At 41.2% G+C, this 72,089-nt stretch overlaps 1 protein-coding gene across 1 annotated transcript; it reads left to right on the forward strand.

Moving 5' to 3' along the window:
* The first annotated feature begins 5,739 nt into the window (after window positions 1–5,739).
* LOC122805651 (gamma-crystallin M2-like) lies at window positions 5,740–48,976 on the forward strand. The gene is made up of 3 exons (XM_044075949.1): window positions 5,740–5,842; window positions 5,932–6,174; window positions 48,668–48,976. The coding sequence occupies exons 1-3, from the start codon at window positions 5,834–5,836 to the stop codon at window positions 48,941–48,943; spliced, it is 528 nt and encodes a 175-aa protein (XP_043931884.1). The 5' UTR covers window positions 5,740–5,833; the 3' UTR covers window positions 48,944–48,976.
* Window positions 48,977–72,089: the final 23,113 nt, after the last annotated feature.

Raw genomic sequence — 72,089 nt, forward strand, 5'->3', positions numbered from 1 at the left:
TGTTCCTGTTGCAGAATGTGTCTTATCTTCTACTTCCATTCTTGATGATGTTCCTGATGTCCTTAAAGTTAAACATTCAGCAGAGACAGTTCCAATTGCTAGACCTAATTCTAATTTCTATGTCACACGATTTGGTTGTATCTCCAGACCTAGTGTGAAATACACAGCAACCTGGACATAATTGTCTATATGTATTTAGTTCTATAATTGCATTACAAAGAATTATTTTTATTGATTGCATGTCAATTAATGTCATCAATATTGGATGACTTATTTCTCAAAGAGGGAGAATGTAGAATAGTGTGTGTGTGTTATATCTTCAAGAAGCATTTCAAGGACAGCATCTGCATATAAATAGCAAGCACGTGCTAGCTTCAGTGACATTTTGAGAGTGCAGTCAGACAGTGAGCATGTATGAGTGTAATAGCTAGTTTGTTTATAAGTTTATCTAAGTTAAAGTTACTAAGCCTCAATCCTGATGTGTTTGTACATAATAAAGCTGCTTGAACAGAACCCACAAGGACTCATCTACTTTATCCTGACTGGACAAGTGACAACCAAGAAGTCATCAATGAATCTTCTATAAAAGGCTACTTTCCCAAACAAAATGTTGCTCCCACCAAGTCATGACCAGGTTCAAATATACTGGGGCCACTCTTCAACCCATGGTTACTCCAGAGATTTGTTTAAAGTATTTGCCCTGGAACACAAAGAAGTTGTTTTCCAGTACAACCTCTAATAATGTGCAGATGATGTAGATCATATCATTTCCAAAATCTGAATACTTGGTGAAGTAACATCTCACAAATTTGACACCCATCTCCTGCTGGATGCAAGTGTACAAGGATACTATGTCAAAGGATAGAAGGATGTAGTCATCATTAATATCTTGAATTTTACTTAACAGTTCGAGTAAGTGCCAAGAATCTTTTAAACAGAATTCTGACCTTTGAACAACTGGATTGAGGAGATGGTCCAAAAAAATGGAGGTGGCGTCCATTTTATAATGATCAGCAGCCACCACTGGCCTGAATGGAGGATGTACCTTAACATTATGCATCTTCAGGATTCCAAAAAATCTTGCCATCTTTGGCTGATCCATTAAGATCAGGGACAACAGGGGATCTGTAAGGACAATTGCTATCCAAATGGACAGCATGTCACTGGTTTGGTACAGCAACAAACAGGGAGGAACCAAGTCTTACTTCCTTTGTCAATTAGCAATAAGAGTGTGGCAGTCAGTGATCTCCTTCAACCACTTTCTTCAGGTAATGCACATACCGGGGAAATCCATCATGCTAGCCAACAATCTCAGCAGGAAGATTCTGCTGCCTCACGAGTGGTCTCTCAATCCAATTGTGGCTGAAAGAATCCTCCGTCCATGGAGTCAACCTTGCTGCGATCTCTTTGCCTCACCCCTCAACAACAAGTACAGCAGGTTCTTTGCCCTAATCCTCCCTCAGGGGAGTCGCAGAGAGATGCTACAGTCCATGTTTGGCCCTCCAGTTTCCCTTTTATGCCCCCCCCCATTGCCCTGAATCCCCATCTCTTCTTCAGAATTCCTGTTGGTTGAAGAGAAAGGTTATCCTCACTTCTCCTCTTCTGGCCTTGTTAAGTGTGGTTCCCCTTCCTTTGGTCTCATCTCCTATATCCTCCTTGGACACTGGATCCCTTTCCAGATCTGATCATTCACCCAGCGGTCATGGCTCACCTGGACCATATGGTTTCTCCAATTCCAGTTATGGCAAGACAGTCCAGACTTTCTCCCACAATTTGCCCCATTCTGTTATCACCCCAAAAACTTTCCACTAGAAAAATACATAAAAGTAAATGGAAGAGATTTTTTATTGGGCTTATCGGAGAAAATTGGATCCTTTTACTGGACCTATACATGCTGTTTTAGATTGTCTTGCTTCAATTTTTCAAGAAGGAGCTATTCTAATTTTTATACAATCAAAATTCTTCTAGCAGCCATTTCCAATTATCACAGTGGAGATTATGCTTTTCCCCTAGCCTCTTCCAAGTTATGCAAAGCCTTCCTTAAAGGAACTGTTTTTGCTTCGACCTCCAGTTAAAGATCCTACTCCACTGTGGGACTCTACACTTTTATTGCAGAGTTTGACTCAGCTTCCCTTTGAGCCTTCAGCCAAGTCTGATCTCAAGTTTATGTCTTGGAAGACAATCTTCTAGTGGCCATCACTTCAGATAGGTGAGTTTCTGAACTCCAAGCACTCTTTGCAAAATCACCTTACTTGATATACGACAAGGATAGAATCACTTTACATACTAAACCATCCTTTCTGTTCGAAATAGTCTCTGAGATGAACATCAATCAAGTGATCATCTTACTAGTATTCTTTCCAAATTTTTCTAATAAAGGCGAATACATGCTTCACATTTTAGATGTGCAAAGACAACTTCATTTTTATCTTCATAGAATGAAGAGTTTTAGAATAAAATGACCATTTGTTCATGTCCTTTGCCCCAAATAGATTGGGAAAATCAGTCTCTATGGGTACTTTAGCCAAAGGGTTAACAAATTGCATTTCATATGTTTATTCCCAATGAGGTTTGCCTTTAGCGAGACCTCCAAAAGCGCATTCCAATAGATCCATAGCTACTTCATCTGCTTTCTGGACCAAATCATTTATTGATGATGTTTGCAATGCAGCCACTTGGTCCAGTGCTCATACTTTTACTGTTCATTACAAGTTGGATCTCATTTCCGGAAGCAGAGCTGCCTTTGGTTCTGTGATACTCTGGAACATCCTTCCATGATGGCCACCCAAGGTTATTGTATTTTGGGACTCTGTTCCATTCATTCAGGAATTAATGAAAATGACAACATCTGACTTAAAAGTTATGTACTCACCATAACTATGCATCTGTGTTGTTCTTTTTCATTCTTTCTCAACTTCCCCTCCCTCTCCTTTTGTTTGGAAGTGGCCTGATAGAAATATTGGAACCACTGTTCCTGTTTGAGCCCCTTATCTGTCTTTATTCTTTATGTGGGTTATAACCTGTTTTTTCTGATAGACCTGCAAACTCAATCTGAGGTAATACAAGTGTGTGGGGCATTATGGGTAAAGGGAGAAGCTTGAGAGTCGGACCCAGGAGTCTGGAAGAAATGTGTCTGAGGAAGAATGAAAATGAAAAACACAAATGAATAGTTATGGTGAGTACATAACTTTTAATTAACAAAATAAAAAGGATTTAGGGTCTGGTTTACATATATTGCCAGTGAATGGGTTTTACAACCTCCAGCAGCCACAATAGAGCTAAAAGATGGATTACTCACATTGTTGTGGACCTTAGGAATGCTAAAACTGGAGAGGATAAAAGACTTGGTTACATGCAAAAAAAATTATAATTTATTTAACATTTGTTGACCGGGAATGTCCAACTAGGTTCCACAGAGCCTGTTTTCAGCGGAGGCCCAGGGAGAAATGCTCCAGATGCATGTCTTTGGAATGTGGGAGGAAACTGGAGTACCCGGAGGAAACCCACGCGAACACAGGGAGAACATGCAAACTCCACACAGAAGGCACCCCAGTCGAGAATCGAACCGGAGAACCTCTTGCTGTGAGGCGACAACGTTAACCGCTGTACCACTGTGCCGTCCATACAAGTATTAAGGTCTAGGCTGCCCTGTAATAGACAGTCCTTTAAAAATAAAACAATATTATAATATGCTATATTAATCTCATTATGAGACACTGAAATATATCGATTTCCATCAAGCAATAGATTCATCATCTCATCAATATAATTAATTGTGTTCATAAAAAACACTCCCCACCTTTATCTAGTTTCATGACCCTTATGTTTTATCCTTTCGAATGGACCATAACAGTTCTCTTTCATCATTATTCAAATTTCTCCAGTGATGTTTATTACCAGTGTTGTATACTTTACATATATACTTTTTCACAAACTTTTTGAAAGACTAAAATCACCAGAATTAATGAGGGATTATATGCACTTTTTGACTTCAAAGCACCAAATGTGTTTAAAGAAACAGTTGCATATTTTTCCATTTGACATTTCAAATTCAATTTACATAAATTAAGCTTAAAGTCTGTAATAGTCTGTGCAATGTCGCCTTTCTTTGTAGGAACAAACATCATACCCTTTTCAACTAAATCAAAATGAACATATAATAGTAAGTAGCCAAGAGGTGTGCTATCATGGTAGTGGGAGGCAGTATGATACTAGAGGACAGGAGAAGAAGTGTCAGTAAATAACATGGAAGTGATGCTATACAGAAAACTGATAGGATTACCTTTGTGGATTACTGGTCCAGTTCTGATACTTGAATCTATATCTGAACCTAGGCATGATGGGGGGGGGGTATCCTATCAAAGGGAAAACAAATATTGAGTGTGAAATGCAGGACAGATTGTATAAGGAATTAGGAGACCTGAGTTTGCAAACGTGAGAGAAAGGGAAGGAGACATAAAACTGATAGGCCTCTACAAGTACCTGAGAGAGACAAATGACAGGGAAGATACAGTAATATATATTAAATGGATACAAAATCCAGGATAGGTATTACCGCAGTCTTCCAAGATCTAAAAGGCATAAACAAAGCACACGGAGTTAGTATCAGACAAAAAAAGGAGGTGCTTAAGACACCCTTGTTAGTGAAGAGGGATAAATCCCTGACTATGGCCTTGGTAACCCAAGTTTAGTTTAGTGGATTTGCCATCCGGTGGAGATAGCATGAGGCGGTTCGGTGTGCCTATCCTAGAAGGGAGGGAAGGGTCAGACCAGGCAATCCAATGCCACAATCTCTCAGAGTAGGTAGATGATGCAAGGGTGATCCTGTGGCAGGCATTAAGTCAGCAAGGTTAGTGGGCAGTTGCTCTCATTGCAGGTGCATTAGAACATGCATCTATTTGGGGAGGGTATGGTGCTTCCTGTTGTGATGCGGTGATGGGGGAGTCCCTACACAGCAGAGGGGTTATGGCCTATATCACATGTCCTCATTGCAGGATACTTGTAAGGGCACAAAGCATTCTGATAACTGCCTGAACAACTGCTCCTATGAATGTCTCACACCCCTGTGTTGGGGATAACCAGTATGTGGGAACGAATATGCTCATTTCCAATTGGTGGAGGTTTGACTGTGTTCAGGCACGGAAGCAAACAAAACATAGAAAAAAAGGTTCTTTAGAAATTATTGTCAGTTATATGCTTAAGGCTATAGGGTAATATATATAATTAATTATTTCTTTAAAGGCTGTTGACCAAAAAGGCAGTTCAGAAATTAGTAGATTTTGGGAAACTTAATCAACAGTGCAGGACAAAATAAAGCAGAAAATCATATGTCGTAGATAAAAACATGGTCAGAAGCTTTCTGTCCAGCAGTCCAGGTACATCAGTTTTAAACTGTAATTTTAATTTTCATCTACTTAGAAAAAGCAAAACATTTTCAGAACTATTTACATTATAGCACTCTAGAATTTTCTGAGTTATTCTAGCCAAAAAAGCATGTTTTTGCTTACAAAGATTTGTATAGCTGGTGTATGGCATTTTGCCAGAAGTGCCATTTCATTCATTTAGGGATTCTCATCTTTTTGTAGGTACTGAAAGAGTTTAACATCAGCTATACAATAAAAGTCAGCAAGTCAATACATATTCTGTGGATGTAGTGCTGACAGGCCTTCCATTTGTTTTGTGCTGACTTTGTGCTAAATTTACATAATAGCACACTTTGTAGAGCTAAACTGTGTCAGCTGTATATATACGCATAGAGAGAGATGACACAAGCACACCTCACTGTTGTCTCTCAAACATCTGTGCTAACTGCAGCAGCAGACTGACATCCAAAATGGGAAAGGTAATCATTTTAATATACATTAAGCATAAATAAACCCATTTATGTAAAGAAATCTAACTTTGCGTACCTGTTTCATTTTGTTATTGCAGATCATCTTCTATGAAGACAGGAACTTCCAAGGGCGGCACTTTGAGTGCTCCAGTGACTGTGCAGATCTACATTCTTACTTCAGCCGCTGTAACTCTGTTCGGGTGGAAGCTGGTTGCTGGATGGTCTATGAGCGTCCCAATTACACGGGGTACCAGTACTTTCTGAAGAGGGGAGAGTACTCTGACTTCCAGCACTGGATGGGTTTCAATGACTGCATCAGATCCTGCCATTTCATACAGCCAGTAAGCTTTATTTATGACTACTGTAAACAGTTCTGTATTCCTTTTCACAACAGGCCTTTTGCTTGAAGCAGATAAGAAAGAACTCAAAATGTACTTCACATCCCCACTACATTCAGTGCTCTCAATACTGGCATAAGCTTGAATAGAATATTATTCAGTTTATAACTGCTTCAGCAACTATGAGCTGAGTGTGAGATATAGCTGCAAAGCTCATAAAAAGGAAGCATCCTGTCATTTTATTCTCATATGTGAAAATAGTAGCCTTACAAAACTGATAACTGAAAAAGCTTCTGTCAATGTCAGACACTAGATGTTGGTTAAAAATGTTTTAAATTTTAACTTTGGTTTGCACAGGTACAGATTGCACATTTTGATTATAGAAAAGAAAGTGGTTTGGAAAAGACATACTATTACAAGAGTAATTCTAATCTATAGGTAGCATTTTTTCAGAATAAATCAGACTTGTCCTAGGGAATGTGATCAAGTGATGTGTAAAAGTAAGATGATTTGATGAAATGCTGCTAGATGTTTGCATAGAGGATTAACAGATATATATATATATATATATATATATATATATATATATATATATATATATATATATATATATATATATATATATATATATATATATATATATATATATATAGTTATAGGTATAGATAAATTGGCTGATGACCACTAGGGCCTTTATAAGCCTAGCTGTTTAACCTATATGTGTCCCACAAGTTATATGTTTTAAACATTTATATAGTGGTGATTGTTGGTCATGACATGATTTACTGATTGGGCATGTCCATCACAGATATAGGCACCAGACTTGGGATGAATTTTCAATGTCCCTTCCAATGCACCAAGTTATGCTTAAATAGAGTTAGGGGGTGACTATTTCACATGGATGTGGAGCCTATTACAGAGAATGGGAATTCTGAGATACATATCTATCTCAACAACATGTCCTATTTATGTTGTGATCAAAATTTAGGTGTTTAGATCTAGTAGTTCTAATGCTATTTGTTTTGCAGATGTGCAAAAGGTTCATAAGAGTGGTGTCCTGGGATGCTTTGCATGCCAGACACAGTTCACCTCTTAGTAGTCTGCAGGAGACCGAGTATAGAGATAAGACTGTCAGGCCGTCTGCACATGGGACATTGTGTTTATGCCCAATATTCTTTTGGTAAGGAATCCATGTGAATGTTCCAGTTACTGCATGTGTCTGGTCAGGTACACTTCACAGGGGGCATTATACTCAGTGATGGGTCTGATGAGGGCCAAGGATAGTAGTGCAGTGACTTCCCTGGACCTAGATGCCATGTCCTTACTTATTAGTTGAGCAACACAGAAGGATTTTCTTACTACCTTGGATACATGTTGGTTGAAGGCCAGGTTACTGTATATGTGTGTTACCAGGTCCATGACTAATGGGTCTACTCTTAGGGGTATTCTATTCATGATACAGTTTCCAGAGGTGGACGACTTCCCAAAGGTACTATAATACTCTTCTTGCCATTGAGTTTCAAGCCATGGCTTTATCACCAGTCATTTGTCTGTGTTAGACCGTCTTGTAACATGTTTGCATCTTGAGGAGATTACGTGACTACTCCCAGTTTGCAATCATCTGTGAACTTGGTCAGCCAGAGGCCTTTACCATTGGCCTTGACTTCCAAGAAATAGATGCCAGTGAGGTGCAGGGCCAGCAAGAAACTCTGAGGGATTCATTGGTGACCTGCCTCTTTGTGAAAGTGGTCTCACTAATCCTAACTTCCTGGGCCCTATCTGTCAGCTAGTTGGATATCTAATGCATTATATAGGGGTTTATGCCTAATTCCTTAAGTTTGTTAACAATGCCCAAGTTGGCTATTGAGTGTAGCCAGGTTAAGGTAGGCAGTATGCACTGTTTTACCCTCATCCATTGTCTTGGTGACCTTTTCAAAGAAGTCCACCAAGTTCAGTAGACATGACTTTCCGTTGACAAAGCCAGACTAGGAAGGATCCAGTATCTGAAGGTCTTATCTGTCTTTGTTGACATTTCCATGATAATCCTTTCCATGGCTTTACATATAAGACTAGTCAGACTAATGGACATGTAGTTTCTGCATTCTGTTGATGGTCTACCCTTATTAAGAGGGGATGACAATGCAGTCATCCATTCTCATGTTATGAAACCTGTTTTGAGACTGTAGTTAAGTAGTACTTCTGGTGACCCTGACAGGTTATACCTTAGACTGTTCAGGAGGCATCATGGGATATTATCGGGGCCCACTCAGACTGTGTTCTTGGCCTCAGCGAGAGGAGTCAGGACATGCTATTTATAGTTGCGGGTATGTTTGAAGGTATTTCTTGGGGGGAGGGGGGTGGTTGGGAGTGAGTGGTGAGTAAAGCTGGAACTGAATTTGTCAGCCAGCAGATTCGCTATATCACCCAGCTCAGTGAATGTGACACCATTAACCACCAGTTCATCACACTGCTGTGTGCTGTCTTTGAGGTTTCTGACGTAGTTGAAGAAGGCCTAATGGTTGTCTTTTGTTTTGGAGGCTATCTTAACCTCAAAATTGGACTTTTTGGACTTAATTAGCCATCTTAGTTGCCTGTTTAATTTGATGATAGAGTTCTTATCTTTATGGGAGTTATGTTTCCTGATTTTAGCCATGGTGTTTTTCCTTTTGTTATATAATCTGTTTAATTTGGGATGTCACCAGGATGGTTTGTTTCTAAAGTTAGTTTTGGGCTTACTTCTGACCGGTACAGCAGCCTGTATGCAGCCATTGATATGGTTGTGCAGAGCTTCTATTGACAATTCTGCATAGGCTGCTGTGTTCTGTGGGTTTAGGGGGGCATTGAATTTTGACATACTATCATTTAATGAAAGGTAGTTGGCCTTGGAATAGTTCCTGTTACTGGGTTTACTGGGTTACTGAGTTTATTTTGATTTTGAAGTAGACAGCTTTATGGTTAGACCTTAACAGGGAGGATGTGACATTTGGGAGGGTGCAGCATTCTTCAATACTTGAGTATGAGGTCCAGTATTTTGGAATATGTAGTGGGCATATGCGCTAGCTGACCAAGGGTGTTTGAATTTACGAAGTCCAAGAATCTCTGTGCCTGCAGATTTGAGGTCATATAGAATTCCCAGTATATAGATGGGTAATTAAAGTCCCCCATGAGTAAGGTATTAGGTTGGAGGTTGAGTGCCTCCATAGGTTTAAGTATGTACTATGAGTTTCGTGGGACATAGATGATGACCTGTAGCTTGCTAGGATATGTACAGGAATTTATCTATAGTGACCTTTATCTGGAGAAACTCCAGTGTGTCTTCCTGTTAAACCAACCTAGACATATGTTTTTTATTGATCCATATTGAGACACCTCCTCCTTTGTCATTAACTGTGCATCTACTGGGATAAAAGTGTGGAAGGTACTGAAACTTTGCACTGCTGGGGTATTTGCAGCTTTAAACCATGTCTTGGTAACTGCACAGATGTCTATATTTTCCAGGGTGAGAAGGGCTTGGAGGGAGTATAGTTTCTTGATCTGATGTTGTCAGTCTTCATTTTATTCTTGACAGATGGGTTTGGTTCCGATATCAGAACCAACTCAGCCATTACTACAGCTTCCACCAGCCAAAAACTCTTCAGCTTCACCTCTACCCACAATCCTTCTCTCTCAATTACTTCAGATCTCATTTGCCATTTTTCGAACTGGTCACGTTTAGCTACTGCTCTCAAGCTTTAGTGGGTTTAGGTAAATTCTTTTGTTTTTCTCTAATAGTTTTCTTCTATTCTCTTTACATTTTTCCTTACACTTAGTGTAATCCTTTAAGTATCATTGTTGATATGTTTTTCTCTTACACTTTCATTCTTTTTGTGTATATTGTCTGGGAATCCTCCATTTACAAGAAGACTGCAGCGTTTGTAATGCCTTTAGCCACTGAGCTCTCATGGAAAGGAGAAACAAACAAATTTTAAAAGGTCTGCTTTGTTTAGCCTTTAGCGAAGCCTTATCTTCTGGAGACAAAGCAAAAACAGACATTTAATCTCCTTCATCCTCATCTTCTTTGGACAAAGTCAAGAAAAGAAGTCTCTCAGTTCTAACCTCTCCGTCCGTTCCAAAAGCAAAAAAGTTGAAACCCTTGGTTCCAAAAGGATCAATGGAACCATTGGCCTCTGCTGTTAACACACACTGGTGCTGACATCTACTCGTGCACCAGTTGATGTTTTAAGACCTTCAACATCAAAAGCCTTGGGACAGGAAATTGCTACTGTTTCACCTGCCATGACCAAGGATATATTACCTAGAATGACTTACTCACCTTCTGTTGACCCCTTTGCTGGGAGCTCCCAAAGGTTTTCCTGCAGAGGCCTAAGTTTCCTTCCATTTCATCGGTCTGCTCCACCAAAAGTCTTTGAAAACTTGACATGGAGTTTAGCGAATAAAATTTTATGGGCTAGAAGACTTTCAGGCCCACTTTTGGTTCTGACCCCCTCATTTTGGCACCAAAACTTCCTTTACCCCACTAACAACTCCTCTTCTAACCCCCTCTGAGGTCTTAAGAGTCATCTGTTCCAGATCTCCCAGTGCTGACTGTACCATCTCCGGAGTTATTTGTTTCTTCACAACTGGTAGTTACCCTGAGCTCTTTGGTGACTTCCGAACTGGAGACCTCCCATAGCTGTAGCTACCCTGTTGGTTCTGGGGGGTAGATCTCATATCCATTTTTTTCAGAACCATCCCTGCTTTTTGGAGCTTAGGCTTGAGTTGGTTCAGCTCCTGCTTCTGTCTCGAGGGTCAGTTTTTCAGAGCAGGGAGTGACCCCAGTCCCGAGGCAGTCTATCTCGGTTCTCAGCTCCCTTCCCTCTATGGGGGGGCTGGCCTTTGAGCCTATGGAAGGACCCTCTCACTTACACTGACTCAGCCACCACTTTCCCCCTTGAAACAGGTACTCATCCTAGCTCAATTATTCCTCCTGCCTCTCCATTGAGGCAGTGGATGCCGAAGTCTCAGATTTCACAGACCCATGTCCTGTCATCTTCTGAAAGCTTTCCAGATTACCCCCCGAGGAGGTCCCTCAGAAAAAGAAGTGCAAGAGGAAGCACATGGATTCCCCCAGGAATCAGTTACCAAAGACACAGATTTTGATGAGGGGAAGGATCCCCATGGTCACCTCCTGAAGATGTCTCATTTGGAGACATGTTAGAAATTTTAAAACAGTGGGGTGGTTTTATGTCCCAAAACCCTTCCTCTGAGGAATCTGTTTATCTGCAAGTGTTTGCCACCTGCCCATCTACCTCTTGGGTGACTCCACCTGCTGATGAACTCATTCAGTTGATTTCACAGAGGGTGTGGAAGGTTCCAGACACCATCGAGCCTGTCCCTAAAAGACCTGATAAGATACTATCTGCCCCTGGGGATAAGCAGTTCTGCATCAAGGAATTAGATGTTGATGCCATGGTCATAGTGGCCACCACTAAAAAGGAACTTGTTGAGGAGAGTTCCTCCATCCATCCATCCAACAGGGAGTCTCAGGCTATGGACAGATTTGGGAAGCGGGTCCATGCTTCATCAACATTCACTATAAAGTCCTTGAACTTCTTGGTACATCTCACCAGACTCCAATGAGATCTGATTAAGGAATTGTCAGACACACTGGCAGGAGTTGTAGCTGAGGGAGTCCAAGAGAAAGTGGCTTTCCAGCTAGCCACCCTAGAGTCTGTGTCTAACACATCCATGAGGCTAATTGCACATATAGCTGAAGGGACTTCCAAAGCAGTGGGTACAGGTGTAGTCATAAGGAGATACACCTGGATGCACTTATGTGACTTTGTGGAACTATTCAAGTCTTCTTTCATCAATCCTTCTTTTGACAGAACATCCTTGTTTGGCCCTACAGTAAAAGAGACCATCTGATGTTGTAAATCTTTATTCATTCCTTACTGATAGGACTTTGGTTCCGTCCTCGGAACCGACACGGCCATTACCAAGTTTACGCCAGCCAAAAACTCTCAGCTAAGACCTACCCATAATGCCCCTCTCATAGTCTCCCCAGATCTCGTCTGCCATGTTCCTCATCAGAAGTGCCAAGCCTTCTCTCTCTCAAAGCTAAGTGTAGAGTTTTTGTGTAAATTTCTATCAATACCTTACCTTTCAGTCAGTTTTTCAATCATTTTCATCTTTCATCTATAGACTCCTCTACTTGTTCTATTCCCTACCCTCTACCTTTGGTATTTCCTTTTATACCATCGTTGGTACTGTCCCTCTTTCCTACCACTTGTGGTATTTCTAAGTACCATTGTTGGTACTCTTCTCTTTCTTTGTGTGTGTCATATTGGGGTTTAAGCAGTGTGATAAGTGCGGGTGTAAGATGCCCACCTCAGACGGTCACACTCAGTGCATTTATTGTTTGGGCATTGACCACATAAATGCTTCATGCGATATCTGTTCCAGCTTCAACAGTCGCACTTTGGCTGAGCATAAAAACAAGCTGATATTGAAGGGTTTGATGAAAACTCCTTTTTCGGAGGCTCTCTCTGGGACAGAGGTCTCACCTCCTCCTAAGACTAAAATACACAAAGAGAAACGGAGTCACTCAGTTCCTACATTTCCATATGTTTCCGAACTGAGTTGACACCGAGCTTCTCTGGCGCTTTCAGTGCAGACAACCTCGACACCAGGCTTTGTCTTCCCCTCGGTGCCACCTCTAATTTTGACTTCTATTACGGTACCAGCTTCAGCACCATTCTCCTTGGTGCCGACCTTGGTCTTGGCACTGGCTTTGACTACCGTACCTGCATCGGCACCATCCCTGGCCACGGTGCTGATAACTTATACGGCTCCACAAACAATGACCCAGTCAGTTCCAAAGGTTGAACACCTTCCCAGAACCAGATATTCTCCAACTTATGACCCTTTTTTGGGGCACCAATTTAGCCTCTTTCTTGAAAGACCTGATTCTCTTTCAACAGCCTCCTACAGATCCACCAGCAGCCTTTCAGAACAAGATGTAGTGAGCGTTCTGGACCAGCTTCTGGCAGCTAGAGGATTGTCCACCCCTGCTAGGTCTTCTGTCCCCTTTGGAATGGAAGCTTTCACGGCATACTCACCAGTACATCCTCCTCCAGTCTCTTCCCAGGCCCCGGAGACTTTGGTACCGATGACCACCCTGGTGCATACTGTCGGCTCCAACTGCAGAGGTTTCCCTGTCGGCACCGATTAATCTTGCTGCAATGGCTCCACTGGAACCGGTGCACTCTCAAAAGCAGTGATTGGGCTGTTGGCATTGTGGTTCCTAGTTCAACGCCTATTTTTTCACTGGCACCGTCAATGGCCATGGCTCCACTGACAGCTACCAGTCCTCTTGGAGCTCCTCACCTGGAGGTGAGCTCCTCAGGATGGGGTGTGACCCTGGTTGCTAGGTTGTCCTTCTTGGTTCTGGGCTCCCATCCCTCCTCAGGAGGGCCTGCTTTCCAGGTGATGGAGAGGGTCCTTGCCTCAACAGGTTCGCAATCAGCACCAATGGCATCGACACCAGAACCCCCCTCTAGCATGCAGCTGTCCCAACCCCCTACTCTGGGATCCTGAGCATGGGAGCCGCAAGACCTTCCCTTGAAGGGAACCCTTTCTCCGGAGTCCTCCTCAGATGATCCCACTGGGGAGCCAACCCAGAAGAAACAGTGCAAGAGGAAGCACCTTGATTCCCCTGAGGAATCTATCACTGAGGACACTGATTACAATGAGGGAGAAGGGTCCCCATGGTCTACCCTGGAAGACGTTTCATTTGGAGACATTCTCGAGATCCTCAAGCAGAGGGGAGACGGGAAGTCCTCTAACCCTTCTTCGGAGGAATCAGTGTTCTTGCAGGCCTTCCATGCTCGGCCATCTACTTCCTGGGTGACCCCTGCCTGTGGATGAGCTTGTAAAACTGATCATGCAGCATGCCTGGAAGGCCCCAGACAATGTAGAACCTATCCCCTGGAGGCCAGACAGAATTGTATCCACCCCCGAAGACCATCCCAGTTAGTCCAAGCGGTTGTTAGTTGATTCTATGGTCATGGCGCCGGACCCCAAGAGGGAACTGGCAGAAGATATTTCCACTGTTCATCCCCCGAACAGTGAATCTCGGGCTATGGACAGACTGGGGAAGCAGATCTATGCTTCAGTGACCTTTGGCATTCGATCACTCAACTATCTGGCACACTTCACTCACCTCCAAAGACACCTCATTTCAGAAATGTCTACCTCTTTAGTGGGGGTACTGCCTGATGATGTGCGTAACACTGGTGGCAACGCACGATGCATCGGAGACCATCCAGGTGCAATTAACCATAGGCAAGACTGCTCTGCAAATTGTAGCATGTTACAGGCCACCCTCACAAACTCAGGAACCTCACATGGCCTTCCTGAAAACACTAGAGGGGATAAATGTATCACCAAACACCATCATACTAGGTGACTTCAATTACCCTAATATAGACTGGGAACACTACTCAAGCCCAAACACCCTAGCCCAAAAGTTCCTGGAATTCATAAACTCAAATGCCATGGAACAACTAGTCACCATCCCCACAAGAGGAGATAACATACTTGATCTCATCATCACGAACATGGGAGCACAATGTTCAACACCGAGGTGTACCTCACTGGTGAGATCAGACCACAAACTAATCTCGCTGGAGGTCCTCATCCCACCCCACCTGAAATAAAAAGACCACAGTAAAGAACTTCTCAAAGCCGACTTCACACTTCTAAAGACTAGTGTGGTCTCCTTTAAGGAAACAGTACTCAAGCCGCTGAATCACTTACAAATGCCTTCTACCAGCACCTGCAGGACTGCATGGATAAGGCAATCCCAAGCAAAACAAAGACTCTTTGTACCAAAGGCCAGTCTGGTGGACCCCAGCCATAAACAAACTCTACAACAAAAGGAGGAAGCTACTACAAGATAGAGCAAAATCCTTAAAAGGTAAGACACCCTTGATCACTATAAGTAAAAACTAAGAGCTCTCATAAAATCATCCAAAGCAAATTTCGAGAGAAAAATAGCTAAAGACTCAAAAGACAATCATAAGGCCTTCTTTAGGAAACCTGGGAGGAAACTCCCAGATATGCTCAGAGCTAGTTCAAAATGATGTGAAGATTACTGATCCTACAGACATTGCCAACATACTGGCTGACAGGTTCAGTGCAAACTTCTCCCCTCCCCAAAAGGAGAGATATCTATACCAAACGATTGCAGCCCCCAAACATCTCCAGCCCAAGTGAGAACTGCTCTCTCCAAAGCAAAAACACAGCATCCATGGGACCTGATGGTGTCCCCGGCTGTGTGCTCCATGAACTCAATGAGGAATTAAACCCACAGCTAGGACAGCTGTTTAATCAAAGTCTTACCTCTGGATGTGGCGCACTGCAACTGTGGTACCACTTCACAAAGGCGGTGCCTCCACCGACCCTGGAAATTACCAGCCCATTAGCTTGACAAGCGTTATCTGCAAAGCCATGGAGAGGATCATAATGGACCTCATAAATAAAGACATAGGAATTTGCAGACTTTGGATCCAACCCAGTTTGGCTTTGTCAAAGGCAGATCATGCCTTTTAAACTTGGTTGACTTTTTGAAACAGTCACCAAAGCCATTGATGAGGAAAGGCAGTCCATACAGCCTACCTCGATCTGGCTAAGGCCTTGATACAATACCCCATTCGGGTATCATTGAAAAACTCATCAGCTTAAATGTCAACCCATACATCACAAGATGGGTTGCAAACTGGCTGAGTGACAGAACCCACAGGGTCAGAGCTGCTGGCGCCATGTCAGACTCAAAGCCTGTCACAAGTGGTGTCCCACAGGGCTCAGTCCTGGGCCCACTCTTGTTTGGCATCTACTTTTCCAAGTACAAGCAAACACAGGAGGGTTATGGCTGACAAAGTTTGCAGATGACTGCAAACACATCTGACACAGATATCCTTCAGAAGGGTCTCACAGAAACGGATAACTGGTGCCAGAGCCACGGCCTAAAGTTAAATGCCAAAATGCATAGTCATACCCTTGGGAAAAACAAGGTTACCCTAGCTACCAAATAGGTGGCAATCCACTGAGCACAGAAGAAGTTATCAGGGACCTGGGGACCCAGGTTGATAGTAGTCTGTCATTCCACACCCATGTAGCTAAAGTAGTTAGGAAGACCTTCTACATTGCCCACCTTATCATGAAGGGATTCTCATCTAGATCAAGGGAGGTCATAGTCTCCCTTTACTCATCACTCATCAGACCAATGATTGAGTACAATGCCCCATTCGAATGTATCTGACCCGACACTTGCAGCAGCTGGAGAGGCCACAAAGTTCCTCACCAAAAGGATAAAGGGTCTCAAAATCTGTCCTATGCTGCCCGACTGAAAGAACTCCAGCTCTATTCAGTCGCTTACCGCTTGCTCAGAGGTGACCTTTGCCTAACATACAAGGCCATGTCAAACCCAGATTTGATGAATATGCTTCACCTCAAAAATCTAGATCCATCAGAGCCACAAGGGGGAGACTTAAACCTCGACACGGCTATTAATAGGACATGCTGGAGGGATAGATTCATCACCCAAAGACTCCCTATGCTGTGGAACGAGCAGAGCACCTCGCTGGCCTTGTTCAAGAGAAATCTTGACCAATGGATGGGAGATCGCAGATATACCCCAGGGATTACCTCAGTGTTACTGCTCGACAGAGGCACAGCAAAATAATGGGTATAGTTCCCCATACTAAAGGGGTGGCGTAAGCCACAAAACGATGGGCTAGGCTTGTAAATGCCCTCGGGCAGATAGCCTAGTATGAACCTATGAACCTATGAACCTATGAACTGTTGCCTCACAGCTGGATACCCTGGAATCTATCTCAAACTCCTCAATGCGCTTGACTCACACCACCAAGGGGGCAACTCGAACAGCCACATCAGGCATCATCATGAGACGGCATGCTTGGATACGTTTGTATGATTTCACAGACCCCTTTAAATCTTCCTTCGTCAACACACCTGTTGACAAATCTTCCGTTTTTTGTCCCAAAGTAAGAGACACACTATTACGAAGTGAGAAAGATAGAAAGACCTTGTCTGCTGTGGGCATACTCTTTTCCACCCACCAGAGATCCTATTCCAGGAACCAGAGGGAAGGAAAATTGTGGTTCAAGAAATCCCAAGGATCTTTTCGTGACACTCATGGTGAGCAATCCCCTGGGGCAGAGGGGGCAACTCATCCGGAAGATGCCCCTTTTGGGGCAGAGGGGGTCTGCACACTCAGGGTGCTAGAGATTCCTTCTCTGGCCGACCCTACCAGTGCTCCTGAGCAGTGGTCCGATTGCTTTCCTCTGGATGCAGTCTGGGGTCCATTTTCCCTGCACCTACAAGCCTGGCAGCTTATCACTACCGATGCATGGGTGCAGAGAATAATATCCAGAGGCTACCATATCCCATTTGATCTTACTCCCAGACCCATCAAACGAATCCCCAATGTTCCACCCAGTCAGAGAGAGGTAGTAGCTTTAGAAATCAAAAAGCTGCTAAGAAAAAGAGTCATCCAGTCAGTCCCACCAGACCAGAGAGGATCCATTTTTTACTCATGGTTCTTTTTAGTGCCAAAAAAGACAGGGGACTGGAGACCAATCCTGGATCTCAGCTTACTAAACTAATTCATAAAACTCAAAAACTGCAGATGGTCATGGTACAGTCCATCCTCCCCTTTCTAGGGAAGGACAACTGGATGTGCTCTATAGATCTCCAGGATGCATATTACCACATAAAGATGGACAAGCGCTCCCGGAGATTTCTCTGCTTCTGGCTGGGAGCCAATCACTACCAGTTCAGGGTACTGCCATTCGGTCACTCAACAGCTCCCAGAGTGCTCACCAAATGTATGGCAGTTGGAGTAGCTCATCTTCTACTATAAGGATTCCAGGTGTTTACGTATCTAGACGATTGGCTCCTTACCGCCACGACCAGGAAACTTCTCATCCACAGCCTCTCTTACACTGAAGGCCTTGCTCTTCACTTAGGGATTATGATCAACAAGGAAAAATCTCAAATGTCCCCATCAAAAACACTGGAATTTATTGGAGCGATCTTCGACACAACATCCTGTCAAGCTTCTCTTCCTCCTCACAGGCTCTCAAAAATAAGAAGCCAGATTCAAATCCTCCTCCAACAGACTTTTAAACCAGCACACCTTGTACTACAACTACTGGGTACTATGGCAGCAACCATTACCTTAGTTCCACTGTCGTGGTTGCACATGAGACTAGTACAGTGGCTCCTTTCTTCACAATGGTCAATTTTAACCCATCTTCTCAACCACTTGATAAATCTTACAAATCTTTGCAACAAAGAAATGCTTTGGTGGATGAAGCTAGAATCAATTCTTTGGTGTCGACCATTCTGCCTTCCCTAGCCCAGGGCCACGGTGACCAGGGATGCTTCCCTGCTGGGGGGGCATTTCCAGGGAAAGACAGTCCAAGGCACCTGGTCCCCCATGGAGGCCAATTTGCACATAAATGTCCTGGAGTTGAGGGCAGTTCTCTTAGCGTTGCAGGCGTTCCATACATCCCTCCCTTTTGGGACCACTGCAGTTCAATTGGACAACATGTCAGTCATCTGGTATATCAACAAACAAGGCAGAACCAGGTCTTACCCCCTGTGTCAGGAAGCCATGACAATTTGGCACTGGCTGATAGCTTCCAACCGGTTTCTTACAGCAATGCACATTCTTGGGAGTTCCAACCTTATTGCGAACAATCAGAGCAGGAACATCCTGATGCCTCATGAGTGGTCCCTCAATCCTATAATAGCGGATCAGATCTTCCACTGTTGGGGTAGGACTTGCTGCGACCTGTTTACTTCCCCTCTAAACAACAAATGCAGAAGCTACTTTGCCCTGATTCCCCCCTCAAGGGGAGTCACCAAGGGATGCTCTGATGCATGATTGGCCCACGGATCTGCTGTATGCCTTTCCCGTTTCCCCTCATCCCGAAATTCCTCCAGAAAGCTCAAAGGTTGAGAAGCAAAGTGATCCTTATTGGTCCCGTCAAGTCTGGTTCCCTTTCCTATGGCCTCATCTGATTTACAGCCTGTGGATCCTGGATCAGTCCTAAGGTCTGCTGTCTCACCCTCAGGGACTGATTCACCCTAATCTCCACTGCCTCAAGCTCACAGCTTGGTTTCTCCACTTCCGATGATTGCCAGGCTACCTGATATTTCATCTCCTGTCCGTGAGATTTTTCTGGCTTCATACAAACCTTCCACCATAAAAATGTATTCTAGTAAGTGGGCTAGGTTCTCTACATGGGCCAAAGATCATGACTTAGACCCTTTCTCTATGCCTATTCAGAAGATCCTACAATACTTGACTACCCTTCTACATGCAGGAGCTTCAGCATCGACAATTACTGTACATTTAGCAGCTATCACAAATTTTCACAATGGATTTGATAATTCTTCTGTTATATTACACCATCTGTGCAAAACCTTCTTGAAAGGAGTATTACATGTTAAACCTCCTGTAAAGCCCCCTATAGAGCCTTGGGACTTGACTTTGGTGCTTCAGTCATTAACAAGCCCTCCTTTCGAACCTTCAAATTTTTGTCTTGGAAGACTCTACTTCTAGTAGCTCTTACCTCAGTGAGAAGAATATCTGAGTTGCAGGCCTTGAGTGTCAAGAGACCTTACTTGATTTTCCACAGGGAAAGAGTGTCCCTACAAACTGACCCATCCTTCTTGCCTAAGGTCATTTCTGGGTTTTCAATTAACCAATCTATTGACCAGCTGGCTTTCTTCCTTCAACATTCAAATAGAGGGGAATATCTTTTGAATACCCTTGATGTTCATAGGCAACTTCACTTTTACTTGGACAGAACTAAATCTTTCAGAAAAATGGATCAATTGTTTGTGGCCTTTGCGGGACCCAGACTGGGTAAATCTGTCTCCAAAGTGACTCTATCTTCCTGGCTTAGAAATGTCATTACTTTTATCTAACATCAGAATAAACTGTCTTTACCTTCCAGAGCAAAGGCTCATTCGACTAGATTGATGGCTACTTCTGTGGCTTTTCATTCCAGAGACTCTATGGATGATATCTGTGCAGCAGCCACTTGGGCAAGATCTCATACCTTTATCACTCATTAGAAATTGGATTTGACCTCCAGGGGACGAGCATCTTTTGGTTTTATGGTGCTCAGGAATATCCTTCCTTAGGGTCACCCAGGACTCAAGTAGCTGGGGACTCGGTCCTATCAGTAAGGAATGAATAAAGATTTAGAACTTCAGATAAAGAAGTTATGTCTTACCATAACGTTCCATCTGTGTTGTAGATCTTTATTCATTCATTACTTCCTGCCTTCCTTCCCCCTGCCTGGACTTTAGGATTTCCTACTTAAGGTATTTGCTCAGACAGAGCCTCCTACTGTCTCCTTTATTACCTCTATAATATAAGGGCGGACAAACTTGATCTGAAGAGACTATGAGAGGGGCATTATGGGTAGGTCTTAGCTGAGAGTTTTTGTCTAGCACGGGCTTGGTAATGGCCGTGTTGGTTCCGAAGACAGAACCAAAGTCCTAACACGGGGGGATTATGGCTGACAAAGTTTGCAGATGACTGCAAACTGGGGGCCATAATCGAATCTCCAGCTGACACAAGCATCCTCCAAAAGGGTCTCACAGAGACAGATGCTTGGTGCCAGAGCCACGCCTCAAGCTAAATGCTAAAAAGTGCATAGTCATCCCCTTTGGGAAAAACAAGGTGCCCACAAATTACCACATAGGTGGTAATCCATTAATCTGGAAGAAGTAATTAGAGATTTGGGGACAAACGTAGATAGTAATCTCTCCTTTGATAATCACGTTGCCAAAGTGGTTAGAAAGACCTTCTATATAGCCCACCTTATCACAAAAGGGTTCGCATCTAGATCAAGAGAGGTCATTGTGCCCCTCTACTCATCACTCATAAGGCCCATAATTGAGTACAATGCCCCTTTTGGGATGTACCTTACCTGACACCTGCAGCAACTGGGAAGATCCCAAAAGTACCTCACCAAGAGGATCATGGGCTACAAACAGATGTCCTATGCAGCTCGACTAAAGAAACTCCAGCTCTACTCAGTTGCTTACCGCCTACTCAGAGGCGATCTATGCCTGACGTACAAAGCCATGTCAAACCCAGAATTAATGGACATGCTCCACCTCAAAAAAATCCAAGTCCCTTAGAGCTACATGATCCAGGGACCTAAACCTCAGCACAAAAATAAATAGGACATGCTGGAGGGACAGATTCATTTCCCAGAGGCTCCCCTCACTCTGGAATAGAATCCCAATTCATATTAGACATAGTCCCTCGCTGACCCTCTTCAAGCAAAATCTGGACGCGTGGATGGGAGATCGCAAATTCACCCCTGGGATCTCATCTGTGTCCCTGCCAGACAGAGGCACAGTAAACTAATCTTAAAAGGGTACCTTCTGTGACCTACTTTAAAGAGGCACAGTAGGCTAATCTAATAGGGAGGCGGAAGCCAAATACACTCTGGCTAGGCTTATAAATGCCCTAGGGCAGATAGCCTAGTATCTACCTATGAACCTATGAATCAGTAATGAAACAATAAAGATCTACAACACAGATGGAAAGTTATGGTAAGACATAACGTCTTTTTATCCAAGTGTGAAAAAGATGGTAAGACCCTTTCTGCTGTGAGTGTACTTTTCTCCACCCCCCAAAGGTAATTTTCTAGGAACCAGAGGAGTGGTAGAAAATGTGGTTCAAAAAATCCCAAAGGCCTTTCCAAGACACACATGGAGGGTGTTCCTCCAGGGGCAGAAGGGGGAACCAAAATGGAAGATGCTGCCCTCGCAACAGAGGTGGTATGCAGAACCAAGGCTTCGGAGATTCCTTCCCCGGGAAGTCCTTTCAGTGCTCTTGAACAGAGGCCTGATTGTCTTCCTCTGGAGGCAGTTAGGGGATGCTTGTTCTTGCACCTAAATGCCTGGCTAAATATATCAACAGATTATTGGGTGCAACAATTATATCCAGAGGCTATACCATTCTCTTTTCTCATCCTCTCCCATACAAAATAAAATCCCTGATGTCCCACCCAGTCAGAGGGATTCAGCAGTGCAAGAAATTCAAAAATTGCTGGAAAAAAGAGTCATCCAAAAAGTCCCACCAGACCAGAAAGGATCTGGAACCTACTCAAGAAAGATTCTTTTTAGTGCTGAAAAAGACAGGGGATTGGAGATCGATTCTAGATCTCAGTGTGCTGAACAAATTGATTCAGCAAAGTTCTGGATGTTCACAGTGCAGTCTATTCTTTCCTTTTTGAAGAAAGATGACTGGATGTGCTCAACAGATTTGTCTAAACATGGGCTGAACTCTTGGCTAGGCTTATAAGGGCCTCAGGGCCAATAGCCTAGTAACCTCATATGATCCTATGATCTCCAGGATGCGTATTACCACATAAAAATGAACAAATGCTCCAGGAAACTCCTCTGCTTCCTGCTGGGAGCCAGTCATTATTCAGAGTACTGCCCTTTGATCTCACCACTGCCCCCAGGGCATTCAGGAAATGCATAGCTGTAGTAGCAGCTCATTTGAGACTGCAAGGATTCAGGGTGTTTCCGTACTTGGACGACTGGTTCATACTTGCTTTGACCAGGCTTCAGTTAATAGCAGCCAGAGATTACACTCTCCATATCTGTGCCCATCTTGGATTATGATAAATCTCAAAAAATCACATTTGATGCCATTTCAAAATTTAGAATTCAAAGGGGTTGTAATAAATACTCATACAACTGTAGCATCCCTTCCTACAGAAAGATTTCAGAGAATTGCGGTGCAGGTTCAAAAGATACTCTGCAGAAAGAGAGTTCCTGCCCGACTAGTACTGCTGGCTCTAGGATTGATGGCAGCATCAATCACTAGTACATTTAGCCAGGTTTCATTTGAGAGTTCTGCAATGGTTACTAGCTTCCCAGTGGTGTATCCTTCATCAACCATTGTTGGATCTAATCTTGATCATCAGTTGTTGCAAGATGGATCTTCTTTGGTAGATGCACTCTGAACAAGTCCTCAACAGTCATCCCTTTGTCCTTTCAGAGCCCGTGGCCATAATGACCATGGACTCTTCCCAGATGAGGTGGGGGGGCATTATTTGGGCAAGATGGTCCAAGGCACTTGATCCCCATTAGAGGCCAACTTGCACATTAATGTCCTGGAGCTAAGAGTGGTGCTTCTTTCATTGCAGGCCTTTCAGACAGTTCTTCCTCAGGGGACTATTGCAATTCAAAGAGACAATATGTCAGTGGTTTGGTACATTAACAAACAGAGAGGAACCAAGTCTTAACCCCATTGTCGAGAAGTCCTCAGAGTGTGATAGTGGGCGATCTCTTCCAACCGCTGCCTAATAGCAATAAACATTCCAGGAAATTCCACTGTGATCGCAGACAACCTGAGCAGATGCATCCTTCAGCCTCATGAGCAGTCTCTCAATCCACAAGTGGCGAAGATGATCTTCCATCTTTGGGGTCGACCGTGCTGCAACCTGTTTGTTTCTCCACTAAACAACAAGTGCATCAATTATTTCACCCTGATTCCCCCCTGGGGAAGTCACCCAGAGATGCTCTCCTCCACAATTGGCCCTCTGGTCTCCTGTATGCCTTTCCACCTATTCCTCTGATTCCAACATTTTTACAGAAAGCGCTCAAGTTGAAGAGCACAGTAATCCTAATTGCACCCTTTTGGCCTCAACAGATTTGGTTCCACTTCCTTTGGCCTTATCTGATTTGAACACCTTGGATTCTGGACCCAGTTCCAGAACTTTCTGTCACATCAAGATGGTCTTTTTCACCCAGACATTCAGAACCTCAAGCTGACAGTGTGGTTCCTCCAATTCCATTAGTTGCCAGGCATCTTGATATTTCCTCTCCAGTACGCCACATTCTCTTATTGGCTCATAAACCTTCCACTCGAAAACTGTATTCAAGTAAGTAGAAGAGACCATTTGGTTTCATGAAAAACAGATAAACCCCTTTTCTGCTTCTATTGAGCATATCTTAGACTTTTTAGCGTCTCTTTATAATGCTGGAGCTTTCCCTTCCACCATCAGATTACAATTAGCTGCAATCTCTAATTTTCATGATGGTATAGAAGAATGTTCTTTAGCTTCTCATAGGCTTTGTAAATCGTTCCTAAGAGGCACACTTTTGTTGAAACCCCCTTTCAAAGATCCCACTCCTCCTTGAGTTCTAAACTTAATATTACAGGCTGTGATACATTCTCCCTTTGAGGCCTCTGCAGAATGTGACCTGAAGTTTTTATCTTAGAAGACACTGTTTCTGGTAGCCATTACCTCTACCAGAAGGGTTTCAGAGTTCCAGGCATTGTTGTTTGAACCCCCTTATCTGACTTTTCACAAGATAGAGTCTCTTTACAGACAAACCCCTCCTTTCTACTGAAGGTAGTATCAAAGGCTAACATCAATCAAGCCATTAATTTACCAGTTTTCTTCCCAAATTATTACAACAAAGGGGAATACGCTTTGCATTTACTTGATGTTCATAGACAATTACGTTTCTACCTACACAGAACAAAATACTTTAGAAAATCAAGTCAACTGTTTGTTTCATTTTCCAGTACAAAGTTGGGTAAGGCAAGGTAACTCTGGCCAGATGGTTGAAATACTGTATTTCATTTATTTATAATAAGAATAAATTAACCTTGCCTAGGCCCCTGAAAGCACATTCTACAAGATTTATAGCCACTCCAGCAGTTTTCCAATCCAGAGCTTCTATGGATGATATATGTGCAGCAGCTACTTGGGCTTCTTCCCATACCTTTATTACTCATTACAAATTGGACTTGGTCTTCAGGGGAAGATTGTTCTTTGGCTCGATGGTGTTCAGGAATATCCTTCTGTCAGTCCACCCAAGTTTTGACATAGTTGGGAACTCTGTCCCTTCTGTCAAGGATAAAATGAAGATTGACAACATCAGATAAAGAAGTTATGTACTTGCCATGATGTTCCATCTGTTTTGTCTGTCTTCATTTATCCCTGACTTCTCTCCCACTATCCCCTGACCTCTAAGATTTTTTGGTGGAGCGGATCATACACCTTGCAGCAGTATTATGTTTATTTAAGAACAGTAGATATATATATATATATATATATATATATATATATATATATATATATATATATACATATATATAGGTTCATAGGTAGGTACTAGGCTATTGGCCCTAGGGCCTATATAAGCATAGCCAAAAAGGTACCCTGGCTTTAGCCACCCAAGAAAATAATTTTCCTGTGCCCCTGTCGAGTAGAGCAACAGAGGTGATCCCCGGGGTGAATTTCCTATTTCCCATCCAATCATCAAGATTTTTCTTGAAGAGTGCTAATGAGGAGCTTTGTTTCATATAGATAGGTAGTTTGCTCCAGAGTATGGGAAGTCTCTGGGAAAGGAATCTATCCCTCCAGCATGTTCTGTTTATTGTGGTGACAAGGTTTAGGTCCTTAGAGCGTGTAGGTCGGGGGGATTGGGATTTTTTTAAGTGGAGTTTGACATAGCTTGGTATGTTAGGCAGAGATCGCCTCTCAGTAGGTGATAAGCGACAGAGTAAAGCTGGAGTTTTTTGAGATGGTCTGCGTAGGGCATCTGTTTGAGGCCGGTAATCCTCTTTGTGAGGTATTTCTGTGGCCATTCCAGTTGTTGTAGATGTCTTGTGAGGTACATATCAAAAGGGGCGTTGTGCTCTATCATGGGTCTAATGAGTGATGAGTAGAGGGGAACAATGATCTATTTTTTTCCTGGATGAGAAATATTTTGTGATGAGGTGTGCCATGTAGAAGGATTTCCTGACTACTTGTGGCGATGTGATTATCAAAGGAGAGACTACTGTCCACCTGTGTCCCAAGGTCTCTTATCACACTTTCAGTGTTAAGTAGACTAGCATCTATGTGATAGCTCATGGGTACAGAGTTTTTACCAAAGGGGATGACAATTCACTTTTTGGCATTGAGCTTGGGCCATGGCTTTGATACCAGGCATCTGTCTCAGTGAGGCCCTTTTGTAGGATGTCCACATCGTTAGGATTTTCGACTATGGCTCCTAGTTTGCAGTCATCTGCAAATTTTGTTAGCCAAAGACCTTCTGTGTTAGCCTGTACTTCAGAAAAGTAGATACTAAACAGGAGAGGACCCAGGACTGAACCCTGTGGTACTCCACTTGTCACTGGTCTGAAGTCGGATTTGGAGTCTGGTACTTTCACAGTGTGGGTTCTGTCAGGAAGCCAGTTTGCAACCCATCTTGTGACATGAGGATTTATACCTAGTTTAGTGAGTTTATCTATAATTCCAGAGTTGGGGGTGGTGTCAAAAGCCTTGATGAGATCTAGATAGGCTGTGTGAACCACCTTACCCTCATCTATGGCTTTAGTGACTGCTTCAAAGAAGTCTATCAGGTTTAGGAGACATGCTCTGCCTTTTACAAACTGGAACTGGGTGGGATCCAGAGTTTGGAGATTACCAATGTCTTTGTTTATAAGTTCCATGATGAAACGTTCCATGGCCTTGCAGACCAGGCTCATTAGGGTAATGGGGTGGTAGTTCCTGGGGTCTGTGGTGACTCCCCCTTTGTGGAGTGGGATAACCATCGCTGTACACCATTCAGTGGGCACAAAGTCTGAGGTGAGGCTATGACTGAACATGGTGCTTAGGTGGGGTGCCAGTTCATTCTGTAGTTCATGTAGAACGCAGCCTGGGATGTTTTCAGGTCCCATGGATGCTGTGTTCTTGGCTTTGGAGAGTGTGGTTTTTACCTGTGCAGCCGCGATTACAGGAACTTTGCATTCTTCCCATATAGAGATGAGCCTTTTAGGGGGTGAGATAGGGGTAAAGTTAGCACTGAACCTATCTGCCAAGATGTTGGCAATATCAGTTGGTTCTGTTTATTTAATGCCATTGTGCTGTAACTTAGAGCAGATCTGAGTGTTGCCATTGAGATTCTTGACATAGCTATAGAATGCTTTGTGGTTGTCTTTAGAATCAGTGGTGATTTTGTTTACGTAACTAGCTTTGGAGGATTTTATGAGGGATCTCAGCTTTTTATTGAGGCTGACCAGGGAGTTCCTCCAATCATGGGATTTTACTGTTTTTTGCAACAGTTCCTTTCTTCTGTTGTAGAGTTTGTTATGGCAAGGGACCACCAAATTGGCTTCCTTTTTTTGGAGGACAGCATCTTGGTTCTGTTAGGGATAGCATGATCCATGCACTCATGTAAGTGCTTATAAAGTGCATTTATGTAGGATTCAGCAGTCGCACCTCTATTGTCCGTCGGCATGGGTGTCGCGAAGTTTGCCACTTCTGTCTTAAGAAGCGTGAAGTTGGCTTTGGAGAATTTTTTACAGTGGTTTCCCTAATGGGGGGGGTGGGGGCAGGATGTGGATGTCTAGGTTGATTAGCTTCTGGTCAGATCTGACCAACAAGGAATTGACCTCTGGTGTGGAACACCAGTTGCCCTTGTTGGTAATGACCAGGTCTAGGATATTGCTGCCCCTGGTGGGGGTGTGAATAAGTTGATCGAAGGCATTGGAATTTATGAATTCCAGAAAACGCTGAGCAAAAGAGTTGGTACATGAGTAGTTTTCCCAGTTAATGGTGGGGTAGTTGAAATCACCCATTATTAGGGTGTTGGGTTGTACCCTAATATTTTCCAGTGTATTAAGAAATGAGGAGTGGGAATCCTGGGGCATGGTGGGGGGATCTGTAGCAAGTTACAATTTGGATTGCGGTCTTGCCCAGAGTTAGTTGCACTTGGATAATCTCGGATGCATTATGCTGAGCAACTAGCCTGGAGGTGTAGATATCCTTAATGAATATGGACACGCCTTCACCTTTAGTGTTTCGGTCCACGTTAGGTGGCCGAAAGGTGTGGTATGCATTATAGCCTGGTAATGCAGGGGTGCTCTCTGGAGCCTTGAACCAGGTCTCTGTCACTGCACAGATGTCGATGTTCTCCACTTTAAGGAGTGCCTCGGGTGAATGCATTTTGAGGTTTAGACTTTTAGCATTGAATAGCATTACCGTCAGATTTTGCTTGCTTGTACCTGTTACAGTGGTGAATTTGTCATTTGAACTTTGCCTAAAAAAGGCACTATAGGGGTGGCAAGAGCCTTAGTCAGTGTCTGGAATCCCAAGGGTGACAGGTGCAGGTCATCTCTGGCAAAGCATTGTGGTCTGTTGATCATGTCATCCCAGGCAGACAGATACTGAATCCCCTTGGAATGACACCAGAAGCTTAGCCAATTGTTGAAGTCAGTCATTTTATCCTTGTACTGTGGTATCATTCTGGGTGATGGCAGGATTCTATGCAGAGCTAGGGTCATACCTGCCTGGGTTACAAGTTCGGAAAGCTCCTCCATGTCTCTTTTCATGTAGTGCAGGGAGGTATGTCTCAGGTCATTCACACCAACATGGACAATAACAGAGTCATATTTGTACTTGTTGTGTAGTGACCTGAGTGCGTGTGTTATGTGGCGGATCCTGGCCCTGACAGGCAGCTGATAGTAACTTTCTCCCTGTTTAGCCTGGTGAGTGGTACATCAGTGTTCCTGACTATAGAGTCATCTATGACTAGAGTGTTGGGTACGTTGTTATGCCTCATGGGCTGTGGTTGAGTGGCACACTGAGTTTGTGGGCTATGTGTCATTTGGGTTGTGTTGTGGGGGTGGAGGTTGCTTGCGTTTCTGCTTTGGAGGTGTCTGTTGCTTGAGCAGATTTTTATTGAGAGCCTCCATGAATGTAGGTGTGTGTTTTGTGTTTCTATGTGTGTGTTTTGGTGGTGTAGGTTTTGAGGGATTATGTGATGAGTGTGGTGTGGTGCAAGTGTTTACCTTCTCCTCTTGACTGTCTAGTCCAGTCTTGGCTGAAGAGAGCTTTGCTTCCAGTTTGGCTATATAAGTGCATCTCTCACAGGTTGTAGTGTTGGGTGGTAGGAGGAGAGGGTTGTCTGTGTACATGAGGCAATTGCTGCATTGCCCCAAGATGCCCAGATTCATCAGGTAGACAGGAGAAAACACCAGGAGCTGACCCTTAGACATGCCTGGATAGGTGCTTATTTATTAAGTACTAAAAACTGTTTTCCTCTAGACAAGTAAGGAAAGTTGAGTGCTGTAGTAATGTGTAGCCTATTTAGTGCTTACGAGTTCTGAACAAGTCCTGAGTTCAAATAAACAGATTTGAGTGCTAAAACTAAAAAACTGTCTAGTTCTACGGTAAAATTTGAAGAGCAGACTTTATGGCATCGGGAATAATTTAACCCTAGCTAAGTGGCAATGCATAAAGTGTACTTTTTTTTTTTTTAATATAACAGTAGCAAATGAGCAAACTGATTTAAACAAATTAACCATATAACCAATAAAAAGCTAAAAACTGATCCCTGTTCCAGTAGTCTTTGATCAGATAAGTTCTAACTGCACACTTCTGCCACTAGGTTGCAGGGGAACCTTATCCAAAAAAACACTGGTCTGGATTAGTGCTCAAGTTATACAAACAAAGCTAGATTCAGCAGGTCTGAATTTAGTCTATGCTACAGCAAACAAGGCATACCAATTTCAGAAAGAAACAGTTCAAATAAGCAGGCACAATAAGCCTTTAACCAGAAGCTCCCAGCTCAGAAGGGCAGAATCTTCCCTCTCCTCCCACAAGAGTGCAGACCACACCTTCTTAATGTAAAATAACTGGCCCAAAGCCCAAGTGCTTAAACCAGAACTAATACACTTTTAGAATAACAGACACTAAGCCTTCAAGCAGCAACTCCCAACTTAGAAGGATGTAAGCTACCTCTCCTGCCACAACAGTGCAGACTACAAACATAATGTAAAACAATTGGTCTGAAGCCCAAATGCTTCAACCAAAGGCTTAGAATAATAGAATAATAGTTACAATTTAATCAGGCTACTAACAAGCAGTAATAAATGCAGCAGAAAAAATGCAATTAAGTACTTTTAAGAACAAGCAGCAAAAGCAAAATAAAGTAATAAAGTAGGAAGAAACACAAATACAGTAAAAGCAGAGAAATAAAGTGCAATTTTTTACACATAACAATAGAAAACGAGCAAACTGATTTAAACAAATTACCCAATTAACCAGTAAAAAAGCTCAAAACTGAGCCCTGTCCAAGCAGTGTTCAATTAGACAAGTTCTAACTGCACACTCCTGCCACTAGGGTGCAGGGGAACCTTCTCCAAAAAGATGGCCTGGATTAGTGCTCAAGTTATACAAACAAAGCTAGATTCAGCATGGCTGAATCTAGTCTATGCTACAGCAAACAAAGCACACCAGTTTCAGAAAGAAACAGTTTAAATAAGCAGGCACAATAAGCCTTTAACCAGAAATTCACAGCGCATAAGGGCTGAATCTAGCTTCTCATCCCACAAGAGTACAGACCACAAATCCTGTTAATGAAAAATAACTGGTATGAAGCCCAAGTGCTTAAACCAGAACTAATACACTTTTAGAATAACAGACACTGAGCCTTCAATCAGCAATTCCCAACTTAGAAGGATGTAAGCTACCTGTCCTGCCACAACAGTGCAGACCACAAACGTTCTTAATGTAAAACAACTGGTCTGAATCCCAACTGCTTAAACCAAAAGGCTTAGAATAACAATTACAATTTAATCAGGCTATTACCAAGCAGTAATAAATGCAGCAGAATAAATACAATTGAATACTTTTAAGAAGAGGCAAAAGCAAAATAAAGTGCAATTTCTTTTTTAGTAAAGTGCAAGGAGTGATGAAGGAGGAGCAGAATAAAAATTCAAGGTTAAGAACCTAAGTGGGTTGGCCTTCTCAAATGATCTCTCTGTATTAAGTAGAATGAACACCAGACTGGGAGGGGTGTCCAAGATCAAACTTACAGTAGGGGTGGGCAATTGCAAAGCCACCAGCTATAACAACACCACAAGAATTAGGTGGGTGGGAGGGAGGGGGAAAAACAGTTTCAGGACAGATGAGAAACAGAAAACAATGCCAGAGAATGTATAAAATGATTCAGTCAGGCAAAAAAATAATTCAGTCAGGAAAAATTAAGACAATGCAGAACTCTGAAAGGTTAATATGCCAAGAAATATACTTATCAATCAGTGATATATTTCCACATTGTTTGAGAATCACACTTCAGCCAGAATACCAGGAGTTTCCAACAGTGTAGACAAGAATTTACAATCTGAAACTATATATATATATATATATATATATATATATATATATATATATATATATATATATATACACACACACACACACACACACACACACACACACACACACACACACACACACACACACACACACACCTTTTATATATATATATATATATATATATATATATATATATATATATATATATATATATATATATATATATATATATATATATATATATATTGTACATTTCTGTTTATTTGTTCATAAATGCTTTTCTGCAAACTCGATCTGAGGTAATTGAGAGAGAGGGATTGTGGGTAGAGGTGAAGCTTGAGAGTTTTTGCTGGCGTGGCTGTAGGTTCCGATATGGCAACCAAACCCATCTGTCAAGGATAAATGAAGATAGACAACACAAATGGAATGTTATGGTAAGGACATATCCTCTTTTCTAGCCTCCTGGCATTCAGCAGTAAGACTTGATAAGATGATTTTGCTATCTTGATAGCTTTGTAAATTTTGCATTGCCCAGAAAATGCTCTCTGGAGGGAGATAACATTTTAGCAAGTATTCAAAAGCCTAGAGAGGACAGGTGTAGACCATCCTTGGCAAAGCGACTTGGTCCATTAACCATGTTTTCCTATGCTGATATTGAATCCCCTTAGAATGACGCCAGAAAATCAGCCAGTTGCTAAAATCAATCATCTTTTGTTCATATTGTGGCATCATCTATAGTGATGGTAATATACTGCTCGATCCTAGGCTCATACAGCCTGAGACACATAGAGAGAGATCTAATATGTCTCTCTTCATATGTCTCAGCTCATTTACAGCTGCATGGACTATAATGGATTCATACTGGTACCTGTGCTGCACTGACTTGAGTGTATGTGTAACTTGGTGGATCCTGGCTCCAGATAGGCAACTAACTATTATCTTCTCCTTGTTCATCCTGGTTAGAGGGGCATCAGTATGTCTTACAATGGAGTCCCTATATGATTTGATTCCTAAGTAGTATGTTTGCTTGCCTTATGGGCTTTGTATTTGTGACTCCACTGAGTGTTGGCTGTATGTGTAGTGTTAGATGTTGCTTTTGTTGAGTGCTTTTTCTGTTTCCTGAGGATAATCTTTGCCGATGGGCAGTCTAGGAGGTCTTTGTTATTTAAGAAGATTGCATTTAACTGCCTCAGCATACATTATTCCATATGTGTTGTGTGCTGTATGTGGTGGGTGTTGTGTGCATTGTTTTGACAACCATATGTATGCTTATATAAGAGAGTTTTGCCTCCAGTGATACTGTATTATGTACACCTCTTCCATACAGTGTCTGTTACTTTAAGGATTAAGTGGTTGTCAGTTAACATGAAACAAATGCTACATTGTCTCAAGATACCCTTATCAAGCAGTCTGGATGCAGAGAAGGCAGGAAATTGCATATCCACATTGTTCAGCCCTGCTAATTGGTGAGCTACAAGAGTGTGGGCTATGGAAGTTAACATAAGGCTATTAAGGGTGCTTTTTTGGCGGGGGAGAGGTCAGAGGCAGACCAGGCTATAAAATACTACAATTAATGGTATTGCCACTCAAAGGACAAACTAGCTGCTCTATACTTACTGCTTTACAGAGTACCTCTTTATGGGCAGTTCTATAAGGAAAAGTTGCTTCTAGATGTTTGCATCAGTACAAGGCACTGGCACGGTGAGCAGCTCCTAGCAAATGCGGCAAATTTGTACCAGCACTGAAAATACAGAAAACTGACTACTTAGCCTTTTGTCCAATAAGATGACTTAGAGCTTTTTGGTTTGTTCACCAACTCAGACTAGGTAAACTCATACTGCCATGAGAGGAATAATCCCGGTCCTCCTAATGTAAAAATATAAAAAAAGGGTGTCCCAAGTGCAGTGCTAACACAAACAAACTCAAACGAACTTAAAAGAAAAGTACAAGGAGAGGGAATAAGTAATTCAAGATATCAACAGTTTATTATGAGAGTTAAGGAGTAAACAATGTTGTCCTATTTTTTTACCAAAAATGGGGGAGGGGGGTTATCAGTGAATGGTAATCCACGACACATCATTTTCTTGAACAGTTTAAATGGTTGTATACTTGGCTATAATAGACTTTAAGTGGCTGATGAAAGAGTTGTCTGTGTCTAGACTGTTAGTAAGTTTAACAGATTATTCTCAGCCTATTTTTTTCACATAACATTTATGTTTATTATATTCCAGAAGCTGGATGGCTGTTTTTTGTTTCTCTTCTGGAGATTTAGGTAGCAGTTCCCTCTATCTTGTGCTTTGATTTTATATTTGTTTCCCATTTCTTTTGTATTTCTGCAGTGAGGGTACATTGTTGTAGCGTTATATATTTTCCTGGCTGTATCCCTTTTGTCCACAAGTTTCCTAGTAGTTTTTTCTATCAAGGGTATTAAGTTATTTTTAAAATTCTGACTTTCCTTGAAAGAGCATATTTGTCCAAAAGAGTTTGGAAGATAGAAAGGAACATGTATACAGCTTGGTCTACTGTTTAACTAACACTGAGAAAGGATCAATCTGTATTATATATTTCATGTACTGGCAGCTTTTTCCAGTTTCTTATAGTAATTGTTTTTTTTTTTTGTTTTTCCAATAATTTTCATTTTTATTTTTACATTAATAAATGTCACAAATAAAAACCATCTTACAACATGACCGTGTGCATATATATATATATATATATACACATACATACATATATATATATATATATATATATATATATATATATATATATATATATATATACATACATACATACATACACACATATATACATACATACACATACACGCATATACATATGTTATACATTGATGTCAAATACCACAGGATATAGGTCATACAACATATCTGTTTACACTATGTACATATATGCTTTCATTGTTAATTCCACAGTTATATAGACAGTATATACATTCATAATATCCAAGTTATTATTTAATATCTGAACTTGTATGTGTTCTTTGGTTCCATTATAGTGTATTTCTAAGTTGCTGTGTGATGAATTATGCTAATATGATATTAAAGGTTTGTTCCCAAATTTCTCTGGATTTCATGTTTTTGTTTCTTTTATCTATTACTATTTTATGAGCTAAAATGTGTTGTATAGCTACTTGTTTAAAACCCTCCCAAGAGATATTTATTGTATCTAGCCATTTAAAAGCTATATACAGTTTAATTAGTAGGAAAATTGTTAAAAGTGTATTTGCTTGTTTTCTTGGGATGTTGGGTGGGAGAATGTGTAACAGAGTGAATTCCCAAGTTAATGTTGATGTTTGATAACCCGTTTTTTGTAAATGTACCTTGAGAGAGTTCCAGAGTTTATAGACACATTTACAGCTCCAAAATACATAGATTAAGTTAGCTATCTGGTCCTTACAGTGTGGGCAGAAAGGTGATTTTGATGTGTTAAATTTGTGTAGGATTGCAGGTGTAAAATAAGCATTATTATTGATCATGAGCTGAGTGTATGCTAACTTTCTGAGGGGTAGAATCTTCAGTGTTAGATTGATTGCCTGGCTTATTTGCTGATCATCTATGGATGGTTTAATTTTTCTCCAGTAGTTAGAGAAGAGGAGGTCCTTCTGGTATTTGATTTCATTTATCATTTTATATGAATTGGTAATAATTTTCTTTGTTGTGATAGTAGTTTTCCAAAGCCTGCTACAAGTTTCTATGTCACTATTGGTCATAGTAATATTTTGGAGATAACTGGAACACAGTTCTTTGATTTGTCTTAGGATTATTATGTGTGATTTAGGGAGGTTTAAGTTGGTCCTCATTTCTTGTATTGAACAGTTAAGGTAGGGATAGATATCTTGGATTGTTTTATCTTTTAGTCTGGGAAAAGGGACTAAGTCCAGCATCTTATTGTTTATTTCTAAATTTGGGTTTTATGAAGGGGTTGCAGTATTGTCATGGCATGTCTAAGGTTCAAGAATTGAAAGAGTTTTTGCGCTAGGTTGATAGAATGTTTTAAGGGCTCTATAATGTTATAAGTTTGTATTTCTTTCTGCTTCAGGAATGGAAGTGCTTTGGGATTGAAACCTAGAGCTTTAATATATCTATAATATACTGTCACCCAGAGAGGAGACCAATTTTCCATTGACGGGTTATGTTCAGCTATTCTCAATATTCTGTTAGTGTTAATGATCGAGTAGTACATTTTAAAATCTGGTAGATTTATTCCTCCTTTGCTTTTGGGGAGTGTTAATTTTGGATAGGAGATTCTGTTTTTTTTGGGTTCCCATATAGATTTTGCTAGGAAGGTATGAATTTGTTTGAAGAATTTATTATGTATTGTTGTCTGTGATGTCATGAATATATACATTAATCTAGGTAAAATGTTCATTTTGATTATTGATACTTTGGCCAAGAATGGTAGTTTTAGGTTGTTCCATCTTTTGCAGTCTTGCATTATATTTTGCCATTTAAGGTTTACATTGTGTTGGTAGAAGTCTTTGTTACTCTGGAAAAAGGTAATTCCCAGGTATTTAGTTTCTTCTTTAATTTTTATTGTGTTTAACAATGGTATTAGTGAGATGAGTTTGGGTGTTTTAGGGGAAAATATTAGTTTTATTAAGGTTTAGTTTGTAGTTAGACATAGTAGAAATGTTCAATTGCAGCTATTATTTTGTTTATATCTGAATTTGGTGTAGTGCAGTATATGTTCAGATCATCTGCAAATGCAGTGAGGTATATTTTGAAGTTGTGTATTGATGGAGGATTGTGATATGTATTTTGTTTAATGTATAGAAAGAGTGGTTCTAGGTATAGGTTAAACAGGAAGGGTGATAGTGGGCATCCTTGTCTTGTTCCATTTTTTATTAGGATCCTATTTGACCAAGTTTTATTTATATACAGAAATGTGTATGGGTTGCTATAGAGAGTTTGGATGATCTGAATGAAGTTATTGGGTATATTAAAGTAGGGTAGTGTTTGGAGTAAGAATTCTAGATTAACCCTATCAAATGCCTTGTGGGCATCCACTACCATTGTGTAGATGTTGATATTGTATCGGTTAGCGTAGGATATTAGTGCATCTAATGTTAATGTATTGTCACTAGTCTGTCTATGTGGTGTAAAACCGGATTTTTCAGGGGAGAGGATTTTTTCTATCAGATTTTTCATTCTGTTTGCAAGTATAGAGGTAAATATTTTAGTATCTATATTTAAGAGGGAGATGGGTCTGTAGTTGTCGGGGTTTTTGGGGTCTGTGTGTTCTTTTAATATAAATATAGTTTTAGAGGCATTAAAGTGGATATCATTTATTTTATAGTTTATTATGTAATTCAGTGTATAATATAGTAGTTTGGCTATCAAGGGGGAAAATGCTTTGTAAAATTCTGATGTGAGTCCATCCGGACCCGGAGCCTTATGCACTTTTAAGTGTTTGATTGTTGTAATAATTTCACTGATGGATATCGGCTCAGTTAATTTTTTTTGTTGGTCTAAATTGAGTTTAGGGAATTTCAGTTTTTGAAGAAAAAGAGTTCTATCTTCCTTTGAGGTTTGTAGTATTTGTGCTCCATATATTTGAGAGTATATTTGTTCAAATGTTTTAATAATGTCTTCATTTTTTGTGTAGTTTTTGTCTCTGTAGTAATTGTTTTTGTTTTTGATGGAGGTGTTTTATTTTCCAGGTAACTTAAAATGGATTGTGGCTACTGGGGTGTGCTGTACTAGATGTAATGTTATTGGGTACTTTGAGAGAGTTGTTCAGTCTAGGATGCTGACTGAGCCTGTTCTAGGTTCGATTCTTGAAAGCAATTGTTCTAGTTAAGCTAATCCTAAAGTACTTCGATTGAGACTGAGGTTGTGCATGATGTCTGTAGATCAAGGGATGTTGAAATTACCTAAAATTATTGCTTCACCAGAGACATTGTTTTTGCACCAGTTTAATACATCTGGGAGATGTTTTGTTGCTTTGCTTTATGTTTGGTGTATCTATCTGATGTATCCTCTGGGATTATGGAATGGATCATAAGAGGCATTAAGTAATACATTTGTTGTGCTCACCCATCTCTTTTCCTGAAAGAAATACTTCAGGTTTACTTCAAGTAGTTACTTATAAAATACTGGATTTAAAATTTGAATGTGATGTTTACTAACAGAGATTGAATACCGGGCAATAATGTGCTGGGTTGAGAAAGGTAGAATATTGATTGTAATGAGCTTTGTGCCATTACTATTTCTTCACCAACAATTTTTTTGTAAATAATTTTTTTTGTAGATTGACTGTCTGTGAATTGTGATTTCTTTAACAGGGATCATTGGTTTTAACCAGGTTTTTGAAAGATGTGGACTATGGGGTTTGTAGTGTCAAGTCTATGCCTGGAGTTGAGGAAATTTATCACTAATGCCCCTTGCATTAAAATTGATTTTTTTCATCATTTGGTGTTTAGCAGTGTTGATGTTAATATGGAGTTGGAAGCAGACTGTAATGAAGAGTGTTTTTTCTTATATGGTAGACTGCACTATAAATGTGGTGGACCAGTAGTCTGTTACTTCTTTTTTTTACTATGGGGAATGGAGGGTTAATTTGTAGAAGGTGATAAATAATGGGTTATAAAGTAAGTTGGTTGTATACAGGTTGCAAAGCTTTGAGGTCAGTTTATTGTATTACATAGATAATGTGATGCAGTGTGTTAAGAGATTCCATCTGTACAAAAATTACTGCAAAATAAACTAGTTTCATGGTGTGTACAGTGGGGGGTGGCTTAGGTAGTGTGTGCTGATCTAGTATATAAGGTGTATTTTAGGAATGGTTGACAGAGGTACACAATTTCTATCATCTGTGTAGTTTATATGTTATTTTGCAGATTATGATTATGGGTTTAGCTATAAGTGTGACAGTATTCTGAGTTGTTAGTTGAAGGAGTAATGTTTAGTGGGTACTGCTAACTGATATGAGAGTTATGCTACATAGATAGTTCATAGGTTCATAGGTAGATACTAAGCTATCTGCCCTAGGGCATTTATAAGCCTAGCCAGAGTGTATTTGGCTTCTGCCTCCCTATTAGATTAGCCTACTGTGCCTCTGTAAAGTAGGTCACAGAAGGTACCCTTTAAGATTAGTTTACTGTGCTTCTGTCTAGCAGGGACACAGAAGAGATCCCAGGGGTGAATTTGCGATTTCCCGTCCACGCGTCACAGATATTCCTAGGAGAGCAATATGTTGTGAGGATAGTGCTACATAGTATTATTGTAATTCATGATGCGTCTTTTGCATGTATATAGTACTATTTGTTAATTATTATTTAGCTGTATTAGCTTGTTTACTTTACATAGGTTAGTTGAGGATGCAGTAGCATATTGCTTATTTTAAGCATTGTCCCAGTACGCACATTTATTAGAGGTGTGGACTGGGTTGTGTTTCTTTAAGTGAAATTACTTGGATATGAGATTAGAGGAAGGGGTAAGAGTGAATTATAAAAGTAATGAGGGTGGGGCGGGGATAACAAAGTGGATTACTCATTTTGCACATGCACAGTGCAGCAGATATCCAGGAAATCAGCACTTGTGAAAAGTAAGCACAGAAACAAAAGTTCTGTACATAATCATCAAATCTGATGTTGTCATTTTCACTCATACCTCAATGAATGTGTTCAGATCCGACTCTTGGATCCAACTTGGCCACTTTCTTTAGAGTCTAGGATCCGACTCTCATCTCAAGCTTCTTTCTTACCCACAATGCCCCTGATCACTGTATTACCTCAGATCTCATTTGCTGCTCTTCAAAATTAGTCGGGATTGTGACTTCTTGAGCTCTAGTGGGTTTTTTTGTTAGTGAGTAGTTAACATTTTTTCTTCCTTTTTCTAATGTCTTAATATTTATAGTGTGCACTGTCTCCCTTAGCTCTTTTTCTGACTTTTCTACCTTAAAGTTAAACTTTATCATACCATAGTTGGTAATTACTTCTTTCCTTACCTCCTTTTAAGGTATTCTTTACCTACCACAGTTGGTAGCTGTTTCTTTCTCTGTCTAAAAAAATACAGTTATTTTTTCTATTATAGTTGCTGTTATTGTTCTCAGCTTCTTGGACAACCTGTATTTTAATTTCTACCTTGCAAAACTGCTTTCTAGTATGGCTTATAAACTACTGGATTTAAAAAGTGCACTTACTGTGGGCACAAGATCCCTACTTCTGATGCCCACAGGGAGGGCATTTATTGTCTGGAGCCTCCACATCTAGACACTTCCTGCTCTATTTGTGCGGCCTTTAATGTAAGGGCTATTAGTGGTCACAGGAATAAGTTGATTCTTAAAGGTCTTCTTCTGGCTTTGGCTCCTTCTGTTGGTACATCTTCTTCAGGCTTCAGGGGCTCAACCCCCTCTCAGAAAACTAAAGAGGCTAGGGAGCATAGGAAACTCTCCTCCTCCAACGCTCCTTAGTCAGTATCTTCCTCGCAGCCTTTTGAGAAAGTACCTAAAACCTCAGCACCAAAAGCTTCAGATCCTATAACAGTTGGCAATAAGTCTCACCTGTTCCATTCTCCAGAATTTTCCTGGGAGTGATTCTCTCCTAGATTAAAATCTCCATTCCTCCAGGAGACCCTGTAAAAGTCTTCCAGGCCACCACCACTTCATCTTCTGTTAGGTCCTGCTGTAGTCTGTCTGAGTTGGAGGTGGACAGGATGATGAGGAAGTTTCTCAGAACACAGATCCAGATGAGGGTTCTGTAGGCTCCATCTCCCATTGGATCTGTGAGCCTTAAGCCTACCTTCCAACTTGTACATGCTACTTCTCAGATACGGCCTGCTGTTTCAGAGTCCTCAGATCCAAGAGCCTTCAGAGTTGAACCGTCAGCTCCAAAGGTCCTGGTGTCCTTGACACCAATGAATTTTCTGACCTGATCAGCTCCAACGCTGTTGGAGCATGATGGATCTTGGAGATGAAGCATAGGTGCTGGATCTGAGGGGTTGACCTCAACTCCAACTTTTTCGGAGTCATCGCTTCCTCTCAGAGCTTTGGCATTGGATAGTTCAGCTCTGACACCCCCTTTGGATCCAAGGGTTTGGGGGCCATGGTGGTTGTCTAATCAGAGAGTTTCAGATCTGGTAGGATTGCCCTCAACATCTCCTGGTCCCTCGGTTTCAAGGTGGTGGAAAGGGTATTGTCTATACCTAGACTGGCTTTGACTCTTCCTTGTTTGGATCAGTGCCAATACCTCCTTTGGATCCTGCATCTGAGTTCTCTCATCCTACACGAAACTCCCAGATATGCTCAGAATTAGTTCAAAATAATGTGAAAATTACTGAACCACACACACACATTAACATACTGCTGGACAGGTTCAGCAAACCACTCAGGTATCAATCGAAAAACTCATCAGCTTGAATGTAAACATACATCACAACAAGATGGGTTGCAACTGTGGCGACGAGAACCCACAGGGTCAGAGTTGCTGGAGCCATGTCAGACTCAAAAGCCTGGTCACAAGTGGTGTCCCACAGGAGTCCCAGTCCCACCTGTTCGGCCATTACTTCTTCTTATACAAGCAAACACAGGGGTTATATGGACAAAGTTATTTTGCAGATGACTGCAAATGGCGAAAATAGTCAGCCATAGTCTCCAGATATCCACATCACAGAAACGATAACTGCAGCCAGAGCCATGGCCTGCCATGGCTGCCCAAGCCATGCATATAGTAAGCCTTCAAAAAAACATAGTTTACGCCCTAAAAAAGGTTAAGGTGACCCACCACTGGGGTGACAATCCACAGGGGACGAAAAGTCATCAGGGATCTGGGGGTCTTCGCTTTGACACTCATGTTGCTTTTTGACACTCGAATTTGCTTCTTAGAAAAGTTCCACCTGATGCCATATGATCATGAAGATCAATCAAAGGAATCAATCGCCCTCAACATGTCTGTACTCATCATCTCATCAGACCTATGATTGGCCCCGCTCTGATTTATCCGATCAGACACCGGAATGCAGCAAGAAAGGCCCCAAAAAAGGCCCAAAAGGCCTCACCAAAGATAAAAAAAATATGTCTTATGCTCATGCAATTGAGAACTCCAGAACTCCTCTTTAGTCTCATACCGCTTGTTCAGACTCATACAGTGCCTGACATATGTCCTTAAGGCTACCCCTACCAGATTTGATGAATATGCTCAGACACAAAAAAATCTAGAATCAGAACCACAAGGGCGGGATAGAAAAGCGAGACTACTGTTATAAATAGAGCGTGAATGGGACAAGGGTTGAGAGACAGACTAGACTCCCTTATGAACGGAATCCTGTGGCCTGGAAGGGTGAGGCAGGCAGGCAGGCCTTGAGAGGTTGTTCAAGAGGTGGAGAATGGGAGAGATCGGAAGAGAGATAACAGATATACCCTCAGATTACAAGTGTCACAGCTTGACAGAGGCACAGAAAATGATAGGCTTAGTTTTCATTCTAAGGCGAAGGGGTGTAACTATGGGCTATACTTAAGGCTAATAACCTCAGGGACAGCCAGTCCAGATGAGCTTCCAAACAGTTTCCACCAGCGAACTTCATGTCTATTCTGACACTTCCCCAGAGCATCCCACTGAGAAGATCCCTTGGAACAGGTTGTGCAAGAGGAGACACCTGGATTTTCCACAGGTATTCCTCACAGAAGACACTGATTCTGATGAAAGGGAAGGGTCCCCTAGATCTCCACCTGAGGAAGTCTTGTTTGGGGTCATATTAGAGATTCTTCACCAAAAAGGTAGTTGGTCTGCCCAAAACCCTTCCCAGGAGGAATCAGTGTTCTTGGAAGCCTTCGGGTCTGGACCATCTACTTCTTGGGTTACCCTGCCTATGGATGAGCTGAAAGACCTAGTCTCCCACAGAGCATGGAGGGAATCTGACTTGGCCAGACAAGGTTCTTAGTATCCCATCAGATAGCTTACATTGGACAAAAGGTGTTCCTGTAGATGCCATGGTCATTGCGACAGCTACTAAAAAGGAGTTGGCTGAACAGAGATCCTCTGTCCATCCCCCTAACAGGGAGTCTAGGGCACTGGACAGGATTTAGATGTGAGTGTATGCATTAGGGACCTTTCTTTTATGGTCGCTGAATTATTTGGTGCATTTCACGAGGTTACAGAGAGTCTTAATCAAGGAAATCTCTAACCCTCCTCCAGGGTCCATGTCCATAGAGGAACAGAAGTCTTTTTCCTCATAACTGGCCACCCTACAATCCATTACTAATGTGTCCATGAGGTTACTGTCACATGCAGCTGAAAGTTCCTCACAGGATGCAAGTTCAGGCATAACCATTAGGAAACATTCCTGGATGTCACTGTGTGATTTTGCGGAGCCCTTTAAGGCAATATTCATCAATACTCCCTTTATTGGATCTTCCTTATTTGAACCAACAGTTAATGAGACACTCTCCCACAGTGAGAATTGATGGAAAGATCCTGTCTGCCATGAAAATCACCTTTTCTACCATGCAAAGAACTTTTTCCAGGAATCAGTGCAGTGGTAAGAAAGCATGGTTCTTAAAACCCCAAGGGCTTTTCCAAGAATCTCATGGAGATTTTTCCCCAGAGGCAGAGGGGGGGGAATAACTATAATGGGAGACATCATCCTTATGGCAGATGGGATCTGCAGAATCAAGGTTCTGAAGATTCTTTCTCGGATAAGCCTTTTCAGAGCTCCTAAAAGGTTAGTTACCTGATTGTTCCTCTCTGAAGGCATTCAGGGGGGCACTTATCCTGCACCCAAAAGCCTTGACAGCCATAGCACAAGATTCTTGGGTGCAAAGGATCATATCCAAAGGATACTTCATTCCCTTTTCCCAAGTTCCTCCACAGAAGAGAAAAATTCTCCCTGATGTTCCACCCAATCAGAGGGAACAAGCAGCTCTAGAAATTCAAAAGCTGCTGGACAAAAGAGTCATTCAGGAGGTCCCACCAGACCAAAGAGGATCCGGAATTTACTCAAGGTTCTTTTTAGTGTGAAAGAAAACAGGGGACCTGAGACCATTTTGGATCTTAGTTATTCGAACCAGTTTGAAAAGAATTTCAAGTTTTGAATGGTCATGGTTCAGTCCATTCTGCCTCTCCTTCAGAAGGACAACTGGATGCGCTGTCTAGATCTTCAGGATGCTATCACATAAAAATAAACAGACACTCCCAAAAATATCTACGCTTCTGGCTGGGAGCCAGTCATTATCAGTTCAGAGCCCTGCCCTTTGGTCTCACCACAATGACCAGGGTGTTCACTAAATGTATGGCATTGGTAGCAGCTCATCTATGACTGTGCAGATTCAGAGTGTTTCCATATTTAAATGACTGGCTCCTAACCACACTGACCAAGCATCTTTCTGGAAAAGGCCAGAGATTACCTTCCACTTTCATCTCAATCTCTGGAGATTACAATACATCTGGTAAAGTCCCAATCTCAACCCTTTCAAGCTTCAGAGTTTATAGGGGTTCATCTAGACATAGTCAATTGCCTAGCTCTTCTGCCACAAAACAAAATTCTTACTCTGTAATCGCATGTCAATCAAGTTCTGTCTTATCCATCACCCCTAGCATATATATATATATATATATATATATATATATATATATATATATATATATATATATATATATACTCAAAGCCCTGGGGTCAGTGGCTACTGCAATAACTTTACTACCCACTGCTCATCTTCATATGAGAATTCTTCAGTGGACTCTAGCAATGCAATGGTCTTTTCATCAACAATCAATACAACATCTAATAAAATTATCTCAGATTTGCAGAAAATCTCTACTGTGGTAGATACATTCTGAAGAGATTTATCAAGGCTGCCCATTTGTTCTTCCTCCCCCAAAGAACACGTTGGCCACAGACACTTCCCAGTTGGGGGGGGCATTACTTGGGATGGACAGTTCAAGGCATGTGGTCCCAAGAAGAGACAAATTTGCATATAAATGTCCTAGAGATGAGACTGGTGCTTTAGGCATTGCAGGCCTTTCAGCACTCTCTTCCACTAGGAATTATTGCTATTTAGATGGGCAACATGTCAGTAGTTTGGTACATCAATAAACAAGGGGGAACCAGATCTTACCCCCTATGTCAAGAAGCAATAAGAGTTTGGCAATGGGCAATCTCCTCCAGCTGCCTTCTAGTAGCGACACACATACTGGGGAAATCTAACATATTAGCGGGCAAGCTCAGCATGACCATCCTGACTCTTCATGATTGGTCTCTCAATCAATCAGTAGCAAGGATAGTCTTCCAAAAATGGGGTCAATCATGCTGTGATCTGTTCACCTCTCCCCTCAACAACAAATGCAACAGGTTTTTTGCCCTAATTCCCCCTCGGGGACAGTCACCGAGAGATGCTCTAGTCCACATATGGCCCTCTGGTCTCCTTTATTCTTACCCTCCCCTACCTCTTATAGCCAAGTTTCTTCAGAAAGCAAGTCAGTTAAAGAGTAAGGTCATCTTCATTGCACCCTTCTGGCCTTGGCAGATATGGTTCCCTTTTCTATGGTCTCACTTAGTACATCCACCTTGGACACTTGATCCCACTCCAGATCTCCTGTCACATCCTGCAGGGATGACTTTTCTGGACATAGCAGGCCTCAAGCTGTCAGATCTGTTTCTCCAATTCCAATGATGGCTAGATATTCCAGGCTTTCCTCTCCAGTTCGTTGAATCCTTTCTTCATCCCACAAACTTTGAAGCAGAAAGATTTATAAGAACAAATGGAACATATTTTGACTTAGATCCTTTTACTGCTCCATTTTCTTGCCTCTATTTTTCAAACTGGGCAAGTTTCTCTACCATTAAAATACAGTTAGCAGCCATCTCCAACTACCACATCAGTGATAAGGCTTCTCCTTTAGCTTCTACTAAGTTGTGCAAGGCCTTCCTAAAAGGTACACTTTTGCTTAGACTTCCAATTTGAGATCCCACTCCAACTTGGGATCTGACTTTGGTATTCAGATCTTTAGTACATCTTCTGTTTGATCCCTCAGCCAAAGTAGACCTTAAGTTTTTATCTTGGAAGACTGTCTTTTTGGTGGTAATCACTTCAGCTAGACGAGTTTCAGAACTGCAAGCATTCTCAGCAAAACCACTGCATCTAATTTTCACAAGGATAGGGTTACCATGACCACTAATCCTTCCTTTCTACCTAAAGTAGCCTCTGAATCAAATATCAATCAAGTTATTAACCTACCAGTTTTCTTTAAAATTTTGAAAATAAAGGACAATATACCCTTCATCTCTTAGATGTACCTAGACACCTTTGTTTTTGCCTACATAGAACCAAGGAGTTTAGAAAAGCAGATCAGTTGTTTGTCTCCTTTTCTAACACCGAGATGGGAAAAGCAATTTCAAAGATTACTCAAGCGAAAAGGATAACAGATTGTATTTCTCATGTTTATTCCTTGAAAGGCCGTACCTTACCAAAATTACTGAAGGCAAATTCAACCAGGTTGATCACTAAGTCAGCTGCTTTTTGGGCTATAACTTCCATTTATGACATTTGTGTAGCTGCCACGTGGTGTAATTCTCAAACCTTTGTTTCTCATTACAAATTGGACATCATGGAAAACAGCATCAATTGGTTCTGGAGTGCTCCCGAATATCCTTCAATGGGTGTCACCCAAGTTAATTGTAGCTAGGGACTCTGTCTCATTTGTTGAACGAATGAAAGTGATAACATCAAATATAAAAGTTCTGTACTCTCCATAATCTTCCATCTGTGTTGTTTATTTTCATTCTTCCTCAACTTCCCTCCCACCTTCCCCCTATCTATGTCTTTGGGAGTGACCTAATAGAATTCTTATTAGCAACCATTGTTCCTGTTTGAACTCTTGATCTTTCAGCTATCACTGTTCTGTCTTAGCTATTTTGAGTTAAATTTTCATCAGTGATATTGTATAATAGCAGCAAACTCAATATGAAGTATATGTAAGGGAGGAGCTTGAAGAGCCGGATCCTAGAATCTAAAAAAAGTGGCTGAGTTGGATCCAAACTCATAGGTTTATAGATTAGTACTAAGCTAACTGCCCTTGCGAGCCATTTTAAGCCTAGCCAATTATCCCTTGTGAGATTCAAACCCTGAACCTTGTGTTTGTCAGGCAAACACCTTAACCATTAGGCCACCCTCTCAACCCCTTATTCACTGAGGAAGAATGAAAATGGACAATAGAGAAGAAACATTATGTTGAGTACATAACTTTTATTTTAATTAGAATATAAAACACTAAAAAATGATAGATACAAAGGAGATGCGAGTTGCCAAAACAGAGTGTAGGTTGTGAGTACTAAAGGCATGCCGGGTATATACACATTATGGACAGGCAGAAAAGTATTGTGATAGTATGAGGGTGTGTGAAGATAACATAAAAGCAAAATTGGGGTAGATTTACTAAAAGTAAGTTGTGTGCACAGTAAATTTAGTTGAAGCAAACACAGCAAGGCAGTATGGATGGTTACAATGTAAGTGTGATTGGTTACCTGTGTTATGCCAGATATGGATGCAGTGCGATACTCTATGAAGACATATCTGTGAGAGACAGCAAAAAAAAAAAAAAAATCCTACAAAAAACACTTGGGTAATAAGTAGTCCAGTGACAGAGCCTAAATTGATAAAGAACAATATTCATATAGCAGTATGAGATACCGTATTCCAGAGCACAGGCAGCTTGTTTGACATTATTTCCTGAAAACTCAACTTATTACTTTCCCACACTGCTTACTTACCTTTGAGATATATGATATAATCATCTAATGTCTCTTTCCATGTCTTTTGCTGTTTTTGTTTCCCCCTGTAATAGTAAACTCTTGGCTGGTTTGGAAATTCCAGATGTATCATATTGATAGTCTTTCTGTTTTATCTAAGTTACTATATTTCCTATATTACCTTGACAGGTGCCTTTTCTTTCTTTTATCAGACACTGCCATCACTTATGCAATCAAGCCAAGGCTGGGATTTATTTCCAGCCATGAATAATTTGTTTACTGGCCTTTTATGTGTTTAGGTTTGAATAAGGTTTGCATGGTTTAAGAATCTTACTACTACATGTATCACGTTGACACCTATGCCATGAGTAAAATAAGATTTCAAAAGTGCTCTGTAAGTATAAATGAGTGTTTTGGAAAAGGTTTTAACGTGTTTTAATGATGCTAGTGAAATAATTTATTTGACTGTGGAGTATGTTTCCAGGCTGATTGAAATTACTAGAAAATATGTCCTTGTTTATACTTTTTGTACTCAGGACATACAGTGACTGTGAAGCTGTGTGAAGAACTGGCAGTGAGTGGTAGAAGAACATTACTATGCACACTACATATACAGTGAAGCAAGATTGTTAGGCCTATGTTTAAAAGCACAGGGCCAAATAATTGTTGTAATGCACTAATTTCAGAGATAGTGGTGGTGTCCATATGGAGAGTGTCACAGCACAAATTGTCAACTGACTCCTTTGACCCACTCATATGAGATATTATTTTAAAAGCTGCTAAAATATAGTTAAGATAGATAAATGAGTCTGTATGCTTTGGTAAATCAAGGATATTCATACAGAGCATAGTTTCTTAAGACTGTATCACAGTGAGCTTCCATCATGCCATGGCAAACTTCTGAGTCTCCCTTTGATATTACAAAGGGGCTTTGGGCCTCCCCATAAAAAAACATATATTTTGCACTGCATGGGACTAGACAGAACCCCCCCCCCATACACACACACACATATATGCAATGAAGATAATTTGTCTTTGTATATATAGTTCTTTCACTACTGCTTGGTCCTCTTGAGGGAGGCTAGCCTCACCATTTGGGAAACTGTAGTATGACAGAAAAATATTTTTGGCCCAGTGATGGATTTGTGGGTGATATATAGAGTAAGTGTCTATGCCTGAAAGTTTGTTCAAAAATGTAATACAGAAAGTTCCACACCCAGCTGTTAAGCAATGTCATCTGGGTAGGAGAGGTCATGGATGGGAGAACAACTGTGATTTGCAGACTTGCATATTGTGAAAGGGTATCCTACCTATTAAAAAGTGTACTTGAGACCATGAGCAAATACATTCAAATGTAATGTAGGCCATTCCCCATCTTGAAGTTCACAGGTAGTAAATTAAAAAAAATCATACTGTAATGGAATAACTATATGGTTAATAAGACATCTGGCTGTCAGAAAAAAACAATTGCATAGTATTTATACAACATACAGTGAAAGACTGTCATTTGAGTTTTATCATGAAATAGCATCCTACTTTACATTTTCTAATAATTACTGTATATAAACATTCTTCTTACAGTACCAAGGATCTTACAGGATGAGGATGTATGAGAGGCCAGAATTTGGAGGACAGATGATGGAATGCATGGATGACTGTCCATCTGTTTATGAACAGTACCACTACCAGGACATTCACTCCTGCAATGTGATGGGTGGCTATTGGATCTTCTATGAGCAGCCCAACTATAGAGGAAGACAATACTTCCTGAGACCAGGCGAATACCGTAAGTTCTGTGACTGGGGAGCTGAGAGCTCTAGAATTGGATCTTTCAGGCGTATCACTGACTTCCTTTAAACTGAAGCATCATTTCATCCAAAATATTATACAGAATCAACAAATAAAACATTTTTAAAATAAGTACTAAGTTTGAATTTATTTATTTATTTATGTTATTATTTATTTAATTAAGTCTAACCAGGCAATACTTCATTTAAGGGCATTTTCAGCAATTTAAAAAAAAATTCTGAACATTTCCAGATATAAATAAGTGTATGTATACATGACTTCATGTATGTATGAACAAGCAGGGTTATACTCTTTCATCTCTTGGAACCACAGTAACTAAATTATACAAGAGAAAATTACATCTCTGCTGAGCAGCCTTTTATTGTCTTTAATGTTCATTTCCTTTATTTACTGTTGTCACTAATATGATTATTTGCTGAAGACAACCAGGTAGTCTGACTGGCAAATCAAGATCTAACAGCATTTGTCTATGAAGACTCCATACTGAATATTAGACATTGGAAGGGATGGACACAAGGATAGACTGAGTTAACAAAGATGAAGTTCAAGGTGGAAGGTAGACAGAGCTAAATTATGCTTTCTCAACAATAACTTTTGTCTGGTTCTCATTTGCACTCCACTTTGGAAACTCATGTACCCCTTACCTCCAACCCACTTTCCTACTCTCCTGTCTTATTTGGCAGTTCCTTAGCTAGCCAGCCTTCCTGACAATTTACAGCAGGAGGCAGGGAATCTTTGGTAATTTAATGTACCCACATATTCCAGTATTACTCATACCTTTATACTTTTTCCCATTTGCCTTCCTGGCTACCCCATTGATTCGTAAACATAGTATGCTAATGAAAACAAGCATCATGTGCACTATGTGCAGAGCACCATTGTGAAATACAATTATTTATAGACATGGAATATTGTAGCCCACAGTATCATAAACAGACCTCCTCTGTTGTTCACTAGACATTCCTGTGCCTAGGATCAGGGGAAGCTCTATGTAGCATGGCAGTGCTACACAGCCCAGCAGTGAAAAGGTTACTTAGTAAAATTTATTATATATGACTTAGTGGGTCTATATTACAACATCGAAGCTTTAGTTAATTGAATAACTAAAGTTCGATCTTGTAATATCGACAGCTAAAATTGTCGAACGGCCGGTACAACCAAGGGAAACACTTCCCTTGGCCGAATCAAAAAAAAAAAAACTTTACATCCAAAATCAAGTGGGGGGCTTTCCCCCCCCCACACCTCCCGATGTGGGAGGCTGTGCCCCCCCCATCTAAATATACCAACTCCGAGATCACTCCAAATTGGAGAAACAGGCATACTGCACAGAACAGCCAAGGGAAGTGTTTCCCTGGATTAAATTGGCCGTACAACAATTTACGGTTTCGATAGTACAAGTTCGAGCTTTACTTATTCGATTAAGTAAAACTTCGATCTTGTAATATAGAACCAACTAAGCACCTATGTTTAGCTGTGTCAAAATGTAAATTAACAAGGTATATTATGCCTATCTAAGCTGCATTTTCCTGTTGCACTGTGCTCTATCATCATGCCTAGAAATGATTCATAAAAATGTTTCACTCCTCAGTCGTGAAGCAGAGCTAGGGTCATTACTGTCTATTTTATTTTATTTATTTTACATTTGTTGACTGGGCTAGTCTAACTGGATATATGTCCATTTTCAGTAGAGGCCTGGGGAGATAAGCTCCATGAAAATAAAAAAAAAAAACAAACGGCAAATAACATATAACAACATCAGTCATAAATACAATGCACATTACAGGTTAACACAGAATTTTCATAGAGGACAGAAAACATAGTGTAAAATGCAGGTAGAATACAACATACAGGTACAATACATAATAAGAAAGAGGCAGCTTATTGTATAATAATATTAATAAAGAGTTCTCCCAATTATAAGTATCCACAGAGGATGGAAATAATGTAATGTAGAGGGAAATGGTAATTATAGTTAATAAGGAAGGTAGAACAGTTAAAGAGAAGTCAAGGTAGGCAGAGCCTATTTTAAAGAGATAGATGACTAGTCAGGTTTAGTACAGGGGCATAACCAGTGTGTTCTGAGGTAAAGTTTCAGTCTGTTTTTAAAGAGTGATATAGAGGAAAGTGAGGAAAGTTCACTGGGAAGCAGATTCCAGGATTTTCCAGCAGTATTAGAAAAGAGAGAATCCCCAGCCCTGTTGTTAGATTTAGAGGTGTTTACAAGAAGTTTCTGAGAAGAATATAAGGACTTCAGATTATTATAGGGGCTGATGAGGGTAGATAGAATAGGAGTATTGGAAGGCTGATAAAGAGTCTTATGGGCAATGGTTAGTTGGTGGAATGTAAGCAGGTTTTGTAGTTCAAGCCATCCTAGCTGCTTTAAATTAAAGCAATGGTGGGTTCTAAATGGGTTGCCTGTAGCAAATCTGGCTATGTTATTGTAGGAGATTTCCATTTTGTTGAGGTTATTCTTAGATAGATTAGTGAAAATGGATGAGGCATAGAGGAGTGTAGAGATTAGATGAGTGTGAGCAATAGTTGTTCTGGCTGTAGGTGAAAGGAAGGGTTTAATCCTGTAGAGAGAGCCAAGTTTTTTGTTGACAGTTATTATAGTATTGTTGATATGGATATCAAAGTTAAGGTTGTTGTCAATGGTGATACCAGGTAGTTTGGTAGTTGGGTCTGGTGATATAATGGTACCATTAGTGGATGTAACTGAAAAATCTATTGGAGAGGACTTATGAGTAGGATTGAAAAGGAGGAGTATAGTCTTTTTGGGGTTCAAGAGAAGGCAATGCTGTGTAAACCATTGTTCAACTGTGTTAAATACTTTTTGGGTAAGGGAGTGAAGTTCAGATGTGGATGTGGCTGAGCATATGTGTGGAATCATCTGCGTATTGTATGCATGTAGCTTGGGGGATTGCTAGATGAAGGTCATTGATAAATATGGAGAAAAGGAGAGGTTCTACTATGGACCCTTGAGGGACACCAAGGTTAACGGGCAGGTGAGTAGAGTGTTGTGCCAAAGCACTGCCTGTTGTCTGTTATCTAAGCAGGACTAGAACCGTTTTATAGTGAGTGCATCTAATGATGGGATTTCAGGATATTCTTGAGTATTTGGTGATTTACCATATCAAATGCTTTGGACAGATTGATAAATAGTGCAGAGGAAAGAATTATTAAAGTTTTGTTTTTTCTTAATACAATCCGTAAAGGAAAGGAGGGTAGTGGTAGTGCTGTGGGAAGGTCTGAAACCATGTTGACAGCTGGAAAGTAAGTTGTTTTGGGTTAGGTGGTCTAGCAATTGCCTATGGATGCATTTCTCCATGATCTTTGCCAAAGGAGAAAGTAGGGCTATGGGACGGTAGTTAGAGACTTCCGTGGAGTTTCCACCTTTATGAAGGGGGATCATATGGGAGACTTTCCAGATGTTAGGGATGCAACCTTTACTAATAGTTCTATTGATCAGAATGGAAATGGGACAGGCACTAGCCTTGGCTGATTTCTGTAGATATTCAGCCGGTAGGTGGTCTGCTGAAGGAGAGCATGGTTTAAGTTTTTGGATAAGGGTAAGAATAAATGTTGCTGGGACTGGTTGGAAGAGAAATGGAGGGGGTGGGCTTGTGTTATAGGAAGGTAAAGTGAAGTTATTAGGTGATAGCTGACTGGCTAGTGTTTGGATGGCATCAGTGAAAAAGTATTGAAGGCATTGGCAGTATGCATGGGGTTTTCCTGGTCTATGTCTTGTGGGTTTGGTGTAATGGATTGCCCTGGGTGTAGTAGCTGGTTAATGCTTGCCCAGAATTTTGTGGGTTATTATGGTTAGCCTGCTGAAATTGTAGGTAGTAGTTTCTTTTATCAGACAGTGTAGCTTTCTTAGTGTCATTTCTTAGCTGTCTGAAGTTTTGTTGGTCTACATGGTTTTTAGTCATTCTCCATTTGGCCCAGTATTTATTTTGGAGATGGATTTTATGTTTGGTTTCTTTAAAAAGCCATGGGGTGGATTTAGTCTTAATTCTAATAGAATGGGTTGGTGCATGGTGGTCGAGAATGGCTAGGAAGTTAGAATGAAAGTATTTAACAGCTTCTTCCAATGGGAGGTTTCTTAAGGGAGACCAGTTGCATGCTCTTAGTTCACTTTGGAAGAGATCAGGGTTAAAGTTCTTCTTGAACCTAATTTTCCTGATAGTGGTTGGAATGGAAGCATTGGTTTTATGCCTGATGATGTAGGTAAGTGAGTGGTCGCTTATGTCATCAGGGAGGGTTCCAGATTTATATATCTGGGGATGGTTATGAGAATCCAGTCTAAAGTACTTAATTTTTTGTTAGGTTTGTTTAACCTGGTGAGGGAGGTAATGGTTTGAGAGAAACCAAATAGGTTAATGTGGGTGGTAGGGTGGCTGCCGATACAGCAATTCCAATCAATGTTTATATCACCTAGGATTATGGTTTCTTGGGGCAGGTGTTGAGATAGCCAGCAAAGGATATTTTCTATGGTGTTATTGTTATTACCAGAAGGCAGATAGATACAGATTATATAGATGGATTTGGCAGTATTAAGTTGAAGTGTGGAAATAAGAATTTCTGCATTGGAATCCTGAGGTGGTTTACAGTCATATGTGGTTATCTGTAACCTTGATTTGAATAGAATAGCTAGACCCCCACCCTTCTTGGCTACACGGTCAAGTTTCAGGATATTATATCCATGCGGGATGATTTCACTGTCTTTGGTTACAGGTTTTAGCCAGGTTTCTGTTAAACAAAGAATGTCAAAGGAGTAGACTTCCAAGAGGGCATGGTGTTGAGAAACTTTGTTGTTAATGCTACGTATATTGAGATGAGCTATAAGGATCGAGTTAGATGGTTTAGTAAAATAATGAATAATGGATTGATGGGGGCTATGGAGTAGTGTGGTAGGAGTAGTAGTTGGGCCTGGGTTTGGGTGAATGTCTCCATCTTTTAATGAGAAGAGTTGTGTTATAAAGCTTGGATTTGGGAATTTGCTGTTTAGGAGTAGAGATTTCCTGAGATTGAGAGTGTTATGTCTAATGTGGAGTATTCTGTGATATTTTGCTAGTAGATAGCTGGGTGTAGAGGTTATGTTAACATGGTTATAGAGGATTGGTAGGGAAGGAGAAGTGGTTAGCTTATTAGGGTAGTGAAGGTGTGGATATAATGGGTGTTCACGGGAGGTGAGTAAGTAGGCAAAAGTTAAAGGTGGTAGCAATATAAGTATGTGTAATAGCTGTAAATGTGCTGGGGTGGGTAGTTTATACATTTGGAAGGATTAGTTGTTGAGTGTCTTGTAAGTATGGAAGTATACTAGGTGTGGATGGGGAGAGGTGAAGGGTGTGGTAGGAAAGATAGGGCATGGTAGAGAAGGATGGAATAGAAGATGATGGCGAATGGTAAAGTTCCTTGAGATTAGTGGGAAGGGGTGTGGCTAGGTAGTATAAGAGTAGGACCCCTAGTGTGGGTGGGAATTGAGGGTAGGGTAGGGGAGTGGAATGAGCCTGCAGGGCAAACAGAGCAGGTAGAGACAGGTAAAGAAGCAGCTAGAGAAGAAACAATCAGCTGTACTGGCTACAGAAGGTAAGTTAGATAAGTCAGAAGTGGTTAAAAACAGTGATAAGTGAGCCTAGGAAAGGTAGTTGTCGATAGTAGCAGTAAAGGGTGAAGTGAGAGAAATAAAAGCAGGTCTGGGACTATGGAAATATTAAGGTAAGTAACTAAGAATAACAGAGGATAAGCAGGAGATGAAGGCTGGTGTTATGAGTGCCACCTAGTGGACATGTCTTATATTGCAGGTAAATATGAGAGGGAGCTAGCTGGATTAAAACTGGCGAGGAATGAGTACTAGTAAAAGGGGTTACTACAAAGGATAGGGGGTGGGTTAGTTTTAAGGTAAAAAAGAGATGTGGTAGAGGCTGCTGGCTGTCCTGGCTCAGAGTATGCAATGGCACCTGTAGCAATGGTACAATGGTAGAAAGTATTACTGGCAGGAATTAGTCAACAACATACTTTTCTTTTTTCCTTGAAAGAGGGTGCAGGGAATTAAGGCTGTGAGGTGAAACTGCTGGTATTTGGAGAGGGTCCTTTAGGTTCCTAGAGACTAGTGCAGGAATAGCTCAAGGAAAGCAGGGTAACTTAAGGGAGCAAGAGAGACAAAGTGGTGGAGAGAAACAAAAGTTAGCACATGGCAAGGTAAGTATGGTCAAGTTACACAAAACATTCTCAGAGACAGTATATAAAGTTAGCAAATATACATTCCCACATCCTTGGTAGCAGCAATAGAAAACGCATTTAAAACAACAGTTCTGTAAATCTATGCAGTAACAGTATAAATAAAGTTAGCAAATAAACATTCCTTAATCATTGGCAGTAGTACTAGAAAACACTTTTAAAACAACAATTCTGTAAGTCTATGCTGTAACAGGACACTGTTTGTAGGTTTAGTAGGAAAGCAATCCACACCTTAGGCTAAGCTATTTCCACCTTTGATGTAGTGCAACATACAGAATTTGTGGCTACAAAATTCCTGTTCAGCTACTAAAGATAGCCAAGAAGTAATATGCAGCAGTCATCAGGGACAGCTACTCAGGTGTGCTCGTATCGGCAATTCAGCTCCTGGGACTCTACAGAGCTAGAGAACCACTAGAATTTTGCAAATACGAGTAAAAAACTGCAAATTATGCTACTAGTGCTACCCAAAGAGTAGTGGTATGCAACAGTCCTCAGGGGCAGCTACCCGAGTAATCCCATATTAGCGACGAGGCTCCTGGGACTCTACCAAGCTAGAGATGCACTTACTGTAGCACAGTGAGGGTAAATAAACACAATATAACAACCTATGCTACTCCAGTTTGCCCAAGAATAGCGTTTAAATGCCTGGGGCTCTATAGAGCTAGAGATTGCTAATAAGTACACAACATGGATAGATAAAGCAAAATTGACGTTCTTGTCTCAGCAATCACCAAGTCACTAGACATATATTGTCTCAATTATCATCATTGTTTGAGTCAAACGCTGCTGAAGGGAAGTACATAGGGAACAGCTAGGCACGAGAGGCACTCAGAGTGCCTCCACATGGGTGGCGTAGTTCAAAAAGCCGTGTATAGGCTTACAACATACATTAGACTACAGGCATGCTCAGAAATGGCTCCACGTGGGTGTCGTGATACTAATTGGCCATTACCGGCTTACTAGACCGCAACTAAAACAATATAATCCTAAAACAAGCAGTATGAGAACTAGCAAGCTACAAAAGGCTCCTCATGAGAGGTGAGAAACAAAGTAGCCTTTACAGGTTTACAAAACAAGCAAACTAGAGTTATTTCATCAGCAGCAGGTAAGGAGCCATTGCAAAACAAACAGACTAGACGTATTTCAGCAGCAGCAGGTTAGGAGATGGTTATTAGGCACACAGTCCTTGCATAAACATGTCAACATTTGGAAAGACAAATAACATCAAGCAAAATCACTACATACAACAGGCAATAGATGCTGGGAGAGGAGCAGACAGCAGCCAAGGCTTTTTCCCAATTACTAAAGATGGCACCACACAAAACCCAGGGTATATATGGGAGTCCAGAGGATAAAGGTGGAGAGGGGAGGGGAGAAAGGGGACGAACAGGTACAGGTAGGAGGGACAAGAGATGGACAACATCAGAGAAGGCTATTGGCCATCTTGCAAGATGTAAAAATGGTATAGAATGCAAGAGAAGTAGGAATGGCAAGGGCTGAAACAGATAGGGACCAAGGGACAGGGAGAGGACAGGCAGTAGAGAGGTGAGAAGGAGCTAGGTTCTTTAGCAGGAACACCATAATATGGTAATGAGTGAATATGGGGCTGTCTAAGCCCTCATTAGCTAGAACTCACCACCATCACTATATGTAGGGGACAAGGCAAGTGTGATTGTGGTAGTAGACTTTTCTACACCACAGGTAATTCTGCTGCATGTCTGCATTTACGTTTTTTCCTACTATGCAAAAAAAGGTTTTGTTTATTTATCTATTTTTTGTTATGGCACTGATATGATCCTCAGTTATGTCTATCGAGAAACATATTAGCAGGGAAGTTACTCTGGTGGAATAGAGGGATAAAAGTCTGACTACAGCTCAGGAGACCCAAGTTCCATTAGTAGGTCAGGCAACTGACAGAGTGGCAGGGAGGATGGGTCTGCCTATCCTTGAGAGGTGGGACATGCTGAGAATTGCCAAATGAGCCCTGGTGGAGACCAGGATGCAAAGAGATGTATGCAGGCTTGGGTTGGTGGAGAGAATAGAATGAGACATTATTACCTTGTAGCCAGTGGCAAGGCAGGTGTTCAGAGTGGCCATCCCATGGCCCTCCCAGCCTACATCTATGATGTCAGCATGTAGGGGCAGGATGATTGTGTCAGGAAAAAATCCTCACATGGACAAATAAGTTTCTCTGTCAGTCCTTCTAGCCACTTGCCCACATGCACCGTACTTAGCATGACCTTGCTTGAGGTGCTGGGGCTACCTTGATACAGGAACTCTCTCAGTAAGGAAGACTCTTCTATTAAAGAGAACATAGGGGGTCTGTCAGGGGAGGGACTTTGTGGCTGGAGCAATTGGGCTGGTGTACGTGGCTTGATGGTCAGCCAGTAGGGATGAAAAATCAGTGTGTGTGTGTGTGTGTGTGTGTGTGTGTGTGTGTGTGTGTGTGTGTATATATATATATATATATATATATATATATATATATATATATATATATGTATGTATGTATGTATATCCGAGCTACATACCCTTGCATCTACCTTCCTTCTCCCATCTCTCTTGTACGGTGCTCCCCTATTCTCCAACCTACAACTCGGACTCCGTGCTAAACTTGAGGCCTGTTACAACAAAATCTGCAAATTTGCAACCAATTCTAAGAACTCTTCCCATCACTGTCACTCCCTACACACCCTAAACTGGCTAGAACTCCACAACCACCTAAAGTACCTACAACTTACAACAGCCCACAAACTCATCTTTAAACCAGCAAAATGCCCCTCTCTTGCTAAATCTCTAACACCCTACACACCTACCCGTACCCTGAGATCCACAGGCCAAAACGTCCTGCATGTACACAAACCCATCCACCCAACTGGTAAACTACTACTATCCCACACTATAGCCAAACTATGGAACAATCTCCCCAACACCACTACGTAATATACCTAACCACAACAATTTCAAATCCATGCTTCTCTCCCATCTCTCCTCCAAATGGGAATATCCTTCACATGCCCCCACCTAAAACTCCCACACTACTAACTCCACACCTAAATCATAATTTCTTTGCCTACTTTAACTTAATTCAGAGATCTTGCTCAGAACACCTTTTTATAAATCTTTTGCATGCATGCCTCTGGCCTACCTTACTCATATTCTCAAACTTTCATTGTTTGTTTTTCTTATCCATTGTACCTGTAATATTGTTTTCCTCTGTAATATTGTTAATTTGTCTCTATTCGTATGTATTTGTATGTCTGTTTGGGGCTTTTCCCCTCGGGTCTCCACTGAAAAAGGGTAATTCTTACCCAGCTGGACCAACCCGGTTAACAAATGCAAATAAATAAATAAATAAACATAATTAAACCATGTTTTTATGACATTTTTGACAAGTAAGTTAGTAAATCTGTCTGGTTAATTTTAAGTGCAGAACTGGTTAAGATATAGTTAATTTTCTATTACTTGTTTAAAAAAGAATTATTTATTTGCTTTAGGTATGAAAAGAATTGAATGAAGCTTCCTCCAAAGCACATTTTTTCTGTTTGCACAGTACTTATTCATTACTGTCTTTCCCTAAAGAACTTTTGTTAAAATATTTGCTATTGATCTTTTTAACGATTACATTTTATTCAAAAAATTCAAAACAATATATGAATATCACAAACATATAAAACACATTATAGAACATAGGATGCAAAGGTATAGCATTACTATAAATACTAGTTACAAAGTCCAACATGGAAAAATTAATGTAAATTAAATAAGAAACACATTTAGAGGAAAGTCTCATTGGTGAAATATACATGAAATGATACATATCTGTTTACAGGACAAGAAACTCAGTGTTCAAGAGAGCAATGAGGGGAGCGTCATCCTTGTTGTGATTTTATGAGGTAGTGCCATCTGTGCCAGGGAGAGTAGGGCAGTACATGTGTACATATGCCAGCATAGCTAGCTGGAGTTTTGTAAATAATTTTATGTTATTTGACTGTCACACTGATTTGTATAGATGCTTCAGTTAAACTATATCTGTAAAATTAAAAATGCGTCAACAAGAGGTCCTGTTGAATAGAAAGAATGTATTCATGTATATTAGGATGTATTGTTATAACTGATCAAATGTGTATGTTTTTCCGAGAACCCTAGAAGGGTGGAACATTTTAAATTGTGTTATAGCCTTCAGATGCTATCACAGATTTTAGCAAAGTTGTGTGTGTATTATACCACAGTCAGGTGACCAGAGGTGATGTCATCCTCTATCCAGCATCTGGTTTCTTTGGAACTCTCACAGCAGCAGTTTGGAATCTGACAGGAAAGATTTCTGACAGGACATATATCTCACACATTCACACAGACAAAGAGAGACATCATCTGGCTTTTGCTGTGGTAAGACACTCAGCACACATCAGCCTGCCTTGCTTTATTTAGTAAGTAATTAGGGAACAGTAATTCTTTAGTTAGTCAGGGACATTTAATGAGAATAGTTTAGTATTGTTTTCTGCATCTGTGAGCAAATATACAGAGCTGAATATATTTTTTTGGTTTTATAGTTTATACTATTAGTGGTTGCTCAAATCTCTGCTGAAACTGTCTTCCCCATCCCCCCTCCCTGTTTTTGGTTTGTAGTTTAAATTTGGTGGCTTTTGCAGTGCCCGCCCCACTGTAGATTTGATGTAGGACACTCCCCACAGTCCCATCTCTTTACCGCATTCTACCTAATAAACCCTTTCTGCACTTGCTTTTAGTCCTTTTTAATTTAATTGCATTTTTCAAACTGTGTGTGGTCTAATATTGCTACATACTCAAGTGTGCTAGCTTGCACTGCATGTGAATTGTTTTTACTACTGTTTTTGCTACTTTTCTGTAAAAAAAAAAAAAAAAAAAAACTGTAAGCCTGTTTCCTACCTTTCCTGTAACTAGTGTTCCAGATACAGATTTGCTGTATCCAGGAATGTTTGTAAGCTTCTGAGACCCCCAAGCCTTTCTGTGTTGCAGGGAAGCCTTCTAGCTTATCAGTGGGAGTGGTAAGCATTAGGTAACCTGTCTACCACATAAGGAGTGGTTCTGGCCCAGAATTTGTAATTATTGGCCGTTTGGGCAATCTTCCATCTCTCTCAACTTTCTGATTTGAAAGCCTGCATTTGCACTTGTTTCTGTCCTGTAACTCGTCTAGTGCAGATACAGATTCTTAGTTTTAGCACTTAAATTTGCTTATTCATACTCAGCACTTGTTCAGAACTTGTAATCACTAAATAAGCTTTTAATTACTATAGCACTCAATCTTCCTCATTACCTAAAGGAAAACAGTTTTTGTACTTACTTTTCTCACTGGCGTTGAGAAAAACAGCTCTTGTACTCACTTTCCTCATTTATCTAGAGGAAAATAGTTTTTTATTCAGGCATGTCCAAGAGTCAGCTCCCAGTGTTCTCCCCTGTCTATCTGATGAATCTGAGCATCTTGAGGCAATGTAGAAATTGCCTCATGTACACAGACAACCCTCTCCTCCTACCACCCAACACTACAACCTGTGAGAGATGCACTTATCTAGCCAAACTGGAGGTAAAGCTCTCACCAACCAAGACTGAACCTGACAGTCATGAGGAGAAGGTAAACATTTGCAGCACACCACACTCATCACATAGTCTCACTACGTCTACACCACCAAAATCCATACATAGAAACTCAAAAACATTCGTGGAGGCTCTCAATAATAATCTGCCTAAGCAACAGAGATCTCCAAAGCAGAAACACAAGCAACCTCCATCCCCCAACAAAACCCAAATGACACATAGTCACAGATTCAGTGTGCCACTAAAACACAGTCAATAAGGCAAAACAACATACCCAACACACTAGTCATAGGTGACTCTATAGTCAGGCACACTGATATCCCACTCAACAGGCTAAACAAGGAGAAGGTTACTGTCAGCTGCCTGTCGGGTGCCAGGATCCACCACATAACCCACACACTCAGGTCACTCCACAACAAGTACAAATATGACTCTGTCATTGTCCATGTTGGTGTGAATGACCTGAGACGTACCTCCCTGGACTACATGAAAAGAGACATGGAAGAGCTCTGTGATCTTGTAGCCCAGGCAGGTATGACCCTAGCCCTGAGTAGCATTCTGCCATCGCCCAGAATGATACAGCAGTACAAGGACAAAATGATTGATTTCAACAATTGGCTAAGCTTCTGGTTTCATTCAAAGGGGATCCAGTATCTGTCTGCTTGGGAAGACATGGTCGACAGACCACGATGCTTTGCCACAGATGGCCTGCACCTGTCGCCCCTAGGATTCCGGATACTGGCTAAGGCTCTTGCTGCCCCTATAGTGCCTTTTTTAGGCAGGGTTCAAGTAACAAATTCACCACCATAACAGGAACAGGCAAGCAAAAACTGAGGGTAATGCTACTCAATGCTAGAAGTCTAAATTTCAAAATGCACTCACTCGAGGCACTCCTTAAAATGGAGAACATCGATATCTGTGCAGTGACTGAGACCTGGTTCAAGGCTCCAGAGAGCACCCCTGCACTACCAGGCTATAACTCATACCACACTTTTTGGCCATCTAACCTGGACCGAAACACCAAAGGTGGGGGTGTGTCCATATTCATTAAGGATATCTACACCTCCAGGCTAGTTGCTCAGCATAATGCATCCAAGGTTATCCAAGTGCAACTAACTCTTGGCAAAACTGCAATCCAAATTGTAGCTTGCTACAGATCCCTCACCATGCCCCAGGATTCCCACTCCTCTTTTCTTGATGTACTGGAAAATATTAGGGTTCAACCAAACACCCTAATAATAGGCAACTTCAACTACCCCATCATTAACTGGGAAAACTACTCATGTGCTAACTCCTTAGTGCAACACTTTCTGGAATTCACAAACTCTAATGCCCTAGATCAACTTATCCACACCTCCACCAGGGGCAACAATATCTTAGACCTAGTCATTACCAACATAAGTGACCGGTGTTCCACACCTGAAGTCAACTCCTCGTTGGTCCGATCCGACCATAAGCTAATCACCCTTGATATCCAAATCCCACCCCCACCCCCCCATTAAGGAAACCACAGTAAGACATTTCTCCAAAGCCAACTTCATGCTTCTTAAGACAGAAGTAGTGAACTTCGCGACATCCATGCAGATGGACAATACAGTTACAACTGCTGAATCCTACACAAATGCGCTCTCTAAGCACCTACATGAGTGCATGGATCGTGCTATCCCAAACAGAACCAAGTCACTATCCTCCAAAAAAAGGAAGCCAATCTGGTGGTTCCCTGCCATAAACAAACTGTACAACAGAAGGAAGAATCTGTTGCAAAAGAGAGTAAAATCCCATGAGTGGAGGAGCTCCCTGGTCAGTCTCAGTAAGAAGCTGAGATCCCTTATAAGATCCTCAAAAGCTAGCTATGAAAATAAAATTGCCACTAATTCCAAGGACAACCACAAAGCATTCTATAGCTATGTCAAGAATCTCAATGGCAACAACCAGATCTGCTCTGAGTTACAGCACAAAGGCATGAAAATTACAGAACCAACTGATATTGCCAACATCCTGGCAGATAGGTTCAGTGCTAACTTTACCCCCTCTCACCCCTTAAAGGGCCCATATCTATACAGGAAGAATGCAGAGTCCCTGTAATCACAACTAAGCAGGTGAAAGCTGCACTCTCTAAAGCCAAAAACACAGCATCTATGGGACCGGACAACATCCCAGGCTGCGTTTTACACGAACTTCAGAATGAACTGGCTCCCCATTTAAGCACCATGTTCAATAATAGCCTCGGATCAGGCTTTGTGCCCACTGAATGGCGCACAGCAACAGTTATCCCACTCCACAAAGGGGGAGCCACCACTGATCCCGGGAACTATAGACCTATTAGCCTGATGAGCCTGGTCTGCAAAGCCATGGAACCTATCATCATGGAACTCATAAACAAAGACATTGGTAACCTCCAAACTCTGGATCCCACCCAGTTCAGGTTTGTGAAAGGCAGATCATGCCTCCTGAACCTGATCAACTTCTTTGAGGCAGTCACCAAAGCCGTAGATGAGGGTAAAGTGGTTCACACAGCCTATCTTTACCTCGCCAAGGCTTTCAACACCATCCCCCATTCTGGAATTATAGCTAAACTCAATAAACTAGGCATAAATCCCTATGTCACAAGATGGGTTGCCAACTAGCTCACTGACAGAACCCACACTGTAAAAGTTGCAGACTCCAAATCTGACCTCAAACCAGTGACAAGTGGAGTACCACAGGGTTCCATCCTGGGGCCGCTCCTGTTTGGTATCTACTTCTCTGAAGTACAGGCTAACACAGAAGGCCTCTGGCTAATGAAGTTCGCAGATGACTGCAAACTAGGAGCCATAGTCAAGTCCCCAAATGATGTGAACATCCTACAGAAGGGTCTCTCTGAGACATTGTAAAAGTTGCAGACTCCAAATCTGACTTCAAACCAGTGACAAGTGGAGTACCACAGGGTTCCATCCTGGGGCCGCTCCTGTTTGGTATCTACTTCTCTGAAGTACAGGCTAACACAGAAGGCCTCTGGCTAACGAAGTTCGCAGATGACTGCAAACTAGGAGCCATAGTCAAGTCCCCAAATGATGTGAACATCCTACAGAAGGGCCTCTCTGAGACAGATGCCTGGTGTCAGAGCCATGGCCTCAAGCTCAATGCCAAAAAGTGCAGTGTCATCCCCTTTGGTAAAAACTCTGTACCCATGAACTACCACATAGGCAGAATGCGTGATAAGAGACCTTGGGACCCAGGTGGACAGGTGGACAGTAGTCTCTCCTTTGATAGTCACATTGCCACAGTAGACAGGAAGTCCTTCTACGTGGCACACCTCATCATAAAAGGGTTCTCATCAAGGAAAAGAGAGGTCATCGTTACCCTCTACTCATCACTCATTAGACCCATTATAGAGTACAACACCCCTTTTGGAATGTACCTCACAAGACATCTGCAGCAGCTGGAAAGGCCACAGAAGTACCTCACAAAGAGGATTACTGGACTCAAACAAATGCCCTACACTGACCACCTCAAAAAACTCCAGCTTTACTCCGTAGCATATCGCATACTCAGAGGTGATCTCTGCCTAACATATAAAGCTATGTCAAACCCAGAGCTGTTGGACATGCTACACCTAAAGAAATCCCAATCCCTCCGAGCTACATGCTCTAGAGACCTAAACCTTGTCACCACAATAAACAGGACATGCTGAAGGGATAGATTCCTATCCCAGAGACTTCCCATACGCTGGAACAGGCTACCCATCTATGTCAAGCAAAGTTCTTCATTAGCACTCTTCAAGAAAAATTTTGATGTGTGGATGGGAAATAGGAAATACACCCCAGGGATCACTTCTGTGTCTCTGCTCGTCAGTGGCACAGGAAAATAACTTTCTTGGGTGGCGTAAGCCAGGGACCTTGTTGGCTAGGCTTGCGTAGGCCCTTGGGCCGATAGCCTAGTACCTACCTATGAACCTATGAACCTATAAAACTGTATTATTTTTATATCTCTGTGGGTGAAACTCTGTTGTTTATTGCATTCATTATTCTCCTGTTTCCTGTTCTATTATTTATCATCAAATATGTTAATACCTTTCATTGTGGCCCATCCTTTAGGGGAATACTTTTAACATCTTGAGAGTACTTATGCTTGTTTTAGTAACACTGTGGCTGCTTCTGAAGGCCTTGCTGCTTTGATCACACCCTACCATTTGTATTAGTACTAATTTTACATAGTGCAATTGGGTACCCTTTGTAAGAGCCTTAGGGAAGCTGACTGGTGGCAGCGAGATTACCTCAGAGTCAGGGCAGAAAGAGGCACAGCTAGTAAATCTGTGCCAGTTTTTCCCAAGTGTGTATGTGTGTGTGAAACTCAAATATCCAAGTGTGTGTGCGTGTCAGCTACTGGGGACATGGAAACAGAACTCCAATGTGGTCAGTGTGGAGTTTTGTGTGGGTTTGGAGAGAGAAGGAGAGTCCATCTCCAGGTATGGAGCATGTTCCCTATGTTCTCTTAATGGAAACTGTGCTTGAAGCAGGGAGATACATCTGAAAATACTGTGTGAATCCATCTTTGCTCTTAGTGTCAGTCCCTCACCAGAGTCAGTGATGAGGATTGAGTCTTCTTGATTGCTGGCGGAGTAGGGACCTGTCACACATGTATTCTGTACCTATTGTTAGAAGTGTCTCATAACATTCAATGTCTGAGAATACAAATGACATTTAATTGAAACCAAAGGTGAGGAAACTTTTTATAGGTTCATAGGAAAATACAAGGGCTAGCTACCCTTGTGGGCCATTTTAAACTTTGACAGATTCCCTTTTTGTGCTTGAAATAACCTATCCCATTTGGTTATAAGTCAGCCTTGCCCATCCCATAGTCAATAATTATAATGAGAATAAATAGGATTATACTATAGATAATTTGAGGGGACCCATGCATGGGATATGGCATTTAACATTTTCTGGTATGCTGAAGGAATTTGGTGAAAAGCCCCAAGTAGAAAGAAAGCATTTCACAAGATTATGCATTTTTTAAGCAAGATTTCTTCCCTTTTTATACTGTACTCGATGATAAAGAATTTCGCCCAGGCAAAATAAGAAATGTTAAGATGTTACTGTACATTATTATCTGCAATGGAATTTGATGCAGGAATACATGGAAAATAACTGTGCCACTCACAATGTAAACTTATTACTTTTTTAAATGAACATTCCATATCAGTTGAACAGACTTGCATGACCAATGTGTACAGCATCAGAAGCAGAGTCACCCCCACAGTCATGTAGTCATTGTGTGGCAATGTAAATTCTGCTGGAAAATTTGGAGAATGACAAAACTTTGTAGACATCAATCCAGAATTTGACCCCCACACACACACAGACACACACACACACACACACACTGGGAGTCAGTATTGATTACTTTAGTAATAATAAACAATAATTATAAGAGTGGATTTCTAAAAAAAAAAAAGATGTTTATTTTTAGAATACCTAACTCAACAAGGTATTAATATTAATGTATTAATGTTTATGTCAATAAGGGGAAAACTTTGCTACTGCAATTCTAATTAGATTTAGTTGTTGAATGGCAGTGGGTTTAACTTTCCTAAGCTGTATTCCTTGGAATATCAGGTTACCATTTTCATCTTCTGACATATCAAGAAGGATTTTTCTCACTGTAAGAACATCTGAGTACTTAAGAGGTTTATAGTCAGATTATCTTCCAGAGGTTGGAACATCACAAATTTCTTAAGGGACGCAGCTATAGACATACATTTCTGGGCATCTAGAATAAAACCATTTAATAAACAAAAACAGTACGGTGAATGGACTTGAAGTCTTTTCAAGGAAAGGTATGGTTTTAGGGATAATACCACTGTCCAAGACAATTGACCTAACTACTGTAATCCAGATGGAACTGCTATTTAGAGGATTAGAAAAGCATTCTAAAATGTATAGAAGCTTTATCAGTAATGAAGTTATATAGAAGAGGAGAACATTGGGAATTGTTGTTCCTCCTTTTGTGTTTGGGTCAGAGAGGCTAATTAAAATTATTCTTGGGTTCTCCTTATTCCATATGAAAGAAGGCATACATTTATTGCTAGATTAAAAATCCTCACTCAGAAAGCAATGAATAGTGCTATTATGGAAATAAAGTATTCTTGAAAAAAAAGGTATCTTGATGATACCCACTCTCACTAATTTAAGCTTCTTCCACTTTTCCAAATCTATTCTAATTTTTGTCTTGAACAGAATTCAAATTTATCAAAACAAATGTATATGTATGAAGTTTGTATTTAACTCCAAAATATTTGAGCTCTTTCAACAAAATGCTGATATGATCTGCTAATGACCTATTCAATTCTTTAGACACTTAACTATAAGTAGCAAATGGTCATGGTAAACTCCATCCAGTTTCCACAGTTACATATATAATAACTTTGTCTTTATCCAGCTAAAGGAATAATTCAAGTCTAAATAAACATGATCTCGATACAATTATAATCTTCCGCATTCTGGTACATTTAGAATTTGTTCATCTTCCATGAAAAACATAACATTATGATCTCAAGAGTATGCTGTATTAATATCTTTGACAATAAATGTGGAGACAATATTATTATAGATCTTGAACATTACTTCATCATTGAAACAAATATCAATACATAATAAATAAGGTGCAGGCATCACATAAAAACACTCCATAATCAAATGACACGCTTCTTCTACTTTAAATATTAATCTGATGCTGTCAATTTTCGTTCGTTCCTCAGCAAGTCACTTCGGATCTGACTGGGATGCTTTTACATCTCGTAGATACTGAAAACTCTCAAGCTCCTCCTTTATCCATAATGTCCTAGTCTCCCTCCATACCTCAGATCTTGTTTGTTGCCTCTCGGGCTTTGGTGTTAGTTACCATCTTTGGTAACGTTTCTCCTTACTCCCTTCCTTTCTTTAAAAAAAAAATTTCTTTTTCTTATTAGTGAGAGTTTATTCTCCAGAATGGCTGAAAAAACATCAGGATTTAAGAAATGTAAGTCCTGTGGCCACAGAATTCCTCTATCAGACACTCATGATTTGTGTGTGTACTGTCTAGGCTCAGCCCATTTGGATGTATCTTGTGAAAAACGTAAGGCCTTTAACCCTAGGTCCATAGTGGATTGTGAAAATAAACTCATCTTAAAAGGATTACTTCCTACAACATTTTCTAAAACAATATCTGGGTCTCAAACCCCCAAGAAAAAAGAGACCAAGAAGCATCCTTCAGACCCTTCTGGATCTTCTCCTCCGAGTTCGGCTCATTCTACAGAGCAAACTATTAATGCATCAAAATGACCTGATCTGATTTCATTGGATACAAATGTGAAACCCTTGGATCTGACAGCTTCTGATACAAGATCATTGGCTCTCACACACTGAGATCCAAAGAATCTTCCTCAGACCCGATATGCTTTGTCTCTGGATCCAATACCCTCCCGCCTTCCATCGCCTTTCTTAGAGAGACGTCACCATTCTAGGACCTCTTCAGTTGCTTCCTTGTCTTATTCATCCAGAAGTTTGACCGAAGCAGATGTGGCTAGAAGGATGAGGAAATTTCTCTCAGCACAAATTCAGATGGGAGTTCTTCTGGCTCCTACCCGATCGGGTCCCGAGAACTTTACAAGTACTACTCCACCTATTTTAGCTCCTTTTCTAATCCATTCTTTAGTTTCAGAGCACTTGGATCCAAGAATCTTGGAGACTTCTATGTCATATCTGAAGATCATCGTATCTTCCACTCCAATGCCATCTCTGAATGCACCGGCTCCAAGTGTGTTGGAACCAGATGACTCTCAGAGCTGTAGCATTGTTGCCAGATCCGAGGTTTTGGAGTCAATTCCAAAATTGTCAGAGTCATCTCTGCCCCTCAGAGCCTCAATATTGGACAGCTCAGCCCCAACCTCTGCCTTGGGTGGATTGTCCTTAGGTCAAATTGAAATGATGGTCTGAAAGCATGGCTTCTTGGCTGCACAGTCTCATTCTATCCAGGGCATTCTGCTTTTGAGGTAGTGGAGAGAGTTTTCTCTGCTCCTAGAGGAAGGACAATTTCACCCCCATTGGATCCTTGTTCCCAAACCCATCTGTCTTTGTGCCTTGTGCCTCATCATTCTACTCCATACGGACAGCCAGCCCAAACTCTCCAGGCTACCCAGCAGGGTATACTCATATTTTCTGATATTTCTCTGGAACATCCCATGAAAGAAGTCCCTAAGAATAAAAAAGTGCAAAAGGAGGCACTTAGACTCTCCTCAAGAGTCAGTCATGGATGATACTGATTGTGATTAGGGGGAAGAAGTCACCAAGATTGCCGCATGATGATGTCTCCTTTAGAGACATTCTGGACATCCTCAAGCAAAGGGGGGGGGGGTTGGTTGGTCTACCAGCAATCCTTCCCAGGAAGAATTGGTACTCCTGGAAGCTTTTTGAGTTGGCCCATCTACCTCTTGGCTGACTCTACCCACTGATGAGATCTGAAGGAATCTGACTGTGTTGAGCTGAACCCCAAGAGAGCAGACAGGATCCTGGCACCACCTAAAGGTAAGAAGTTTTGGTGTAAAGAAGTATCAGTAGATTTCATGGGCATAACAGTGGCCACAAAAAAGGAACTTGCAGAACAAAGTTCCTCTGTTCATCCCCCTAACAAAGAATATAGGGTGCTGGACAGATTTGGGAAGCATGTATATGCTTCAGTGACTTTTGCACTTAGGTCAATTAATTATTTGACACACTTCACAAGACTTCAGTGGGATTTGATTAAAGAACTCTCCAAATCCCTCTCTGGGACCATTACTCTTGAGGCAAAAACCTCTGTTGCCTCAGTGTTGGCTGCCCTACAGTCCATTTTCAATTCATCCATGAGGCTCATTTCACATGCAGTTGAAGGTACCTTAAGGGCAGTGGGTTCAGACATTTTCATTAGGAAACATGCCTGGATGTGCCTGTGTGATTTCTTGGATCCCTTTAAGTCCTCCATCATCAATGCTCCCTTTGATAAGAGTTCTTTGTTTGGCCCCAAAGGTAAAGACACAGTATCCAGGTGTGAGCAGGATGGCAAGACCCTGTCTGCAGTGGGCATGCATTTTTTACCTCCTCAAAGAACCTTCCATAGGAATCAGTGAGGTGGTTGAAAATGTGGTTCAGAAAGTCCCAGGGTCCTTGCCATGATCCATGTGGAGATATTATCCCTGGGGCAGAGGGGAAACTCTAACAGAAGACACCAATCATGCAGCAGAGGAGGCCTGTAGAATTTAAGGATCTAGGGACACTTTCTCTGACAGATCCTACCAGCACTCCTGAAAGGAGCCTGGATTGTCCACCTCTTGATGCAGTCGGGGAGTTGTCTATCCCTACACCAGAGAGCCTGGCTGGAGATTACAAAAGATATATGGGTGCAGAGGATTATTTCCAGAAGTTATAAATACCTCCCCCACCTTAACGATAAACAAAATCTCTGATATTCCACCCAGTGAGAGGGAAGAAGCAGCACAAGAAATAAAAAAGCTACTAGAAAAGAGTCATCAAGACATCCCCCCTGACCAGAAAGAATCCAGAATCTACTCAAGATTATTTTTATTGCTGAAGAAAACAAGGGACTGGGGACCGATTTTGCATCTCAGCATTCTAAACAAATCAGTTCAGTACACAAAGTTCCGGATGTTCACAGTTCAGTCCATTTTGCCTTTCCTGCACCAAGACAACTGGATGTGCTCAACAGATCTTCAGGATGCGTAATATCACATAAAGATGAACAGATGATCCAGAAGATACCTACACTTCTGGCTGGAAGCCAGTCATTACCAGTTCAGAGCTCTGCCCTTTGGCCTCTCCACAACCTCCAGAGTGTTCACTAAATGTATGGCAGTAGTAGCAGCCCACTTTAGACTGCAAGAATTCCAGGTGTGTCCTTACTTGGATGACTGGCTCATAACCGCTCTGACCAGGCATCTGGTGATAAAAGAACAAGATTATGTACTCCGACTGTGCTCTCACCTAGGAATTACCATCAGTCACAAAGAATCCCAGCTAGAACCATCTCATGTATTAGAGTTCATAGGAGCTTTGTTCAGTATGATGTCAGTGACAGCCTCCCTTCCCTTACCAAGGGTACAGACTACTCAATTTCAACTCAAAAAGATAAATTCAAAATTCTTCACTGTCGGCTTGATTGATTTTCCAAGCTTTAAGGACAATGTCTGCTGTGATAGTTCTGGTTCCATTAGCAAGATACCATATGAGAATTTTTCAACTGACCTAAGTGACTCAATGGTCCATTCTGCACTAGCCTTTGTCCACCCAGATCAGAATATACAAAAATTATCTCTTGTGGTATATTCAATCAGATCAGAATTTACAAGACTACCCCTTCATCCTTCCTCAGCCCAAGGACATAGTGACTACTGACAGCTCTCACATAGGGTGGTGGGGCACTTACTGGAAAAGACAGTCCAAGGCACATGGTCCCCCAAAGAGGCCAACATGCATATCAATGATCTAGAAATAAAAGCAGTTCTCCTAGAGTTGCAGGCCTTCCAAGACTCTCTTCTTTCAGGGAACATTAAGATTCAGACGGACAATATTTCAGTGGTCTGGTACATCAGTAAACAAGGAGAAACTAAATCTTACCCCTTGTGTTGACAAGTTCTGAGAGTGTGGCAATGGGTGATCTCATCCAATCGATTGGTGATAGCAAAGCACATTCTGGGGAAATGCGATATGATAGCAGACAAGTTGAGCAGATCCATTTTATGGCCTCACGAGTTGTCTCAACATGAGAGTTATGAAAAAGATATTCCACCAATGGTGTCAACCTTGCTGTGACCTCTTTGGATCTCTCCTCAAAAAATATATCAGGCTCTTTGCCTTATTCTTCCACTGATGTAATCCCCGAGAGATGCTCTCCTCCATGACTGGTCCTCCTGTCTTCTCTATGCTCACCCCCAATTCCTGTAATCCCCAAGTTTCTCCAGAAAGCATCTCAATTGAAGAGCACAGTCATCCTTATTACCCCTTGTTAGTCTCATCAGATTTGGTTCCTCTTTCTTTGGCCATATCTAGTTCATCCTCCATAGATTCTGGATCTAATTCCAGACCTCCTGTCTCACCCGTCAGACATGAGTCACCCAGATATTTTAGGCCTAAAGTTGACCGCATGGTTTCTCCACTTACGTTAATAGCTAGACAACCCAAACTCTCCTCCCCTGTCCATCACATCCTTTTGTCTTCCCATAATGCTCCCACTAGGAAGATATATAGAAGTAAATGGAAAAAAATGTGTTTTTTTGGGCACAACAGAAAGACACTGATACTTTCTCAGCACCAGTACCTAAAGTTCTCGAGTTCTTGGCTACAATTTTTAATAAAGGGCTATCCCC

This window comes from Protopterus annectens, chromosome 6.part1, assembly GCF_019279795.1.
Source record: "Protopterus annectens isolate FY-2018-M chromosome 6.part1, PAN1.0, whole genome shotgun sequence".
Taxonomy (NCBI): Eukaryota; Metazoa; Chordata; order Ceratodontiformes; family Protopteridae; genus Protopterus; species Protopterus annectens.

Coding starts and splice junctions, on each gene's coding strand:
- LOC122805651 (XM_044075949.1), top strand. Junction 6,175..48,667: donor CCTGCCATTTCATACAGCCA/GTAAGCTTTATT, acceptor TTCTTCTTACAG/TACCAAGGATCTTACAGGAT.